Raw genomic sequence first — 72,089 nt, forward strand, 5'->3', positions numbered from 1 at the left:
TTTTTAACAAACACCTATCTTAAGGATAAAGATGGAAACTTTCTTGAAGAGGCACCGGGACGGCCAAAAAAATATGAGTTCTTCATTAATGATGAAGATTGGGCTGGGTTTTTAGAGCAAAGAGATGAAGCTTTTCGGAAAAAAAGTGCCACAAATAGTGCGAGAGCATCAAAACCCATGTATCCATACAAAAAAGGGCGTTTGGGATATGCACGGTTAGAGGAAAAAATTGTAAGTAAATAGAAATGCGTTTTAATTAATTGGATAAATGTGTTTTAATTGACGATTTTATCATTTGTGTCAATGCATAGTTAGAGGAGACGAAAGTGAGGAAACCTCACTTCCAATACATGTGTTGTGGAAGGAAGCTCGTGTGAGCAAGAATCGAGCTGTCGATCCCGATGTTCAAAAAGTTTATGCTGAATGTGTAAGTATAACAATGTGTCTTTAATTAAATCATATGTTTTTTAATATATAATTGATTTTTTATCTCCACTAATAATAATTGAAATGTAAATGAATTACAGGAGACCATGTCGCAATCGGTATCCACCGGTGAGGACCAGGATAATACGAGCGTACTTAGTAGAGCACTAGATGTTCCTGAGTATCCCGGTCGGGTGAGGGGTAAAGGTCATGGTGTGACTCCAACCTCTTTCTACAAGCATTCTAGGAGAAGAAATCCTACCAATGAAGAAGTGTTGCAAAAATTGCAGGAATTACAAGCACAAGTCTCTGAATTGCAAAGAGATAAAGAGATGTATATGTGAGAAAAGTGCAATACTTCATCGGTGAAAGAAACTAGTGATAAAGCTAGTATCAACTGTCAAAGAAAATTTCCCGAGGTAATTATAAATTATTTTTTCTTACAATTGTTCTATTTTATTAATGATAATGACTTTATATTTATTATTGGTTTAGGGCATTTCATCTTGCCAACTATACTTATCGACACTAAATTATCGCCTAGTTGGCAAGGGAAAAGTGCACAACACTTTGGGATTTAGTATGATATTGTAATTATTCTATGTCTTATTATATATTATATCATAATATAAATGGGATAGAATATTCTTACATTGACAACTGTGTTTTCTTATGTGTCTTTAGATTGTTATTATTCTATCTCTTATTATATATTATATACTAATATAAATGGGATAGAATATTCTAATGCATGGACAACTGTGTTTTCTTATGATAGTTATTCTATTCACAAAAGTGGATTTTTAGAGTATTTTTATTGATCTTGATGTCATAGAGGCTTGAGTCAAACATACAATTGGTTCGATTTGACTTAGCCGAAAGCATCGATATCTTATTCTGTAAAAAAAGGACAATCACATATATATATAAGCTTACCTGTGGATCAGAATGTGAATCAGCGGCCAGCAACATGTCGATGGACTTGAGCGATCAACGGAAAAGGGGGGCTACCTGCAAACACTCTGATGCTTAAGTCAGTTCGGGTGAAGAGCAAGTAAGTTAGAGTTAGAATTGAATACATGACCCTCATGTAGAGGAGAGTTTTTATAGCGAGCCCCCGACTCTGGGCCAGTGGTCTCCGTTATGGGATGAGTATTCAGGCCCACAACAGATGATTGTCAGGATTCCTACGTAAAAGTAGGGATGACCAGCTCGTGGTCATCATCCTGGGTCAACTGCCCCACACTCTCCGGATAGTGTGAAACAACTGGATCGAAATCATCAAGATGAAATCAATGAAGTCGCCATCGATTGTTTATTCATCCCAAAAAAGGGAAAGGAAAACATCGACTAAAACCTAAAAAAGAAAACAAAAAATGGTCTTACGACCCAGAGATACAGGTAAGGGTGTCAGTTACACAAGGAGAAGGGGTTTGCACTCCTCACGTCCGTCGTACTCGACGGGATCCGCTCTTGTTAGTCTAAATCTAAGGGTGTTATCTAAAAATCTAAACCTAGAAGCTAAAGGAAAACGCGCGAATAAAAAAGAGAAAAGAAAATACGGGGAAAAGAAAGAAAATATATACAAGATTGTGCTCGTTCAGGCCCCGCGACCTAATGCCCACATATCCCGATTAAGGAATCAGAGCAGCCGTAGTTCGGCTCAAAAGATTTTGTGTGTGTGTGATGTTAAACGTCACATTCCACTGCTGCTCGACCTTTGGAGACTTATACAATTATCGTGGAACGGAGTTAACATGTGCATAAAAGAAAATAAAAGAAAATCGAACAAAGCATTTTGAAATGAAAAGAAAATATAAAAGATGAATATATACAAACATAAGTAACTAAAAAGGAAAATAAACAAATTAATCGTGAAGAAACAAGGACCCTTGATCAAGTTGAATGGAGGGCTGAGATGTCTTGTGATGAAATTCTAAATTTGTATTTGAAGCAAGTGTGGCTTTTGTTCTTAGCTCAACCAGAAAAACGTGACCCTCCACTTCGCATGAATCGTGAATTGGCTATAGATGTGGGGACCCCAACTTGACATTTTCCTTCCACCTTTTATTTGACCATGAAATGAAATAAACTAATACTAGTAATGTTTGAACTAATAATAATAACAAATGGTTAGTACCAATTGAAAATAACAAAAGAATAAGAGAAGAAATAATTTTATATTAAAAATTAACCTAATTTTAATGATAATTCAAATTAGAAGATATTTCCATTTTGAATTAAAACTAAAACTAAGATTAAGAATTAATATAAAATTAAGATTTATTTTAATAAAACCTAAGACCATGAAATTTAAAATGATGACAACAGAACCTTAAACCTCTAAATTAAAATGAATTCGAAACATCAACTTTTACGTCAAGCGCTTCGCATCATCTCGCAAATCACGTTTTTCTCGATTCAGTCCCTGTAACAAAAATAAAAGAGAAACAAGACATATTTTTGCAATTTTGATTAATGGTTAGTAGACATAAAGAATAATCGAGTAAAATGCAACAATGCAAATGACTTGGAATCTTAGGGTAAAAATCAGGGTGCAACATAGTGGAAGGACTTTCCCGTTACGGAGGGCAGAACGACTCCGCGAGGTGTGCGGGTTTAGTTGGTGACATGTCCTCGGGTGAGGAGCACATGGGGAACGTGGCCTCCGCTGGCCCCCACGGATGGGGCCAACACTTTGGGTCGTTCTTGATGTAGCACTGGATTGGGCTGTGCTCGACACTGAGTCAGCCGCAGGCCCAGTCCAGAACAGGATCCCTCCGAGTCGTTATTCCTAGGCAGAGGAGCAATGAGTTAGAGTCAGTTCGTGTGCCGAGGAGGAGCAAGGGACCTTATACGAAAAGAACATTCATTTGGGCGCGCAGTTGATAACTCAAATTGTATTGTATTTTTCTACTCACTTTGTGCATTTTAGTTTCCGTTTTATCGAGTCATTTAGGATGTCTTCTTTCGTTTTACTTTATTTTGTTGTTTCAGGTGTTTATTAGCAGCAGTGGAAGAAAAGAGAAGAATCAAAGTAGAAGAAGGAAAGAAATCAGAAGAAAAAAAATCTGCATGTTTTGCTGATATGGCGTTCGCCATGGCCTTGCTTCAGATGGCATTCTCCATGCTCCTACGGCGTTCGCCGTACAGTCCGTGGAGGCAGTTCCAAAATAGGTTTTAAGCAGTTTTGCTGCAGTTTGAATTCAAATGTTCCCTCCCTTCTTAGCACGACCCAAAACAGTTACAGTTGTATTTTTTTCTATATATTTAGTAGGCTTAGAGCAGTTCCGAGTATCCAACAACCCCGTGTAAGCGCTGTCGAATTTTCTTTAGCTTATTAACTAGATACTTAGTTTCCAAAGTAACATTTTGCTCACACTGAGTGATTGTTACACATTTTTAATATTTAATTTCCGCGTTGCTGTTGTAACTCTTGGATCATTGCAAGTTAAATTAAAGTTTATTTTCAGTTTATCGATTTCAGTTATTTCTTTATTTTACCGTCTTTACCGCATTAATATCTTGTATGTGTATTGCAACATAACTATAATTTTCTTAAAAAATTAAACCAGATTTTTTGCTAAAATCAATTCAATATGTATGTTATAATTTCCAGCATTGTTAACATGTTCAATAAGAAATTCATTATGTTAGGCTAAATCGCATGAGATCGTAGTATGAGTATCTTCGTACCCGACGGGACTCCGTAGTTATAATTGGAATTAAACTATGACTTTATGTCATTTCGGTTTTAATTTACATCCAGAATTTAAGTAACTTTGTCACGAGAGTGAGAAGTTACTTAACATTACTTTGTCACGAGAGTGAGAAGTATATTAAGGTTTAATCCGAGATTCGTGAGAGCGTGAGGAGTGAACCAGATAGTGGAATTAGTTACCAAGCGAGTGTTTTAGATGTTGATTAGGATATTATTGGCTTCCAAAGAGTGTTTCTTAGTTACCAAGCGAGCGAGAGAAAAATCTTGGGATTAAGAGATATGGTTTCTATCAAGACCGCGAGAGCGTAAGCCGTAGCCTTTAAGTCAGTATATTCTACGAAATGGGCATATAGTCGTAGTGAGTACCGTTTTTCTACAAGTATCCTAGGCGCGCGGGATTCATATTTTGGACTCGTTTTAGTATCAATTCTATTTTCCTCAGTGTTAAATTCTTTCTTATTTCCTTTTCTTTTACCGAATACCATTAGCCTTAGCTTTGCACTGCAACCATAGAACACCATAGATTGACTATTAGCCCTTGTGGGTTCGACAATCTTTTAAAAATACACGATAGGCTATATACTTGCAGTTGTCATCCGACCAATACGTAAAGTCTCGATCAAGTTTTTAACGCCGTTGCCAGGGACTAATTTAGTCAATATTGTGATTCCTTTGTTGCACTTTATAGACTAAGGCAACTATTTTTTTCTTTTTAATTTGTCGATTGTATGCCAAGCACTCGCTCACAAGGCGAAGATTTGGGACAACCAATTGACAAAATCGAACATTTTGCTAATTTAAGACGCCGAATTAACGAATTCTGTGTTAGATATAAACTTCTACACCCTATAATTCCTTACTCAGATTCAGAATCCGAATCAGAACCAGAACCTATCACGGCTGAAGGACCTAAAAATCGTCCTCTGAAGTTTTACGTTGTTCCATCACAAGCAGAGCCACATAACAGTATTGCTGCCCCTGCTATTAATTGAAACGGTTTAGAACTAAAACCTTCGTTAATATCAGCAGTTCAACAAAACCAATTTTCAGGCAATGCTACGGACGATCCGAACTTACATTTATCAATATTTGTACAATACGCAGACACCGTAAAAGCAAATGGTTTCAGTCAAGAAATGATTAGACAAAGACTTTTCCCATTTCCCTTAAGAGATAGAGCTAGAGCTTGGCTCCAGTCTCTATCGTCCAACTCAGTAACGACATGGGACGAGTTGAAGAAAGTCTTCTTATCCCGATTTTTCCCACCAAGCAAGACAACTATGTTAAGAGCTCAAGTCAACGGATTTAAGCAAAAAGATAATGAATCTCTATTCAACGCTTGGGAGAGATACAAGGACATGATGAGGCTTTTCCCACACCATGGACTTGAAGAATGGTTGATCATCCCCACCTTTTACAATGTTTTGTTGTACAATACTAAAATGAATTTGAGTGCAGTCACTGGCGGTGCTCTAATGGATAAACTGTACACATAAGCTTATGAACTCATCGAGACTATGGCTCAAAACCATTTTCAATGGGGAAGTGAACGTGCTGGTGTAGAAAAGCAAAATCCGAAAGGCGGAATGCATGAAGTTAGTTGTATAGACAGAGTCAATGCTAAAGTGGATGCACTTACTCAAAAGATCGAAAGTTTAGCTATAGCAGCCCCTGCTGGAACCCCTGAGCATACAAATGCTGAATGTCTGTTATTGGCAGGTATTCCTACCGACCAAGGGAACTATGCTCAAGGAAACCCATATTCAAGTACTTACAATCCTGGCTGGAGAAATCATCCAAATTTTTCATACAAGAACAACAATGCTTTATATCCACCAAACCCAACACCTGCTATTCCACCTGGTTACCAAAAAGGAGCACCTTCTGCTCCACAACCACCTAAGAAGTCAAATTTGGAATTCATGTTGGAAAATTTTATGAATGCTCAAGCTCAATAAAACAAGGATTTCACAAATAAAAATGTTCATACGAGTGGATTGATGAAACTAATGTCAAGTAAGCTTGATGCTATGGCTACCCACAACATGTTAGAAACTCAAATTTCTCAAGTAGCCCAACAACAAGCAACTATAGCAGCCCTCGTTGGAACTTTTCCTGGCCAAGCACAACCAAACCCAAAAGGTCATGCTAATGTTATTACTTTACGAAGCGGAACAGAGTTAGATGAACCAATTGACCCGAGACTCCAAAATCTGTCCATGTATCAAAATTCTGGAAAAGGAACCGAAAAGATAAACGAGCCAAAGATTAATGATAAAAATGACAAAAGCGAAGAGGCCACAGAGAAAGAAACACCTTACGTGCCTCTGCCACTATACAAGCCACCTATACCTTTTCCTCAAAGACTAGCTGAATCCAAAAATGAAGGACAATTCAAGAAATTCATAAAACTTCTGAAACATCTAAACATAACCATACCATTCACAGAAGTTATCACGCAAATTCCTTCATATGCCAAATTTCTTAAAGAAATTCTATCCAATAAGAAAAAGTTAGAAGAAAATGGAACTGTTATGCTCACTGCTGAGTGTAGCGCTATACTTCAAAATAACATGCCTCCTAAACTAAAAGATCCAGGTAGTTTTTCCATACCCAGTGTAATCGAAAAGTTTGTCATAGATAATGGTCTATGCGATTTATTTGCCAGTGTTAGTTTAATGCCGCTATCCACATGTAAGAAACTCAATTTAGGCGAACTGCGACCAACAAAAATGTCTTTAAAACTAATGGACCGTTCTGTTAAACATCTGATAGGTATGCTAGAGAATGTACCCGTTCGTGTTGGTCAGTTCTACATTCCTACTGATTTTGTCATAATGGACATTAAAGAAGATTGGAATATACCCATCACTTTAGGAAGACCATTTTTAGCAACATCCGGAGCCATTATTGATGTTAAGAAAGGAAAGCTAACTTTTGAAGTTAGTGAAGAAAAAGTTGAGTTTATTTTAGCCCAATTTCTAAAAGCTCCGGGTATAGATGATTCATGTTGTTTACTAGATGTTATAGACGAATACATAAAAGAAATGGAGATGCAACCATCAGAGTACATTGATGCACTCAAGATTCCATCACCTCCAATATTCGAAGATGATAATTGGAAAGAACCATTCGTAGATGACAGTCTTAGAGAATGTCAAGCATTAAGACCAGATCCAATGCCTTTCCCGAAGAAACCTTCTATAACTTAAGGCACTACCCAAGAATTTAGGGTATGAATTCCTAGACACTGAGCTTGGAAGACTAGTGATAGTCAATGCTGACTTGGGACAGATAGAAACTGAAAAATTACTACATGTTTTAAGGAAGTACCTGACAACACTGGGATACAATATCTCTGATCTAAAAGGAATAAGCCCATCTATTTGCATGCACCGTATTATTTTAGAGGATTATTTGTAAGACCTCTAGAGAACATCAAAGAAGGATAAATCCTATCATAAGCGATGCAGTCAAGAAGGAGGTGCAAAATCTGTTAGAAGCATGAATTATATACCTAATATCAGATAGCAACTGGGTTAGTCCAGTACATGTTGTACCTAAGAAGGGAGGTGTTACAGTCGTTAGTAATGAAAAAGGTGAATCCGTTGCGAAGCGTGTTCACACTGGATGGAGGATGTGCATAGACTATAGAAAGCTGAATAAAGCAACTCGCAAGGATCACTTCCTTTACCTTTCATCGATCAAATGCTTGAACGGCTGGCTAAACACTCATATTTTTGTTATTTAGACAGATATTCAGGATTCTTTCAAATTCCTATTAATCCCTATGGTACATTTGCCTATCGACGAATGCCATTTGGATTGTGTAATGCTCCAGCAACATTCCAGAGATGTATGATGTCAATATTTCCTGACTTTATAGATAATATAATGGAAGTATTTATGGACGACTTCTCTGTTTGTGGGCAAAGTTTCGATGGATGTCTGTCGAACTTAGAAATGGTACTTGAACGATGCGTGAAAGTTAATCTAGTACTTAATTGGGGAAATGCCATTTCATGGTCCGAGAAGGAATTGTGTTAGGACATGTAGTATCCGATAAAGGTATTGAAGTAGATAAAGCTAAAATAGAAATTATAGAAAACCTTCAACCACCGAAAACAGTTAGGGAAATTCAAAGTTTCTTAGGACATGCCGAATTTTAATGACGATTCATTAAAGATTTCTCTAAAATCTCGAAACCACTAACTGGATTACTAATGAAAGATGCTGAATTTATATTCGATAAGGATTGCTTGAAAGCATTCGAACATCTAAAGAAAGCTCTTATTACAACACTCATTATGTAACCACCGGATTAGAATGTACCTTTTGAAATAATGTGTGATGCTAGTGATTTCGTTGTTGGCGCTGTCTTAGGACAAAGAAAGGATAAAAAGCTTCACGCAATTTATTATGCAAGTAGAACCTTAGACAATGCGCAATTGAACTATTCCACCACTGAAAAAGAACTCTCAGTCGTTGTGTTCGATTTAGATAAGTTTCGTTCCTATCTAGTAGGAGCGAAAATTACTGTCTATACCGATCATGCCGCAATTAGGTACTTGTTGACTAAAAAGGATGCCAAACCAAGACTCTTAAGATGGATATTGCTTTTACAAGAATTTGACTTAGAAATCAAAGATAAAAAAGGCACCGAAAATGTAGTAGCAGATCATCTCTCTAGAATTGAGGATCTAAAACCCGAAGAAGTGCCAATAAATGATGAATTCCCTTATGATACACTAGTAGACCAGTTAGAAAGCGAAAGAGAATTAATCTAACGTTCATTCTTTGTTATTTAATAATGCAGAAACAATTGAAGTAGTAGAAGCAGTTTACATCGAGACCACACTGCCTTGGTATGCTGACTTTGTCAACTACCTAGCAGCTGGGGTTACTCCCACCAAACTTAACATATCAACAAAAGAAAAAGTACTTCCATGATCTTAAACATTATTACTGGGATGAACCCCTACTTTTCAAGAGAGGCGCCGATGGAATATTTCGTCGATGTGTCCCTGAATCTGAAGTAGTTGATATAATATCTTATTGTCATGCTGTACCTTATGGAGGGCATGCAAGTGCTTCAAAGACATGTGCTAAAATCTTACAATCTTGCCTTTCCTGGCCAAACCTTTGGAAAGATGTCCACATCGCTGTTATAAACTGTGACCGGTGTTAACGCACTAGAAATATTTCTCGACGTGATAAAATGCCACAAAAAGGAATCTTAGAAGTAGAAGTCTTTGACGTATGGGGGATAGATTTCATGGGACCCTTTCCATCTTCTTTTGGTAATAAATATATACTCGTCCCAGTTGACTACGTATCAAAATGGATTGAGGTGGTAGCTTATCCTACTAACGATGCACGAGTAGTGGTTAAACTTTTCAAAAATATAATCTTTCCCAGATTTAGAGTACCAAGAATTTTCATTAGTGATGGTGGTTCTCATTTCATTTGAAATGTTTTTGGGAAGCTATTGCTTAAGTATGGAGTCCGACACCGAGTAGCAACAACCTATCACCCTCAAACCAATGGACAATTCGAAGTATCAAATAGGGAGATCAAATAAATTTTAGAAAAAACTGTTGCAACCTCAGGAAAGACTGGTCTACTAAACTTCATGAAGCTCTGTGGGCTTATAGAACAGCTTACAAAACCTTATTGGAATAACTCCATTTAAACTAGTTTATGGTAAATCATGCCATCTGCCTGTAGAAGTAGAGCATAAGGCTTATTGGGCCATAAAGACCCTAAATACAAACTACACAGCAGCAAGCAAGAAGAGAATTTTGGATATCCATGAACTAGAGGAATTAAGACTTGACGCATATGAAAATGCCCGAATTTATATAGAAAGAACCAAAAAGTGGCATGATAAAAGGATAGCAAAGAGAGAGTTCAATGAAGGAGATGTAGTTCTTCTCTTTAATTCTCGACTTAAGCTATTTCCAGGAAAGTTGCGTTCTAGATGGTCTGGTCCTTTTGAGGTTATTAAAGTTCTAAAAAGTGGAGCGGTAGAAATTAGAGGAAAGTCGAATGAAACATTCTTTGTGAACGGGCAGCGACTCAAGCATTACCACTCAGTAGAGAACAAAGAGTTTGACACTAGTTACAAGTTAGAATAGCTTCCCGCTCCTCCCGATGACTAATGTTTCATTTCGTTTTAATGTCAAGCTTCTGACATTAAACGTAGCACTCCGTGGAGGCAACCACGATCCTTAAGTTTTAGTGATAAATTATTAATTTAAATCTTGCATGCATTTTGATATATATATATATATATATATATATATATATATATATATATATATATATATAATATAGTAAGCTTGTTATAGAATCATACAATAGATAAAAAGCAAGATGAGAATTTGGGCAAGTTTGCCACTTGGCACTCTCTCATGCATTCTTATATTTTTGCATATGCTATAAAAAGAAACTTTCATTTAATGAAAAATTGTATTTATTTTATTAAATTAAATAAGAAATAGTAAACTAAATGATTTATTTGTTGTGGAGCCATTGGAAAGATCAAACGTCGGCTTCCTTTCCTATTCTGAAAGCTCTTTTTTTATTCTCAATGTCATTTCTTCAACTCTATTCTCCCAAAACACAAAACATCAATGTCATATTCTTTTCTCTCTTATTTCTCTCAAAACTTCGGATTTAGGTTTTCATCTTCTTCTTCGTACCCAAAACTTCACACACAACATCTTTCTTGTTATTATTATTTTTATCATCGGTTCCAAATTCGTATTTGTATTCGGATTATCATTAATTCGTATTATCTCTGTTGTTTTCTTTTCAGGATAATAAGATGCAGAAGATGCGCAATTGTACACATCCATTCTCATGGGTAGGCTTGTTGTGGACATGTAGGAAAAGAAGAAATCACTATCAGTCATTTGAACAGGTTGGTTTTTTGATATCAGTGAGTCCCAAATGTTTTACATATCACTTTAGATTAGCTATGATTAAGGTCAATGTTTTGGAATGAATTTTTGCACGTGCATATGAATAGAAAATATTTAATCTGTTCCTCTATTCTTCTTCTCCAATCCATTTTTGTAGACAGATCTTGAATTTGCACCGAAAGATTGTATTTTTTAAGTGAATGCTTTGTTCTTGATTTTTTTAGGGAAAAATCAAGTTTTTAGGGAAAAATCATGTTTCAGTGGGGTTTCTTCTTTTTTATATATTTTGGTTGTTTGTTGTTGTTGTTTTGAAATGAAAATTTCTAAAGTTTTTCCTGATTAATCACTTTGTTGAGTTTTTGTTCAAATCGTATTTAGAGGTAGAAATAAGTTTGCATATTATATTATGTTTTGACATCTTCCATTTTCATGGTTGTTGCACAGTTTTCAATGTATGTGTTTTGATATGGTGTAGTGTGAGTCTTACTTCAAATGGTTTCATGATTTAAATTTTTCTGTTATAACTTATGAATCTTTGTTCATTTGTTTTTACTTTTCTGTTTTTTTTTTCTTTTGACATTTTCATTTTCATGACCTGATTTTTCAGATTCATGTTATTTGTTCATGAAGACATTATTGATGATAACTCCAGTGATTCTTGATGGATAGAAGCCATAAAAGTATTTGAGGATGTGGAGAGTTAGTAAAATGCAACAAAGTTAAGCATCTTCTTTCAATTTAAGTGTTGACAGTGCACTATAAAACTTATGCATCTTCTTTCAATTTAAGTGTTTATTTTAAATTTCTTTGATTATTGAAAATAATGAGAACTTCTTTCATTCTCAGGAACAACTAAGATTAAGAATTGGATCAACACCTTGGTGCCTTAATTCAATTTTTCTTTATTTATTGTGTTTCATTGGTTATCAAAATTTATGTTGATTAGATATTTTCAATGACCCCCATTTGGTGTTCATTGTTTTCTATTCTTCAGATCATGGAGCTTGAGAGAAAATTGAAAGAGCAGGGGAGAACTCATAATCCATGTTTAAATAGCAGATACTAATTTGTTTGTGTTAAACCAAAAGAGCAATGATGGATTTATAAAATATCTGTTTAAATCATTATTTATTTTTATTCAATTTTAGATTTTTTGGGCAGGTTTTGATCATATTATAAAAGTAGGCCAAAGCACAGTTCATGTTGTTAATTCCACATAAACTTCTTCTGTCAGTATTGTTTTTTTGCTCGATTGGTATAATTATGCATATATGTCATAAGAAATTATTTATATTAATGAGCAGCCTGATTGAATGTGGAAGTATGTTAGTGATGCTAAATGACTTTCTTATGTAACTTGGAATTCCAATACAAACATAACTTGGTCATACCAGGAAGATCCGTTCTAAGCTTCTTTTAATTTACAAGGATCAAATGATTTGAAATATCACCGTAAATCATGATGAACAAATTTGACAATCTTTTATATAAAGTTGAATAGTGTGCTTAGTTAACTTAAATAGTTGCAATATATAGGATTTTGTGGGATTTTGCTCTAAAGAACAAATTCTTTTTATCTTTTATTTCAAATACTCATAAAGGCAAATAGGTATTACGAAATAATAGGCTAAATGATGAAAGTTAGATGTCACTTTTAATGTTTTTATAATAAAGTCAATTATGTGACAGGTGCATATTTTGGGACAACATACCTTAACACTATGATGGTACCCAAGGCAGTGCAGACAAAATGCTTGGTGCAGACAAAATGTAAGTAGATTTTGGGACAACTTGCCTTAACACTATGATAGTACCTAAGGCAGTGCAGACAAAATTCTTGGAACAGACAAAATGTAAGTAGATTTTTATTATTCATATTATTCACTAACGCTCGATAGATTTTTATTCCTACTCACATTTTTAATCTTTGAGTTGCAGCCAACAGAAATCTTAATCTTGCCAATGCTTGATTCTAAGAAAGGGCTGTTTATTTTCAATTTGCACATCCATGATGGTAATTGTTTTCTTTCATCAATATTAAGTATGTCATGATTGTCTTTTTAAATGTCTGTTTCAGGAACTAGCATTATCCTTTTTCAAGCTAAGTACCTTTTTTTCTTGGATTTATAGGTCAGAGCATTATCCTTTTTCAAGTTCTATCATTATCCTGTTTCATGGCTTTTTTGGAGTTTTTTTGGTGTCTATTTCTTGCTCATTCGGTATGTATTATTCTAGGATCATTGGTACGGAGGAGCCTTTCATAGCTCAAATTCGCTATGTTCATCGAAGTGATAGGGTGAAGAATCATAGTTTGCTTATCTACTGTGTGTGTATGTTTATTTATCTATGTTGAATGAATGTTGTTTTGTTCTGTTATTTTAGAAATTGTTGGCTCCATTTGAGATACGAGGTTACCAAGGCGCTTATAGCTTGGTAACAAAGGTAACTATCGTTTCAAATCTATATCTTCCTTTCTGGTTTTGCTTGGAATTAAGTTTGTTTTTTCTTGTGTTCAGAGATTTATGAAGGTGCGGTTCGATGGTTGGTCCCAATTGAAAGCCCTATTCTAGTGAAATTTCCCCTTTCAGATCCATCTGAACTGCTTTCCCTGAAGTCGGGTCGTGTCTTTGCGCTTGCTCATAATTTAAAAGCGACTGAAGTGGATAAGTTGTCAATTTTAATTCTAGCCATAGCTGAGACAGGTGCAGCAGTTGTGATGGGTGCAAAGAAGGGGACTATAATTCTCAAACTAGTAGAAGACCCGTGCGTCCGCACGGGTAAGTCAAATCTTAAGATGAATAATGTATTACAAACGCAATAAAAGAAGTTTAAAAATTCGAATTGAGAAATGTTAATTTAAGATTAACAAAACATAATATAGATGAAATGAATCTATATATAGTAACTATATAAAAAAATAATAATAATAATTCGATAAGACTAGGTTGTTCGTGATATACAATTGTTATTATAAAAATCACTAATAACTAAAAATATTTAAAAAGAAATATTTATCAAATCACCAACATGATAAATTTAATATGTCTAATAACTATAAATATTTATAAATATGACTAATAACTATAAATATTTAGAAATATCACTGATAATTATAAATATTTATAATATTTTGTTTAAATAAAAAAGATAGTGTGAAGATAGCGTCCCGTAAAAATAGTGAGTTTATGCTAATTATAAATATTTATAATTCAAGACCTATAAAATCTAGTTCAACTTCAATTTTTTTAAAAAAATAAATGACTTAATATAATTATTGTTTACGGAAGGTTTTGGTTTTCTAAAAATCATAAAATTCAAATTGAAGTATTATAGACTATAAATCTTTGTATAGAAGTATGCCTCTGTCCTTACTTTTATTTTCACACTATTATTTTATTTCTTCATTCCTTATAAAATATACTATCTTGAATTCTCATAAATAATTTTTAAAGGTAAATAATCATTTTACATGTTAAATGTGTCGTCAAATAGAAAAAAATTCGACTTACAAAAAAAAAGCAAATTCTAACCATATTAAAAAATTCTAACCATATTAATTATCTTCATATGAAGACCAATGTTTATCCTATAATTTATGATAAAATTCATTCATTATTTTTCATTTTTAATTTGACCCGTTTATTTCTCTCCAAAAAACAATCTATCGCGAGAAAGAATATAATACAATGAACACGGGTTTTTTTTACCTGCTGTCAAAATAAAAATGAAATAAGATACAAAAATTATTTTCAACTTTCTAAGATAACAAAAAATTAAATATGAGACAGTAAAATATTTTTTTAAAATCAAACACTTCTACCATTTACTTAATATTTATTTAATATGTCCTCTCTTTTACTTATGACAGTAAATATAATTAAAATTGAATACTGCAACCATGTAGAATCTCCCTTTGCTTAATTATTTAAAATGTTTCCATTCTTTTTCTAATTAACCTTTTCCACCTTTTTCAAGTGGACATTAATTTTTTTATTGAAATGTGTAATTCAATTCAATATATATTACTCCGTTCCTTTTTAAGTGTCGTTTTAGAATAATTTTTTGTTCTTATTTAAGTGTCGTTTTATAATTTAATATTATAATTTGTCATTTATACTCTTATTTTCACAATAACTCCACCTCAAATTTTTCAATTAGGTAATGGAAAAAGAGAGTTTATGATTGAATTTATTTGGAAAGAGAAAAATAAATAAGGGTATAATAGAAAAAGTAACTCAAATAATCTACTATCTTGGTTGAAGAACTTTTTGCTAAAACGACACTTAAAAAGGAACGGAGGGAGTAATAAGTTAATTACATCTTTTAACATTTTTACTGTCAAAGCTCTAACACCAGAAAAAATGGAATTGTTACAACAAATGGAATCTTATGAAAATCTGTTCAAAGTTGACTGTTTCTGCTATATGATACAAGTGGGAGCATTTAAGCAACACTGGTATATGTATTTATATATATAGACAAACGAACCTGTAGCCAAAACAAACTTTTTTTCTGAGAGTTCTAACAAAACAATGCAAGCGATTATTAACAGAAACATATCAGGTTCTAAGATAATAACAACTAAGCAGGTAACTCACAACTTCAGAAGATGTTCCAAGTCACGAAGGGAATGAGGAATTGGTCCAATTAATTCATTGGTACCTTAGTACAAAGCTAAAAAAACTCAAAAAAGCAAATGCACAGTGTTAGCATTAACATGTCAAAATCTTAAAACAATATTGAAAACTTACCACCATGTTGAAATTCTCATTGCCATCTCCTTAAAAAGTAATATACTTGTGAGGATTATCCCTCAAAAGCCAAGTCTGATTTGCTTCATCAAAAATAGTATCGTCTATTAGATATAGTACTGTCTATTATTTGACAAGTTTGATATCCTAAATATATATATTAAAATGTATAATACTAAAGTAAATGATATTTTAAGTATGTCTATCATATATCATATATGACTTCACAATAGCCATCAATTCATTATTTAATCATAGGCCAAACTCTACTTACCTTATAACTGGACAACCAGAGTTAGTTTTTAGGCAACTGAGAGTTTGGTTCAAAAAAGAAATGCAGTGTATAAACTATATAAAAAGTTTCAAAGCTTTCTAATTAACACTTAAATTTAAAAATTTAAAATAAAGTTGGGACTAACAAAAGCAGGTAGCTTAAGTGAGCTTAGTAAGTCCTTGAATTCCTTGTAAGCTTTCTAATTTATTTTCCATATTAATGTCACAACTGAGCATATAGTAGACTCAATAAGCCCACAAATATCATGTTCTTACCAAGTAATTGCAAACCATCCATATGACCATAAAATCGATTATCAACTTGAAACAGGAAATAGTTTTCCATTTCATTTGGAGGTGGACGTCCATTTTTGAAGTAGAACTGCAAACATTCAAAGTAATGTTAAGAAATTGTAATACATGGAGTTGAATCACTCAAGACATAATCGATAAAAAGTTTGAGGAAAAAGAACAAATAATTAGTTAAGACAATGACAAATACCTGAGGAATGGTCTTCCTAACAGATTCACAGACTACTTTTAGTGGAGAACCTAATGAAGAAGGGCTAGTTCTCTGCTTCGTGGTTCGTGGAGAACCAGATGAACTGCGTGGTGAAAGCGGTGGTGTACTCCCAGAAGGAAATGGGTTGATTGAAAGAGCATTTGTATTTGTTGAGTTCTCGGGTGCACTAAAGGGAACTCCAACTTTTGCGTTAGCAAGCAATGACTTAATCTGTGTTGAGAATACATCAATGAAAAGCTGAGCTTGAAAGAAATATACATAAAACAAAGCTATACAAATTAAACAAACAAGTAACCAACAAAGAAATGACAATGCTTTTGTAGAGGGAAATTCGGAAATAGAACATATTTATTCTTTCTGCACCACATTAAATGTTTTTTGATATATGTTAGTTTTATGGCTATTTTATGTATTTCTGCAGTGCAGCTTTGGAGGTGTAATTTCATATGATAGCCTATAGAGCTGCTAATTTCATTGTAAAGAGGAATTATAGGTGAAAATCAGTTAGAAAAATATGTATAATTACAACCCATTTTACATTACAGCCAACTTGTGTTTGAAGAGCCCAGCTGCGCATGAACCAGCTGCTTGCACATTTCTGCCATTCATGTTAAACTCACTCTATTTGTTCCCCTTCTTTGCCATCTCACGTCAAAATCATTTTCTACTCACACAGCCATCTCCAAATTACAGGTGATATATAGTGGAAAACCCATCTCCAGCAGACTGCAGTTTTCTTAGCATCTCTCTATTCCTTTGTTTTCTCTTCACACTTTTCTATTGTGTTCCCTGTTTCCTATTCTGTTATGTCACCACTCTATCCTTCTATCTATTTTGTCCACTTCATCCTTCTTCGTTCTGAGCTTTTGTCTTGTTACTGTATTGGATATAGTCTATACTCTTTGTTCAGTGGTCCTCCTCTCTAAACATCTCTTTTTTCCTCTCCCTTTATTATTATCTGCTTAACGAATCTCACCGTTCTGTTTGTTGTCAACTTGCCAGAACTTTGAATAATGGCAAGTTCATCTCGATATTCGGCAATTATTTACTCCACAGTATTAAGAGAATTTCAGCATTTTAAGTTTTTTTTTCCTAATCTAGCAGGAAAGCATATAATACAAAAGAAAGCTACTTTAGAAATTGTTGACTCCATTTGAGATACGAGGTTACCAAGGTGCTTATAACTTGGTAACAAAGGTAACTATCGTTTCAAATCTATATCTTCCTTTCTGGTTTTGCTTGGAATTAAGTTTGTTTTTTCTTGTGTTCAGAGATTTATGAAGGTGCGGTTCGATGGTTGGTCCCAATTGAAAGCCCTATTCTAGTGAAATTTCCCCTTTCAGATCCATCTGAACTGCTTTCCCTGAAGTCGGGTCGTGTCTTTGCGCTTGCTCATAATTTAAAAGCGACTGAAGTGGATAAGTTGTCAATTTTAATTCTAGCCATAGCTGAGACAGGTGCAGCAGTTGTGATGGGTGCAAAGAAGGGGACTATAATTCTCAAACTATTGATCAAATAACAGTCCTGTCAAAATGAATGTAAATGATGAGGCTAAGAGAGTTGAGCCACGTACAACAGCAGTTCATTTTAGACACAAGCCATATATGCTAATAGAGTTGAATGTAAATAGCAATAAGCTTTTTTATGTCATGATAAATAAAGATATTTAATAATTAATGATATTAATTTATCAAATACAAAAGATGTATGATTGAAGAAAAAATTGACTACATAACTTTGTATAAATTTAATGAGTTATAAATCACCATAAACACTATAACGCCTAATTCAAAATGTCGTGATCAAATATTTTAATCTATCATATAAGAAAAGTCTACCATTTGCTCAATCCTAAGACCTTCCACATCAGCATCTGTTCCCTCAAAAATCCACATCAGCTTAGGCAGTTACACATTATTCTCTCATCATTCTCTCTGCATTGTGTGTTGCGGCAGTTATAACTGTGGAAGTTTCACACTATCAACTGCTCATGTGATCTTGCAGTTACAAATTCTTTACTCTCTCTGCCCATCCACGTTCCAAATCCCTTACACCCAAATCATTGTGATTTATTGTTTTCCCTTTTCCACTTCCAATCTTTCCTATATTCATGCAATTCAAGTAACGCTTTCAGAATCGTTTCAATCCACCCATTAATTTTCTCAATTGAAGTAACCCTAACATTAGATGGTAGCTCCTTCAACACCAACAATCACAGAGAAATATTGAAAGCAATTGAAGTTGTCGAACGAGATTCCTTCGCCATTGCTCAGAGCTTCACCTCCGTCTTCGAAGCACTCCGATTGTCCCTATCTCAATCCACCGACACCTCACTACATCATATTCAATGCTTCACCGACGCCGTCGGTCATCTTTAAGAATCCGGTACTCATTCCCCTTTTTTTCTCAAATATAACGCTCAGAATAATAATAATAATCATGACCTGTTTGTGGTTTGGTTTCAGTGCTTGATGCAGCAACTAAAGGGAATCGATATATAAATTCGTGTCTCAAGTAAGTTTTTATACATGTTTTTGATAATTTTCTCAGAAAGTTAAATGAATTAGATAAAGTTTGATGCTTAATGATGCAGATTGAATGAGGAAATGAAGATCGTAAACACGGGAAATCATTAAACAACCATGGTAGAACTTGAATTGGTAGTGTTTCTTTTTCTGATGTGTTTTGTGAAATTTGGGAAAATATCACAGTTGATTAGTTTCAGTGTTTTCTGTTACAGTGATGTTGATTCTGAACTGTTAATGGTTGTTGCTGAGGGTTACATTTGTGAAAATTGATGATGATGTTGGTGACGCTGAAAGTCACAGGAAATCAGTGAGATCTCTCTTTGTTTTGCGTATTCATGAAATTGGACAACAAAAGAGCATACAACTATGTGTTATTGCTTAGAATTTTCAAATTATTTGTCCCAGACTTCCTAGGATTAGTAGATGTGTATGAAATATTAATTTCTTTCATGCGTGTATTTATAGGACAAGTGGTCTTCGGCTTATGATTGTAGAACTAGTCTTCTGTCTATTCAAAGTCTATTGGAAGGTTTGTTATTTATTTATTTTATGAGTTTTGTAGTCACCTTTATGTGTTTGTCTGATCAATTTTTCCGAACAACAGAGCCTAACCTGGAGAGTCCTCTAAATAGCTACGCTGCATAGCTTTGGAATGATAAGGAAGGTTAGGATTTTTTTCGTTGTAAATCACGTGTGTTTCCTGAGTTAGTAATTATTTAAACCTCAAAACTATTTGAGAAGTTATTATGAGCTTATGGCAGTTATATTGTAAATATAAGTATCTAACAAACCATGCATTATTTGATTAAATGCATCATCCACCACTGTTTTGCTTTCGATGTTGTAATATTGACCAATATCAGTATCCATAACACCGAAAATTGAATTGTTTGAATAACCTAAGGTGCATATGTCATAGTAGCCAATGGCCTCTTTTTGTATTCGAGACCGATCTGTGAGAAGTACTGCAGAGATTTTCAAGCATTCACGCATTGTGATTGTATTAACTTTGGTAGAATTGTTGTATGTATTCTTTTTTTTTTGCAGTATCAGATATTTGTGAATATGGTAGTGTGTATGCATGTATGGTACGGTTTACTAATTATTCAACTTCTTTGAATGAAGAGAATGATAGTAGCGATGATGAAGATGTGACTTTTTTAAGCCTATAGAAGAAGTGAAAAAAGGTTAGTAGTCCTTATCTAACTTGCACCAATTGTACGTTATTGCTTTTGAAATTTTTTCAACGTTTCTTTCCCCTATTTGTTTCTTTCCCCTTTTGATTTTATACGCGTGGCTTTTCATATCAGTGTTTAACTTGGATTTAAAGACCTTAAGTGCCAGTGTTTAACTTGATCTCACCTGCAGTGTATGCTTGGAGAAGGTTAATGTCGGAGATGTACTTCATATCTTGCCTTGCCTTCATCAGGTCTGTTTAGTTGCTCTGCATTGTTTCATTTCAACAAATAGTTTGTTTTCTATTTGTTTGATGATATACCCTGCCAGCTCAACTTAGTCATTCTATGCGAATTTGGTATATTTCGATAATGGCATATTTTTGCTGGATTTGGTTGATATCGTTGATCTTTTTGCTGCTACTATCTGATACAAATTACAATTGTGTTCAAAATTCAAATCCCTTAACAACTTTTTCTTGCTTATAGACAATGTGGATCTTGGAACTGCTTGCAAAAAGTACTACAGAGTGTGATGTCTCAGCATATCTTGGCGCGTGCGGCTGCTAATTGTGAGAAACCAAAGTCTGGAACAAAGTATCAATATGCAGAGTTCAAAACAACAGGTTAATTCTAAGTTAGGTGTCATTGATCGGGTCCAGGGGAGGTTCGATTCGATTGAGGCATCTGTTTGAATGATTGAGCGGATTCTCAGTTCGTCGCAGCTCCTTCACCCATCAGATAGCGTAGCTTTGAATCTGATTTATATCGCGTCAAGTAATATGTATTCTGAGACTGAATGTTTCTATCGATGTTTCTAGCCTGCTTTGAATCAATGCTGCAACATTCACGACAGCAAGGCAGTTTCCAACTGGTATATTCTGTTTTTGTATATATTTAAAATATGTTAGATTAAGTTTCAGTATAATATTCTTTAATTATTTTCTTTACATATATGTTTCTCTCTTATAGTTGTTATGCTAATATACTTTTTCCTCACTGTTATTAGTCCCTATTATGCTGTATATGCCAAGATCCATGGTATTGATGTTTCTTTCTTTATTTATGCTTCTTTTAATGTAATGTAGTCATGAAAGTTATTCTGTTGCATCATGTGTTACCGTGCATAATGCTATTTACACACCCTATGGTCTTATCCATGGCTTTATTCGCGGTTGTGAGTGTTGCGATTGCGGTTTGAAGATGTTGTCGCGTAGATGTTTATTAAAAGAAATTTGAAATCCATAGTTGAGAGACGGTTAAATTTGAACTGGATGAGGTGTATGATCTTATAAGACATATGAGTGTTAAGCCAGATTCTGGTGTAGGCGGTACTTTGCTGAATTCATGGAAAATACACGGGAATGTGGAGTTGGTTGAAGTAAGCAACAAAGTGTATTCATTTCTTGCAGAAGATGTTTGACACTCAAATTCTGATGCAATATATGCAGAGTTGAAGAGGTTAGAAGGACTAATGCATGAAGCTGGATATCCTCTAGATATAGGATTTGTTTTCCATGATGTGGAGGAAGATGAGAAGACGAGTACGCATTTAGTTCAATATCGCGAAAATTATTTTCACGAGTGCATCGCAAAAGGACGTGGCACCCCAACTTGTCTGTTTTATTTATTTTTACATTTTTCTACACACATTTTATTATTGTTTGTCTTTCTTATATTTCTCTCTCCAATATTTTCTTTTCAATTATTTCTCTCCTTTGCAACCGCTTCACTCAACATTCCATAGTTCCATGGCATCTAACTTTGCCGACAAAAGAGGATTTACCTCTCAAGGTCTGTGTGGATGTGTTTTCACACAACTAGCTTTGCATTTTTGGGAGTAGTGTGTGTTAACCACAAATATGTTTTAGTGTAGAAAAAAAATCTAGACCCAATTTGAGAAATAGATGTCGAATTGGAACATGGATATCTCAGCATTCCATTGCTCAGTTCTAATCATGATGTAACTAAAAATATGTTTTATGTTGTTTCTGTTCCTGGTGAATTTGTGTTGGCAAATAAAATTTCATGTAGTATGTGATTTGTTGACAAAACATGTTTCTTGCTATGATTCTAAGAATGCTCTGAAAATAAAATATAGAATTTCAAATACCAATGAACAAAAAGATTAATTATCTAGAATCTGAAAGTTAAGATGGGGAACATAGATTTATCAACAATAAAAAGAATATGAAAAACATACTGTGAGGTTGATTATTATTATGGAAGAGAAGACAACGAAGTAAACAATGAATTTTAAGTGCGGCTGATTCGTGACCGATTCGTGATTGTAATTCTCGCGATAAATAGCATTGTTGTATAATTAAATATATTTTATATAAATGCTTAATTATAATCTTATTATTTGTCGTTTTTCACTTGGTTGGTTTTGACTATTAGTTTGAGTTTAAATATGTCTTTCAAATGTTTCTGAACAGACATACTCCACACGTGGTATTTGAACAATGTGTATTTGTGCATAAGTGTTTAACTTTATTTGGCTTATCTTCCTTGACAGACTTACCAACATGGGAGTACTGTGACTCAATCTCTGTCGGAGGAGGATATTAATGTAAAATTCTTGAAAGAATTATAGGCACCGATTTGTTATATCTTTTAAAAATTTTCATTTTATTTTTATTATATTTTTGGAACAAATGAGCGTATCAATTTTCTTTTGTATCTTCATATTTATTTTTTCATATAATTTTTATTTAACTATCTTATTTAATTTTTTTATGTAAAATAAATCATTTCAAACAAATGAGCGTACCAAACTGGTACCCGTGCGAATGCACGGGTATCCCGTTAATATTCAAAATATTGAATATTAGCGGAAGCACGAAGTTAATGATTAAAATATTGAGTTTTACGGGAGCACGAAGTTACTAATCAAAATTTTGAATATTATCGAAAACATTAAGTTATTGATTCAAATTTTGAATATTAACGGGAACAAATTTTGAATATTAACGGGTAAATATTAACAAGAACACGGAGTTATTGACAAAATATGAAATATTAAAGAGAACACGAATTTACTGATATATTTTTTTAAATATATTAACCGAAACATTAAGTTACTGATAAATTTTCAGAATATTGACGGGAACAAATTTGAAATATTAACGGAAACACGAAGTTATTGATCAAAATAATGAATATTAACGGGAACACAGAGTTACTGATCAAAATAATAAATATTCACGAGAACATGAAGTTACTGATCAACATATTGAATATTAACGGGAACAAATTTGAAATATTAACGGGAATACGAAGTTACTGATCAAAATAATGAATATTAGCGGGAACATGAACTTACTGATCAAAATGTTGAATATTAACGGGAACATGTATTGAATAAAATATTGAATATTAACAAAAACATGAATTACTGATCAAAATATTGAATATTAATGGGAACATGAAGTTACTCGTCGGAATATGGAATATTAACGGGAAAATGATGTTTATTGATTTAAATATTGAATATTAACGAGAACATGAATTTATTGATCAAAATATTAAATATTAACGGGAACATGAAGCTACTAATCAAAATATTGAATATTAACGAGAACATGAAGTTATAATTTTGGCATCAATCCAACTCAATTATTATTTAGCTACTACAAGATATATATTCTATTGTTTATCAATTTCATTATTATGTTTTATTTAATTTTTATATTCCCTTAATATTAGCGTGCCAGAATGGGTACCCGTGTGAACGATTATAATTTTGCTACTACAACATATATATTATATTCTTTATCAATTTCATTTTTCATTTTATTATGTATCTTTACTAAACGAAATGCATCATAATAATAATATCATTTTCTTTTTTCTATAAAAAAATACAATATTGAACAAAATAAACATGCCAGAACCGGTACCCGTGCAAACGCACGGGTATCACTATTAACTTACATTTTTTAATCAACCCTTATACCCAAACTATTAGCAAAATATTTTTTTCCAAACATCTTATCTTATTATATCAACCTCTCCCCTAAAAATTGATCTTTCCCTATCATCTTTAATTTCCCTCAATCACAATGCGCGAAAACGACGGGTACCCGTGCGAACGCACGGGTAAGACACTAGTGTACAATGAAAGTAATATATTATAATAAATTCAAAGTTTGATTGCATCTTTTAGTTATTTGAGAATACGATTACTAAAATATATCATGTCTTCAAAATCATTTGAAGTATTTTAAATATATATTCGGAAAGTCTAGCATTAAATTGGAATTGAAATGAATGCTTTTGTATTGTATTTTTTATGTATTTATCAATAATCTCAAATATATTTATTTATTTTTTATCAAATCATATCAAGGAATGTATTTATGTAAATGATTTTTTTTTTTAAAATATGGTCGTATGGAGATAGTGTACAAAAATCATTACAATGATTTAAATTTTTGTTGGTAAATTAAAGATTGATAAATACGTATTTATTAATAATTAAAAGATTAAATATTATAAATATTCTGGTGACTTTTATTTTATCATATTTGTAGACACTTTCATATTGCCGTTGCATGCTATTAACCTAGGTGTTGCGAGATTGTTTACAGATTCACCTTTTTCAGTTTTTAGCGATCTTGAATTTGTAATGATCGATGTATTTTTAATTTGAATTAATGAATATCTTTTTAGTAAAAAAAAAAGATTAAATTATCGTGTGATAAAAAAAAAGATTAAATTATCCTTTAAAATTTTAATTAAATTTTATTGTAACGATTATATTTAACTATATATTTTTAAATTTACATTTATATAAATGTGAGTTTAAATATTTTTGTTTTTAACTTAATTAATCAATTCTATTTGTTTATTGTCACCGGAGAGACTAATAAATTTTAATATAATTATTAATTTATTTTATCCAAATTAAATAATGTTCAAGAATCATACAGATAATTAAATTTCTATTTCATAAGTTAGTATTAGTATAATATCTATTATATATTAATTAACAAATGTTTTTATTTAAGAGTTATAATTTCAACATCAATTCAATATTCTTTATTTTATCACTCATTTTTGTTATAATTTAAACTTAAACTCAATATTTATTATTATATCACACTTCTTTTTTTTTTTCAGTATCACTAATATCTTGAGAAGTCCTAACCATTATTCTGCAACATTGTAACATTGTTTGATCCATTTTATATTTGACTATTCAAATTAATTGTTGTTTGTGTATAGTAATATAAAATTTTGAATGATTCACGGCTTTTGGTATATCCATTTTGTTTTGACATGTGAATAATCATGTGTGGCTCTTCCCATTTCACTTATTTTTTATTTGATTTTCATAGTAATTAATATTAATAAATTATTAATAATGATTATATTAATTAACATTAATCAACCTAATAAAAATAAAAATGATATTAATTAACAAACCTAAATTATTAATCAGAAAAATAATATTTTTTCAAAAATTAATGTAAAATAATAATAATATTTTAAAAGTTTTTTCCGCTAAATAAATTCACAGGTTAACCTTTTTGTTTTCCAATTCTAATTATTATCCACAAGATTATTTACATTATACAAAGTACTGATATCACGTTTTTATAACCAACGATTCTAAAATAAATGCACCACCATTTATTTATGTCATTAAAACCTGAAATCTTATAATCATTACATTGCCTTTTATTTATTTCTATACCAACTATCCCACGTTTCCAAAAATAAGATCTCTACCTTCAAATAGTTTTAACCAATAAAATATTTATAATTATTTCAATTAAATAGTCAATTTTTAATAGATAATTAATGTAATTTATGGTAAAAAATATGATTTTTTCAATAAGTAAATTATTAATAATTTTAATAATAAATTAAATTAATAGAATGTTTTATTGTTTAATTTAACTAAAATTATTAGACTACAAAATACTTATTTATTCAAGAAAATCCTCTTAATATATTATTTTCTACAACTTGCATAATACAATGAATTGAAGATTATCCACCTGCTTTGCATGATGAAATTTTGATATTGAATCACTCAGAAAATAATGATGCACTTTATAAGAATAGTAATCCTAGAAGATTTCATTCGTCTTTTTTTCACATTTACAGCCTTTGAACATATAATTTAATGCCTTTAATTGTTATTTTTGTTATATATATATATATATATATATATATATATATATATATATATATATATATATATATATATATATATATATATATATATATATATATATATATTTGTTTTTTAATATAAATTATCTTAAAATAAATGAGGTATTATTAATTTTGCTATTTAAAATTACTATAACTATAAATATTTATTTAAAAATTACTCATAAAATACGGTTCTATACATAAAATAAATGATTATTTTTTCACTAAATTTTTATAACTTAATATAATATAATAAGTTAGGCATTATTTATTTTAAACAAATAAATAATTAGACTTGGTATAAATATATGACATATTTAAAATATAATGTTTTTGAAAATTTAACAATATTCATCACTTACGTAGTTGAAATATATAAATAAAAACGGATCATTATGAATAGTTTTAACTATTTATTTTGAATTTTGAATTATCCCATAGCTATTTATTCAACTTTTTAATATTAATATTATGGTTATCTTTTATAATAACCATAATATATATTTAGATCATTTGAGCTAGACAACAAAACTTTTGCCTAGACAATAAAGGTTTTATTGAAAGAAGAAGGGAACAGGACGAGTACAAACTTAATTCATTTATTACAAACATTTCTTGTAGGTGGACACAGTTTAGAAACCATCATGAGCAATTTGGAAGGCAAGAGCCATGCCGTCGGGCATTTTGGTGGTATGGAACTTAAGCCCCTCCACAGATGGTGCCGTCTTACCCCCTCCTCCGAAAATGAGGTCGATCAAGACACCACTAACCGCAACAAACAACAGACCTGCCACAGTGCCAGCCACAAACCCTGCCAATGATACAATGAACACAGCTCCATCCAAATCTACGACTGCCTCTGTCACTGCCGCTTCAAATATCATTACTTGTTAACTATAAAGTTATTGTTAAAATTATTAGTCTATTGGGGTTGCTTAAGTAATTTAATTATTATTAATACTTTGGATATTATTAGTATTATCTTAAGTATTGTTATTAATTAATATTATTATTAAGCGTTATTAACGAATTAGTTTAATTAGTTTATTGTTAGTGAAGTTATTGGGTTCTTTTTCGTTTTTGGGCCACAGAGCAACATCAAAAAAAATGGTTATTGGACTTGGTACTGGTCCAGACGTGGGTCACATGATGGACCGGGTCAGAACCGACCCGGGTCCACTATTCACTTTCTCCCACAAACGAAAACCCTAGCGCCACCTCCATGGCCGCCGCTACAACAACCACCCAAACCCTAATTCAATCTTCGCCCAGGCCCACGAATTGGATCAAATTCACACTCAATCTAATCAAATCTTCAGTGAACAAATTTGAATCAATGATGAACATAATCAAAACTTACCATAATAATACTTTCATTAAAAAATCTGAATCAAGGAATTTACAACAATCAAATCTCAGAATTGTAAAATACAAATCAAATCTAAAACTAAACCTAATTGAATCTAAGATTTCCTAATCAAAATCAAACCCTAGGCTATAAAAGAAAAAGGAGAAATCAGATGAAGGGGATTGGTTTGCTGGGAAAATAGTGGAGGCGCCGCTCGAACCCAGCACTAGAAGCTTCGTCTTCACACCTGCAAACGAAAGAAGGAGAAGGGGATTATAAGAAGATTCGGAGCATACACGATCCTGAAAGCAAGAACCAAAGGTAACGAGATCAATCCACTTAGCTTACGATCCCGGATTTACATGTTTGATTGTTGTGTATTGTTTGTTGTTCTGGAAATTTTGGTTTAGATAGGTTAGGGTTCTTCAAATAGGGTTAGGGTTCATGGGTTTCGTGAAGGGTTTCTGGGTTTTCTGGGTTGGGATATGAAGATGGGGGCCGAGGGAGATGAAGATCATGGTGATCTTCATCGAAAACTGGGTGAGGACGGTGGTGAGAGGTGGTTCCAATGGTGGTTTACGGTGGGGCTGAGGGTTGTTTTCTGGGTGCATTCATAGGAAAGGAGAGAGCGTCTAGAGAGAGAAGGAGAGAAGAGAGAGAAAAAAAGGAAGAAAAAGAAAGGGAATCGGAGAAGGGTGTTATTTTATATTACCAGACGCGCCGTTGGATGACGACAAGTGGCCCTCCCATGGCCACTTGTCTGCAACACTAAACATGATTCAGTGTGCCATCCCTTCCTACGCGCCCTCATCATAAACACATGCAGGCCCTCTGATTTGTTTAGATCTAGATCCAACGCTCCAAACCTGAGCACACATCATAGCGCCATACACACGCACACACCAAACCAACGGATCCTTAAAATTAGATGGGCTCAGCCCAGTAGCTTTTAACACCACCCCAATTTGCTACCCTTCAATAAACCACACCCCCTGCGCCTAATAAAAATAATTAATTTCTATATGATAATTTTAATAATTGATTAATTGTTTTTTTGGATGATTCAATATAATTTTCTCCCCGAACCAACCATACTTATTGGTCGCATTAGGCGAGAAATAATTTGGATCAAAGTTAATTTAATTTACTTATTAATAATGATTTAATTAATATGTTTGTTAATAATTCTATTAATTCTAAATCAATTCTCTCCTCGACCCGACTGAAGCTATCAGTCTCTGTAGACGAGAGATAAAAATACACAAACTAAAACACTTTCAATTTGCTGCCCGCGATGATCAATCTATCGATCTGAGTAATCAGCAATGCCCATTAATCTGTTAGCTATACTGATCAAATCTATTGATCACTGCATCTAACAGTGACATATCAAACCAGGGTTGTACGCCCAAACACTTAAAACACATCCAACCACAAATCGGAGATTTTCATCTCTTCGATACTGCGAAACTACGAAGGTAATTCAAAATACCTTTTCAAAACTGCGAAACGGTAATTCAAAATACCGTCAACACATTCATATCAAATTCAAAGGCGTACAATCCTGTGCCCGAACTACGTTGACTCTGATTCTCCATAAGGAGATACGTAGGCACTTGGATAACCAAGGCGAGTCCCCCTCCCTAAAATCTCAATTTTCCCCCTATTCACTTTCTTAGCTATTAAACCTCAATATTTTAGCCATAAAATTGTTACCTTAGATTCAAAGCCATAGGAAAGGGTCGAGGGTGCCTAACACCTTCCCTCGACCTGATTATAATAACTTACCCCGATCTCTAAACTGCGTAGGGTTTCCTATTCGCCCTTCAGAATAGGTGGCGACTCTAAAAAGTCTAAATTTTTAGGGCAGGTTGCTACAGCTGGCGACTCTGAAAGTCTATTTTTAGGGCAGGTTGCTACAACAAGAATTAGCACAAGAATCCTAGTAGCTTCTGAACAATCTGCAAGATTAGCACAAGAATCCTAAGAATCCCATCAACAAACAAAAAAGACATCATGCTTAGCAATATATCATTACATAGAGTCTAATAGTAACCACCTTGGGGTATAAATATATGCATATGACCAATGTGATGCCATGACCACTTCCAAACATATATAACTTTAGTATTCTAACACATTGACTATTCTAAGCCTTATTAATGCATCCACCACATTACAGTTGTTGTTTAAACAATATGAGAAGGTTGGATCAACATGGCATGAAAGAGAACTAAAAGAAGATTTTGAAACTATCAATAGTAGCCCAATTTTAAAAACACAATCTCCTTTAGAAAAGCAAGCTGCAAGTCTTAATACCAGAAAGATATTCATGAAATTCCAAGAGTTGTTAGTAGAGACAATGGATCATGCAACAAAAATTGATGATCTAGTAACTCTCGCCATTTACTTGGTTGCTAAATTTGGGGAAAACCAAACATCTCATATCGTTACTTTTAATTCTTCTGAGATGAAAGATAGTTGCAGTTGTCAGATATTTGAATATGCAAGAATCATTTACAGGTAAATATTGGAAGTCTTCAGAGCTAAAAATATTCTTACACCTAATCCTTATTATGTGTTGAAACGCCAGACAAGGAATGCAAATACTGGTGCGTAGTTAGATGAACATGCATCTGAACTGCCTAGTAGTTCCCGTGACTCTACGATAGTACGCTATAACAATATGCGTTAAGAAGCAATCAAGTATTTGGAAGAAGGTGCTAAATCAGTCCAAACATATCATGTTGCAATGAAAGCTTTGCTAGAAGATACTAAGAAGGTTTGTATTCTAAGAAAAGAGAGCACTGGAACTGCAGATGGACCTACAATAGAGAGCAGATGGATCATATATGTCATAAAGTTAAAACAAATTATAAATTACAGCCTATATAATTTTTTTTTTCTCTATGCTATTCATAGAGTCATTTTACCAAATTCTCAAAGTAGTTTCTAGTCACACTGCAAAACAAATGGATTAGAAATCAAACCAAACAATTTGGGCACGATCATTATTCATTAGTGATGTCATTAATATAGTATTCATTATATAACTGCATACTGTAACAAAATTGTCACACCAACAGAACCAATAGATGGAAAACATTCCAAAACATGAAAAGAAAATGCAAACAAAACAACATACCAATAATAAGGAAACTTATCAAGAAACAAATGTACAAAGTATATCTCTTTTATCAGGAAACTTAAGGAAAATGTATCAAATTACTCCAACCAGAACAAAAGGTATTAATAAGTAATAGTTTTAATATGAGTGAGTCACACTAATAAATAATGATGTGGAATTGGTCTGTGGCCCAGACGAGCTATATGTAAATTCATTTATTATATCGGCCTTTGCAACTCAATTTCATGATTTCGATCATTTGAGCTAGACAACAAAACTTTTGCCTAGACAATAAGGTTTTATTGAAAGAAAAAGTGAACAGGACGAGTACAAACTTCATTCATTTATTACAAACATTTCTTGCAACTCAATTTCATGATTTCGGTCATTTGAGCTAGACAACAAAACTTTTGCCTAGACAATAAGGTTTTATTGAAAGAAGAAGGGAACAGGACGAGTACAAACTTAATTCATTTATTACAAACATTTCTTGTAGGTGGACACAGTTTAGAAACCATCATGAGCAATTTGGAAGGCAAGAGCCATGCCGTCGGGCATTTTGGTGGTATGGAACTTAAGCCCCTCCACAGATGGTGCCGTCTTACCCCCTCCTCCGAAAATGAGGTCGATCAAGACACCACTAACCGCAACAAACAACAGACCTGCCACAGTGCCAGCCACAAACCCTGCCAATGATACAATGAACACAGCTCCATCCAAATCTACGACTGCCTCTGTCACTGCCGCTTCAACTGCCACTTGAACAGCAAAGGCGCCAATCTCTGATAATGTCGATAACGAGTTGGACAGCACAGCCTCGATCTTGTGTTCTGCAGTAAATATGTCCCATACCATCAATCCAGCGCTCACCACCAACACTGCAATCCCAAGTCCTGCACTTGCCAATTCAAGTTTTGGGATTGATGCTCTTCCAGATTCCTCGATGATACTATTATACACCTGTGATTAGTTGGATAAATTATATAAATCCTTGTGTTACTTTACTGTGTAAATCATAACGTTAATATATAAATAGTGCAAAAGTCATATTTTAAGATCGGAAAATATGTACTATATATTGTACACCTGTTACTTTGTGAATGCATACCTCGAGCTTTTGTGCATCTTCCAGGAACTCAAATTCACCTTCATAACCAAGCTGGTTCTTATGTCTGTAGGCAATCAACAATAAAATTGTTGCTTGTTATCCTTGGTGACCAAAATAATGACAATCATAATCATGTAGCCTTATTGATCCTAAATATTATTTTGAACATAATTTCCCTAGAATTAGTGAATATAAGCCAAGGAGAACAGAGCCTTACTTCTCCACAAGGTCGGGAAATTTGATGCCTTCTTGCTTGATCAGCATGGAGTAAGCTTTAGAGAGAGCTCGAGCTGAGCCACTCTTACACTTGTTTGTGTACTCCCACATACATTGCTTGTACATGGACACTTCCTTAGCCAAAAGTCGTTTCTTAGATATGTTGTCAGGGTCGAGCTCCGCAAGTTCAGTAACCAAGGAGTCGAAGTGAGTCTTAATTTTGTCGATACAAGTCACTCGTAAGCTACAGTTCCTAATCGCTTGCATACTCATATTGATCCCATATTTAATATAATCGACGGTTTCCTTGGCAATGTCCGCCTTCTTCTCGTCTCCCTCAAACTTCTTATTAAAATTTTCACCATCCTGAAGCAGGCTTACGACTTTATCATGAGCTCCATTGCATTCTTTCAGGTATTTGACACGTTCAGGCTCTGACTTAATTTTTTCCATGAGTCGCTCTTCTTGATGCAAAAGTAACGCAGCAAGCTTGCTCAGTTGCGCATTCTCCAACAACATCACAACATCATCGTCTCTTAAAGCCATTATTGAGCTGAGTTAGCCTGTCTCATTTCAAAATATGTACTTTTCAGTTGTCATTAACATAATTTTTCATAATACTTACATTATTTCGTACCACCACCAAAAGGCTTTACCAACTAAAGTAGATGACATACACTTATTTTTAAGTGGGAAATCTTACATATAAAGGATCCACTTGCCCTTATCATACATACTAATACTATATATACAGTTATCAGTAGGGCTATAAACAAGCCGAATAATAATACTGAATATTGCAAGGCTCAGCTCGCTTCGGTAAAATCACGAGCCAAGCTTTTTCGAGCCGAATATTGACCGAACATAAAAAATTAAGGCTCAGCATCGGCTCCGCTCGGTTGGATCTCGAGCCGAATATTCCGAATATCTCGAGCCACATCAAGCTTTCAGGTAAAAAAAATAAATGAGTAAGCTTTCAGTTTTGCGGGTGGTCGGATGGTTTGTATCGGTTTTAGTTTAAAAAACTGATTACAAAAACCTCAATGAATTTATGAATCTAAGACATGAAAACTAAAAAAAATTGAAGGTAGAATTTAATACAGAAGAAGAAATTGTAGTAAATTTATAAACATCAGAAGAAGAAACTGTAGCTAAGAAAATGGATGGAATTTAAAGATTGTGAAGACAATATATTAAAGGAAAAAAAAACAAAGAAATAAAAACAAAATTGAAAAAAATTATAAAAAGTTAAGATAAGTTGAAGAGGATAGATTGTTGGTTGAGTTAAGTAATCCAAGCTTAAGATAACAAAATACATATACTAGTAACTTACAAGTTATGTCAAGGAAACTGTTATGTTTTAAGGACGGGTGGATTGAAATTTGAAATACGAGTAATAAGCTTTGAGGATAACTGCTGTTTATATAGAAAAAAAAATGGAGTACTGTAGTCGGTAGATAGCATTTATCACGTGCTTTAAAACTGTGGTCGGTATACAAGGATAGCATTTAACAAATTATTATCTATTTTATTTTAGGAAAATGATTAATTGTGCGAAATTTTTTTATACGAAAACCAACGAATTATGTGGCATTTTTACTCAATTGTGTTATTGTTACCGTCACTAACTTCGGTCAAATCAACAAGTAGGGGTGATCAAAACCAAACCAACCCAATAGAAAACCGCAAACCAAACCAAACCAAACCAAAACCGCAAAAAACCGCATTTGGTTCGGATTAGTTTGGGTCATCTTTTAACAAAACCGCATGGTTCGGTTTGGTTTGCGGTTTGTATTTTATAAACCGAACCAAACCGAATCAAACCGCATTATGTTACAACCTAACTTTTACTTAACTCACATCCAACCCAAACTTAAATCTATAATACCTTAACCTTATGATTACGAACAATTTTCTCATCCTTACACATGATTTTAGTCCCGATCTTCTCAAATCTCTAATAGCATTATCGCTTCTTCTTTGTCACATACATCTTCCCTCTTTTTCTATAATCTTTACTCTCTTATATTCTTTCTTTTTCACCTTCTCATTTTTATGCAAATGTTCCCTTTTGTTTTTATCGCACATCTTCTTCTCTAATCTCCCAACTCATTTGTTTTTTCTTTTTCACATTCACTAATCTCTCGTATCTTCTATTTTTTTGTTTCATTCTAATAATTTTTATATTATTTTATACTATTATTTTATGTTTATTATTCCACTTTTGTCCAATTTAATTTTTACATATTAAATAGAAAGTTATTGTCAAAATATGACGGGTTTTGTTGTTATTTGATAGTGTATGAATGTCTAAATACAAAGTTATGTTATCATCTATATGTATATGAATGGTTCAATAAAATATTTCTAAAAAACCGAACCAACCGCACCGAACCAAACCGCATTAGGTTGGTTTGGTTTGGTTCGGATTTTTTTTAAAAGCCAACCGAACCAAACCAAACCGCACAATTTTTTCTCTTGCGGTTCGGATGATTTTTTTCGTCAAAACCGCCCAAACCGCACCGCGATCACCCCTATCAACAAGTTACAATTCCGTAAATTCAAAATAAAACTCTAAATGCATAATAAATTGTTAGAAAATGATTAATAGCTGTTCTCCTTTCTCACAGCTTATCCCATTCCACTTTCTTGAAATAAAGCCTTTTAAAATCACAATAAACATGACTTTTATTTCCAGATTTAGATCTATATCATTTATGTGATGAAGATATGGTATTTTCAAAAGAGAAAACTTCACTGGTATCATTGAAACTAACCACTTCATGGTGGTTGAAAACCACGCCGCCCCGACGCCGGAGTATGATTGAATGTGCTGGTTTGAATAATGATTGAATGTGGTTATATGTGTTATTTGGGCTCCCATAGGCCATACATGTTAGGGGTGTTCGTGGTTCATGAACTGCACTGAATTGAACCACATAAATGGTTCAATTCAGTTTTTAATAACCACATTAATAACAATTCAGTTAATTGTTAAAAAAGTTTTAATTCAGTTATAAATTGGTTTAAACCGATTTGTATATATAAACCGGTTTAAAACCAATTTGTAGTTATAAAACCAATTTTATATTAAAAATTGTTTTAAATTAATCTATTTTGAAAATTTATTTTAAAAAATACTATATATATATATATATATATATATATATATATATATATATATATATATATATATATATATATATATATATATATATATATATATATATATATATAATGAAAATTATTAATCTAATTGATTAATCAAAATAAAAGAAATAATTTATTCATATGTTCAATCAAACAAATTAATTATTTTAAGTGGACACAAAACTTAAATTACAATTACATATTTACAATTTGACAAAGAAAAAACTGACACCATATACTAAATGAAAAATCATAAATAGTTCGAGTTTATTTTCGTAAAAAGGATGCGAATGATTTCTACTGATATATTAAGAGGCACCGAAGACAATTTTTGAATCAGCAACCGTCATGCCATCGTCAAATACAACTTTGATTTATAATTTTTATTATTTTACTTGTAACATTTTTATCTCTTCAAATTTTTCATTTCAAAATAAATTGTTATCTTACAATTATCCATTTGAAAGTAAAGAGCATACAAGTGCAATAAAACTACTTTCTTGAAATTTCGTGAGAATATTGTTCGCACCATATAGCATCCCTCATGATAAATATAGTATAAATTATGTTATATTTAAACTTCATAGATCATATAATATAACCAGTTTTTTTTTTTTTTTTGAAAATTTTTAGGAAAAATTTAATTTTTCAGATTTTGTTTTATTTTCAAGAAAAAATATTTTTTTACTTTCAGATTTTTTTTCAAAGTTTTTTATTTATTATTTTTTTTTAATTTTCGGAATTTTTTTATTTTAAAATTTCTTGGAAAAAAAATGATTTTTTAATTTTAGAATTTTTATTTTTTATAAAAAATTAATTTATATAATTAAACCAGTTTATAAAAGAAAACTGGTTTTGAACTGAATTTAAATTGTTTAAATTAAATGGTTCAGTTCATTAACCATTTAAATGGTTCAATTTTTTATAGTGCAATTCAGTTCAGTTTAAACATTCAATTCAATTAACCATATTTTTGAACATCCCTTATACATGTCACACACTTTTAATATCAAATATAGCTTCCAATTGGTGTGACTAGGGGTGTGCATGGATCAATAACCAAACTAAATTGAACTATATATATGGTTTGGTTTGGATCTTAAAACTATTTTATTAAAACCGGTTTATTTTTTTAAAACCGGTTTATATATGATTTGGTTCGGTTCTAAACTGGTTTTTTACAAAAACCAATTTTAGCAAAAAACCGGTTTTAAACCGGTTCTCTCAAAACCAGTTTTTATTTTCTTTTAAAAAACCAGTTTTATAAAATAACCAGTTTAAAATCAGTTTTTAGAAAAAACCAATTTTAAAACAAGATTTATATAAAAAAAATGTTTTTATATTTTTTTAACCATCCTTTTTTATTTTACTTAAACAAACAACTGTCCAATATAAGACAGTGCCTACACCAACACAGAACAAACAGCCAAAACCAAATAGGCCTAGATACCGAATGTAACACCCCACTTTTCCCAATTATAAATTACGGTAAAATAGTAATAATATTATCAGAGTAATTCAACACAAGTGGAATGTCACACTTTTCCAATAAAACAGAAACTAAAGTTTAAATACTTTATTTATTCGTTTCTCACAAAAATCAATAATACAGCGGAAATAGTTTTTATTTAAACCAAATCACGGCACACTTGCCACTAACAAACAAATCCACCTTAACTTGTGGTTCTCCAAAAATTAGAATTTAAAAGCGATACGTAACAAAATTCCATAAAAAAAACATTTGAAATAAATTCCCAAAAATTCCCGTGTTACGTATCAGAGCGACTCCTAAGACTCGATCAAGCAACACGTACTCCACGCACATATTAGGTACCTGAGTTACCTGTACTTCCGAAGAAGCACAGACACAGCAAACAAGAAGGAAAGGGGTGAGAACTACATTCAATAAATAACGGTGAATAATACATGCTAAGGAGTAGTACTCACACCTATCACACAATATCACATAATCACAATTTAACAATCAATTACAATAATGCAATATGACTCCATGTCTTGACACAAATGCATGTGGTACCAAACTCGGTTCATTCAATTGAACCCGATTCACTACGGAATCCGGATAATTCGCATACACTCCACTGAGCAACGAATTATCTCCACAACGACTCCACAAGTGAGTCCGGACCTACTAGGCATCTACCAAAGATCTTCACCTAGCAGTCTCCATGCGATGATATGCAATGCACCAAAAACAATATACATATTGAAATATACACAATATGCATATTACACGATCCGCCCGATCCACGATCCCCTTGATCACTCGTAAGCAACGCTTACCGTAATTCACATCGGAATTACAATCGCTGTCCAAATACAGCACACTTGCACATAATAATATCAATACTGATGAAAACCTGTTAACTGTCAATTCTGATCTATACTACTAACCGACAACTGTTAGTTCACTTCCAGATTTTATTATAATTCTATCATCAAAATATGTTCTGGTACTCAAACATTTTCCAGAACTGCTACTGCCAACCATTCACATTAATTCTGCAGTTCACTAATTATACCACCACTTAATTATACTACCACTTAATTAAACCAATTAATTATGTATAAATATTATTTTTAATTAAAGGTAAGTATATGGTGTGCATCTAATTAAAGTCATATTCCTATTATTAATTTCCTATTGTAAATGATATATTGATTTAGCATAATGCCTTACTGTAACTTAATCCAAGCAAATATATATATATATATATATATATATATATATATATATATATATATATATATATATATATATATATATATATATATATATGTGTGTGTGTGTGTGTGTGTGTGTGAAACAAGCATGGGGCGGCCATCCTATTTATGGGGCCCCCATCCCCAATGCATTATACTTCCCAATAATTAATCTTCTAAGGTTACACTATATATATATTAACATGATGCACTACTGAATTAAAATGAAAACGCAATAAACTAAGTGTGGGGCGGCCATCCCATTTATGGGGCCCCCATCCCCAATTAATTTTGTTTCTATGAAAAACAATTTCATGTGGTTAAGCATAATGCTACTTTTACAGTAATTAAATTAAAAAAAATAATAGTGAAATAAGTGTGGGGCGCCCACCCCTTGATAAGGGCCCTCATCCCCAATTCACACTTTATTTCCCTAATTCTTATCAGTATCAATTGTCAACATATGATTCCCAGCAATAGCATAATATTTTCACAGACACCCTATCATTGACACACAACATTTCCAGAGCACGATTCACAGCAACAACATCAAACAGTATGACCGCAAGAAGAATACAGATTTCACACAAATTCAATTCTTCGATTATACAAAAATATTCAATTCAAATTAAACAGTCACACCAGACAAAATTAACATATGAAATTCCTACGAGGGCAAGGACCCCTCACTACCCCTTCATGATTAAATCACCTATAATGAACCGATTCTCCCCCCTTACCTCGATTCTGGAAAGCTTGACTCAACAATGGTGAAACCCTCTTGCTTGGCCCCCTTGCTCCTCTCCTCTCAATGTTACGGTTCTTGATTCTAAATGAAAACTAACTTCTCATATCTACCACTAAACCCTTATACTCTTATTACTAAAATACCACTTCTACCCTTAACCACTAATGACTTAGTTTCTCCATTATATTAATAATAATAATATTAATAATAATAGTACTAATAATATTAATAACAGTAATAATAATAATGGCAATATTATTAATACTCTCACTAATAATTAATCTATCCAAGTCTAATATTACTAAATTAATATTATATCGACATTTCTAAATTATCCGTTCCGGTAAGGGTACTTCGCCTACGCGCTCGATCACACACCCAAAACAAGGACAAGCAATTAAAATATAACCTACTGACTAAATAATTTAAAATGGGGTGTTACACCGAACACGCAGCAGACTAAAAAATCAACCTTTGCAAACAACTCTCACCTCACAAACCTAAAACAAGTACACTATTAATTTAAACGAATACAATTTAGAGTTTAGACTAGGGTGTGCATGGTTAACCAAATTGTTATGATCCAAATATAAGCAAAGACCAATCATCAAAGTTTAATAAACAATTGGTTAGAGAAAAGAGACATGTGTCACTTGATCCAACAATTAAGGGATAACTCTAACATGAAAATATCCTCTTAACCCTCTATAAAAGGAAGAAAAGATTAGCAAAAAAGGGGTCTAGAAAAATGATTGGAATCACTCTCTTCTCTCTATGAGCTTATGCTCTTCTGGTTGCTATTAGTCTTGTACTTAGGCTATAGCATTGTTATCCTTCATTATCTTTCCTTTATCATTCTAACAATTATCTTCATTGTACTGTTTTTTTCTGAAGTTTATTGAATATAGTTTGAGTATTTCATTTCTGCATCTGTGTTGGATTACTGAGTTGTTACATTGGTGCTTTCATTGTCACCATGGCATGGGCTACATTAGTAGGAGCTCATTGGGAAAAAATAGAAGCCGAGTATAATGCTGAATGGGCAAAATTGGCGTATCTGAACGGTCCGGGATATACCGCATGGGACCGAATTGAAGCCAAATTTGACCTGCGACGCAAATACTATTCTGGAAGCTCTTCCCATGGTGTTCAGAACTCAATTGAAAAAGCTCCGACATAGTCATGTTCATCTCACTTCATATCTTCAATGACTGAATCGAATCGAGAACACAATTCGCTTATGGCTGAAACTGCACGCGAAATCCGAGAGTCGTGTGCAAGAATTCTCAAGTTGTTGCAAGAGGAGATGGAAGCTACCAAATCAACGAGCGATGCGGTTCCGACTTCGGATGGAATTCTTCTGTCAATTGAAGGAATTGATGAACATTCAGTCACTGATGAATCTGTCCAGGTGAAGAATTTAATCATGACTTCAGTTTCTCCTTCAATTGATTTCAACGGTGGAATAGTAGATCTACCAGAGGAAACAACATAGAAGCTCAGAAAGACGCCGAAATCATGTGTTGGTAAACTCGATGTCAAAATTACTTTTTCAAACTCGTATTTTTATGAGCATCTGGTCGTCGATTCCGATGTTGAAATTGATTGTTATAACACAAAGGTGACACCACTCGATATGGATAGAAAGCAAAACAACTCTCCAGTTGTAATCAACCAAGGGGTTTTCAATCTTTCTAATCACCTATCAGATCCACCGGACTTAGTTCCAGTTCCGCCACCGCCGCTTGCACCACCATGGCTACAACACTTGGTTTACCTAAGACAGCTCGACTCACCACCACTCACCATTGAAAGCAACAACTCCTTCTGACTTGATCAAGAGGTATTAACTAGAATCTCGTCTCAAACTGATAACTCAATCGCTCATCAAGTGATTAACATGTTGAGGAAAATTTCTATTAGTGATACAAGCGTTATTAGTAATCCGTTTCTTCTCTCATTGTATGCTTGTCCTATTGTAAGGGGATTCTCTAGTTTTGGACCAAGTGTATCTTACACCTACCATTTGTTTGTAGAAAGGCCTCTAAAAATTACTTTCTTTTGGAACATTGTTCTCTTTCAGTACATGATTACAAATTCTGCAAGGCTTCAAATTTCAGTTCCACAGCAAATTAAGCTCTTCATAGACAATGTTCTACTATCTTGTGCTACTTTTGAAAGCTTGCTATTGGGCACACAAGGCCTTTCATATGTGGTACAACTCTGCGATGCAATCTTATTGAAATGCAAGAAATTTGCTTTTGGCTATTGCATTGGCTATGCATTTAAACTTTATGTTTTTACTCTTTGCTTGGCTAAAATTGTTGGCAATGAATTGTTGATTGGTAAGCAAACCATGGTGAGAATTGTGAGATTTCTTTCACAACTCTGTAGAAGCTCTATATTTATCCATAATAAACAGTTTCATTTCACAATCAAGGATGGGCTTCAAGAATTGGGTACTCTAGATATTGGGGATATTGAATTGGTATATTGTACCATTTATCAATCTTTGGTGAGAAAATTTGAAGCTGATATGCTTGCCCTCTTGGAGGATGGTGGTTACTTGCTTGTTTATCATAGGGTCTTGCCACAACTTTCTCCATTAGCAAGACATTCTATAGAAGTATTTAACATGTTTGAAATTTGGCCATGGGCATTAAGTGATTCTGCATTGTATGCTCCTATTGTTTTCTCACCTGAGCCTATGGAATCATTACAAGGAGTTGACGGACAAGAAAGAAAGTTCATGTCCATAATAGAGAATGCAGAGTTGGGTCATTGGGTAATATGTGCATTGCTTAATCTAGCTATTATTGGACTTGTTTATGAAGTATTCACTGCTTCTAGAAAAGGTGGTAAATCTAGATTGTCTCAAGATGATCATACTCCATATGATTTCCATGAAATCATTTTTACAACAATTCAGCCACATCATTCCAACAACTCCACAAATGATAATCTTCTAATATCATTCGCATTGGTTTATGATATTCAAATTGATGTTGAGAAAATGTTAATGTTTGTAGTACTCTTTCAATTACAACACAGGAAATGTGCTATTATTCTATGCTTGGCCAATATCCTTCTAGCTGATACACCAAAAGTGGAAGCAATGGATTCATGTGTCCTGACCTCTTATCATTTTGCTCTCCCTTTCAATAGTCACAACATGATATCTACAAGCTTGACTTTAGAATACATGAAGATGACAATGAAAGGAAAACGCTCCATGAAATTTGATTCTGGTGGAAGTGGATATTTTTTCCTTCCCACAAAGACTTTACTATTCCAGCAATGGGATTCAGGTGGCTGGTCTAGTTCATTGGGAAGTTCTATACTACTTGACTCTTGTTTTGGAGGCCTCTTGGAGAATTGCTCCTATCACCCAACACCAATGTTTTGTTAACTTCAACCTTGAGGACAAGGTTGATTTTAATGGGGGGAGTAATGTTATGATCCAAATATAAGCAAAGCCCAATCATCAAAGTTTAATAAACAATTGGTTAGAGAAAAGGGACATGTGTCACTTGATCCAACAATTAAGGGATAATTCTAACATGAAAATATCCTCTTAACCCTTTATAAAAGGAAGAAAAGATTAGCAAGAAAGGGGTCTAGAAAAATGATTGGAATCACTCTCTTCTCTCTATGAGCTTATGCTCTTCTGGTTGCTATTAGTCTTGTACTTAGGCTATAGCATTGTTATCCTTCTTTATCTTTCCTTTATCATTCTAACAATTATCTTCATTGTACTATTTTTTTCTAAAGTTTATTGAATATAATTTGAGTATTTCATTTCTGCATCTGTGTTGGATTACTGAGTTGTTACACAAATCATGTGAACCAACCCTATTTTATGGTTTTAGTTTATAAACCAAACCACTTGTTGTAAAAACCACTTTAATAATTGATAGTGGTTCAAAATCGGTTCAAAACCAGTTTAAAACTAGTTTCAATTATAAACCAGTTTTTCAAAAGATTTTTCATTTTTTTTATTTTTACAGGAAATAATTTTTTTAGTTTGATTGTAGGTTGATTCAATAAAAAACGAATATTTTATAAGCTACAGATATTTTAAAATAAACTTTTTAATCTAAAAATTGCTTATTTTGGAATTGAAGAAAAAATACTGTATATTATTTTGATGAATCCTTAATAAATATTTAAGCTGACACCTATATTTTAATATTTTTTTTAATAATCACTGCTCCATTATATATATATATATATATATATATATATATATATATATATATATAGAGAGAGAGAGAGAGAGAGAGAGAGAGAGAGGCAGGTTATATTGACTCCAAGAGTAAGTTATAATAACTTACTCCACATCTTGACCATTAATTTTTTTCAATTTAATGGTTAAAAATAATAAGGAATAGTTTTCTCTTTCCACATTTAATGACTTATTATTTTTAACCATTAGATTGAAAAGAATTAATGGTCAAGATGTGGAGTAAGTTATTATAACTTACTCTTGGAGTCAATATAACCCTCCTCCTCATATATATATATATATATATATATATATATATATATATATATATATATATATATATATATATATATATGATCTTACCGAGCAGATCAGATGGCCAGCAACAATGAAGGCTTGAAGTTCGGGATGATGAATATGGGAAAAAAGGGTTGTACCTGCAAGGCACTCTGATGCCAAAGTAAGTATGTATTCCACAAGGTACAACAAAGTAATAGGGTTTTTAGGTAAGAAAAGATTACCTTGCCCTCAGTATGTAGAGGGCTATTTATACGGTGTTTTTGAGCGGGTTGGACTCCTTCTTCTGGGGTGGATATTTAGGAGATTCGTGGATTGGTTGTTTGCCGAGCACGAGGGGTCCTCGTGGTCGAGTGCTTGGCAAGTTTTCCTGGTCTGGTCGCGCGGAAACTGCCATATATGTGATCCGACGCGTATTGGGCCGAAGGCGGGAATGGCCCAATTGACTGGATTGGGCCGGTCCAGAACAGGAGTCCCCCAAGTCGTTGCTTCCGGTCAGAGGAGTAACAACTTATAAGAAGTTGATCCGGGGGTCCGAGCATAAGATATCCGAGGAAGGTAGGTCGTGCGTTTCTGGGTAGAAGAAGGGTCAGGCCGGGAGTAGGGAAGCGTGTCGTTTCAGAAAAGTTGATGGGGGGGCGTGTCGCATTTAATGCGAAATGATGGCTACTCTATTCCCTAGGCTATAGGGTTAATGACTGCCATTCCTCTGAATAGTACAGCACGTGCGGCGCGCGTGGCGCCTTAGGCGTCTTATAAATAGCAAAACCCCTCATCTTTCCAAACTTTTCAAGTTCAGTCACTTCGTTCTCTCTCCGCCGGCCTTTCTTCTTGCAGTGGTGATTGTTACAGATTCTTCAACCTTTCATCAAAATCGTACCGGTAAGTTAACCTTTAATCCTTACTTCCTGTATTTTTATGCTTCGATCGTTGTTTAGAATCGATTGCATGTGGTTAGGGTAGGTTTTTAGTAAGACTTTGATGAAAATAGATGATGAATGTGGTGGCGTATGGCGGAGGAGGTTTCTCCGTCGTCCACGACTGCGTTTTGTTGAGTTTATCTTTAGATTCCAGCTTTTTGTACCATCGATAGACGTTTGATTATGCTTTTGGTGTTTCTTTTTGTGTGCGTGCGTCATAGTTAGATGTCCTGCGTTTTTGCCCTTTTCCCGGGCGCGAACTTTGTCTGGCTCGGGATTTGTGTTTATGAAGGGGGGCAAGGACGTGGTTCATCTGGTCTATGGGCCGTTGACGTGCCCTTTCACTCTGAACGATGGTGGAAGGGTGGATTTGATTTAATAGTCGAATTCACTGTTCTCTCCTGTGTTTCAGGTGAAAATTACCGATGAAACTCGTCCGATGGCGTCGGACTCGTCGTCCTCTACCCCTCCAGCCCGGAAAGAGGCGCCTCAGTTGGCCTGGGTGCATCAGGAGGCACTGGACATAGAGATCTATTTTGTGGAGGATGACTCTGATATTTTCACCGAGGTGGGAGAAGGGTGGTCGGTTTTGATTCCCGCCGAGGATGACCGTATTTGTGACGTGTACGCCCCGGATTTGATTCCCATGTATGAGGTGGTGTTTCGGGATATGGGTTTTCGTGCCCCTTTCACTGAGTTCCAAGTGGCGGTGCCCAACCATCTGGAGGTGGCTCCTAGGCAGCTTCACCCTAATTCAATTGCTTTTATCCGGGCCTTTGAATTGGTCTGTGCAAATTTAAAGATAGAGGCGACGCTCTCTCTGTTCTATTATATATTCTGTGTTCAGCGTACGGTGAATGACGGCCGTTATGGATGAGTGTCTCTAAAGCAGTCCAAAAAAGTTTTTAAGTCTTATTCTGACTCTTTGAAGGGTTATAAGTCTCGCTTCTTCCTCATTCGTCCTCATTCTCGGGAAGCTCGGGAAAGTGTCTTTGATCGCGTGCCGACTTTGGATGTCCATGGTCGTCCGGTGCTCAATGACATTGGGGAGCCCGTCACCTCTCGTCGGTATAAGTTTAGGTTTTTCTGGTCGCGGGACCACTTCAGATATGGGACTGACCAATACATCACCAGGCTTTTGGATTTGGACGATGATGCTCGAAGGGATTATGCTGCTCTTCAGCGGTTCGTGCAGGGTCTTCTTGTCGTTGCCAAAGTGGACCGCACGGGGATACTTGTCACTGGCGATGACAGGGAGCCGATTAGAGAGCCTGGGGTGATTAGTATTAAGGAGCTTCTAGCTGTGGGTACCGATGAGGGAGTGTTTGCTTATTTGGGTACCACCCTTTTTATTTTGTTCCGTCTTTTATTTTAGCTCTGTTGTTTTAGTAGCTTTCTTTCTTAGTGGTTTTTATGAAGGGAAGATTTCTCACGTTTTTTATTTTTCTTTTTTGTAGAGTCAATGGATCGTGCCCGTCATGATCGGATGCTTAGGCAGGCCAGCAAGTTGAAAGGAGTTGTTAAGAAAAGTGTCGGTCCTTGGTTCGCGGCAGTGCAAAGGTCCCCGGTTGCGGGTTCGGGTGCTTCCTCCTCCTCTGCTGGTGTTGCTGGTTCTCCCCTGAGGAATTCTGATCAGGATGAATCTTTGAGGCCAGTTACGGTGCTTCCTTCTCCCCTTCGCCCACAGCCCGATCCGGACGCCTTGGTCCGTCGCAAGCGCCAGAGAAGCGAAGCCGTGGATCTTACTCAGGAAGAGGCTGCAAATATCTTCACCCTTCCTTCGTGCTTTCTTCAGCCCAGATTCTTCGAAGGTGGACCCTCCTTGACTATTCCGCGTGCTGAATCTTTGCACATTAAGGGTTTGGAGCCTTCTGTTCGCCAGAGGTTCCTTGTGCAGGATGCTTCGGCCATGGTTCGGCTTCTGGAGATGGCTACCCTCTATGCTCGCTCGGCACCTTTGTCCGCGGAAGCAGCGCGGTTGCTTCAGGAACAGGTCAAGATAAAGGCCTCTGCCTTAGAGGACAAGGACTAAATGTTGAAGGAACAGGGCGAGGAACTGGACGCGGTAAAGGCTCGGCTGAACGAAAGGGAGGCTGCTCTGGTGGACGTGCAAGGCCAACATACCTTGCTCTCCAGGACTCTATATGGAACAATGTTGTCTTCCTCAGTTAGGGAGGCCTCTCTTCGCCGTTCTCAGGCTCCTGCTGAGGATGAGTCGGAAGAGGAGAGGGCTCTTTTAACCAGGGCAGACTTGATTCAATATATCAGAGTCTTGGGGAGCGACTGTGTGGCGGCTGCCGAGGATACCTATCACTCCACTGTGGCCCAGCTCAAATTGAAGAATCCGGGGGTGGAGTTGGTGGTCGAAGGTACCGGGCCTTACCATCGTGTGGAGGGTGACAGATTGTTTCTCCGGCCTTTGGGGAGGAGCCCGCGACGCAGGAAGCCGAGGAGGTCCAAGTGGAGGAAGGTGCTTGAATATTTTCTGTGTGTCTAAGTGTGGGGCCTGCGCACCCGTATTTTGAAATGTTGTTTTTCTGGGGGGTATGCCCCCAATTTTGATCTTGTATGGACATTAACCAGCTCGGCCTAGATGGCCGTAGTTGGGCACATTTTCGGGTTTTTTGCCCGTTTTTATTTAACGTACTTAGTTTTTAACGCTTGTGTTATTTTCTTTGGAACTTGTGCGCATGCGTTATGCATTTTTGGGAGATGTGTTATCGGTTCCCAACGTATTGACTCCTTAATTGTTTTGTTTGTTTCCTGATGTCGCTGTTCCCCATTCTTTTCCTATAAAAGGAGGTCTTATGGACCTCTCTTTCTTTATTTCTCGCAGGGATGGGTGGAGCTAACAGGAAGAAGGTGTCTTCAACCTCATGTTCACGTGAAGTGAAATAGGCGACTGAGAAGGAGAAGGCTTCGACCGGCTCTGCTTCTCGCTCTCATGGCTCTCTTAGTTCAGATGCTCGTGCTCGGGAGACTAGTGTGAGAGTCGTGGTAGACGCGAATGGTTCTGAGACCGAGTGGGACGAAGACTGGTATCAGTATATTCACTCGGAGGAATTTGCCAATCGGGAGGAGTGAATCGTTTTTCTTTTCAATTGATGTTTGTTTTTGTAATTTTCATGAGTGATAAATAAAGTGATCTTGTTGTGTTTTGTGGTTTATTTTGCATTTTTTGGGAGTTTTTTGCTCGACTATAATGTTTTGATCGCCAAGTGTGTGGAACTGTGGTCGATTGCCGGGGACATGTGCCTGGCTTATGGTGAGTCTCGGATTTCGTTGTATTGAGCTCCGGGGCTCATGGCGTGAACGGTCCCCTCGCGAGCGGGGCGTTCTGACATCATGGTACGTGTTTACGACGGGGATACTCTGTTTTTAAGGCTCCTCGAAGAACGAAGAGTCTGCTCAATTAAAAGAGCGGGCTCCCATTGTTTTGCTTTAGTCAGAGGTGCTCAGCATATACCAGGCCGCACCTGTGTTTTTAACTGTAATATTGCTTAAGCTTTTCAGCGTTCCAAGGTCGAGCGAGTTCTTCTCCTTGCAAATTTTCTAGGTAGTATGCCCCGTTTTCTGTCCTTGCTCGGACACGATTGGGGCCTTCCCAATTCGCGGCCAGTTTGCCTTCTCGGGAATCTTTGTGGTTTCTTTTTAGCACCAAGCTGTCTACTTTAAATTCCCGTTTAGTGACCTTCGCGTCATGTCTTAGGGCAATTTTTTGCTTGAGTAAAGCTTCGCGTAGAGCGGCTCCGGTGCGAATATCCTCGACCAGATCGAGTTCTTCCCTTATCGCCTCGATGTTGCCCTCTGTCTCGAGTGGCTCTTCGATGCGTCTCGAGGGCACATGTATTTCGACGGGGATCACGGCCTCCGTTCCGTACGTCAGTCGGAAGGGGGTCTCCCCGGTGGTGGAGTGCGGGGTGGTGCGATAGGCCCAGAGAACGCTGTGCAGCTCTTCTACCCATTCCCTTTTTATCTCGTCTAGTCTTCTTTTGAGGCCCCTCAAGATTACTCTGTTAGAGTCCTCTGCTTGCCCATTCGTTTGTGGGTGTTCGACCGACGCGAAATGTTGCTTCGTTCCCAATTTTGTGACAAACTCTTGGAAACGTCCGTCTGTGAACTGGGTACCGTTGTCGGTGATGATAGCCAATGGTACCCCGAATCAGGCGAGGATGTTTCTTTTGTAGAAGCGGAGTACGTTCAAGGATGTGATTTTGGCCAATGGCTCGGCCTCGATCCACTTGGTGAAATAGTCGACCGCAACTATTAGGTACTTGTTCTGATTGCTTCCGGTCACGAATGGACCGAGGAGATCCATCCCCCACCATGCGAACGGCCAGGGAGATGATAAGGACTTGAGTTCCTTGGGGGGTGCGAGGTGCATGTCCCCGAAACGTTGGCATTTGTCGCATTTCTTCACGTATTCTTTGGCGTCGTCCTGCATCGTCGACCAATGGTAGCCTGCTCGGGTGGCTTTTCAAGCGAGTGATCTTCCCCTAGATGTTGGGAGTTGATTCCTTCGTGTATCTCTCGGAGTATGTGGGGAACTGTGCCCTCGTCTATACATTTGAGGAGAGGTACGTAAAATCTTCGTCGGTAGAGGCGATTTTCGACCAAGTGTTGCACCCTAAAATTTGCCCTCTTTATTTGAGTTATAAGTTAATGATGACGTTTATTTCGTCATTCAAAAATTGAAGAAAAATAATGAAGAGTTTTCATGGGTTTAAGAAAATACGGTGAAAAAATGGTTTATACGGTGGAAATACAAGAAAATTCATAAGTCCCGTCTGGAAGGTGATATGAGCTGAATTCCCGCGAAACCCCGACTTTTTCGACAACATCTACAACTTTTGTGTTCGGCTCGGAAGCCAATTCTTTGAGGAAGGTTGCCAGATTTGCAAATTACTTGAGGTTTCACGGTGAAAAACGGTGCTGAATGTAGGGTTACGGGCCTCGGAAAATTCATATCTCACAATCCGCTCGTCGGATTCGTTTGAAAATTTAATTGGAGCTCCGTACCATCATTATCAACATTTCATATGTTCGGACCGAAGGCCAATTATGCACTGAAAACTCCCAAAATTTTAAGGATCGTCACGTTCTTTCGGTAAAAAGTGTGTTTTCGAGTATGTCGCGCCGAGTTCGAAAATTTATAACTCCTTCGATTTTTATCGTATGAAGTCCATTCCAGCGGCATTTTCTCGGAAATTTTGCTAGCTTCGATTCTTCGTCACACATGCTTGTTCAGATTTTGAGCCGAAGGTGGAGTTTTATCGAGTTCTTTGAGCGGTACTCACAAAATTCTGCACAGTCGCGCCAGATGAATCGACGTTTCTCGTCATTCAAATGCGCGTAATTTCTTCATCGCTTATCGGATTGAGATGATTCTCGCGGCGGAGAATCATGAATTTGGTCATCTTCACAATGGCATTGGTTTCGTTTCGGAATTCAGAGCCGAATCGAGTTTCCTTAAAAACGAGCCAAAATAAGACGCACCGAGGGCAATTTGGACATTTCGCGTTGATAATATATAAACATTTTGCTCTTCACAAATCAGAGGGGAGGACTCTCATAATTTCAATTCACCAAAAAGATCAAAAACACTTTCTCTCAATTCTCTTGAATCAAAACCACAAATTACATAAAACTTTCATCAATATTCATCAATTTTCTTTAAGAATCAAGAATAACATGGATTGAAGAATCAAAGATCGAAGTTCGAATCTATTCTCCCTCTCCTCACTAGCTCGCGCGCCTCACTCTCTCTCCTCTTGGATTTTGCTTTCGCATTCGTGTCGCGTTCGTGTCGTGTTCGCGTTCGTGTCGCGTTCGTGTTTGTACTTCGGTTTAGATCTTCATCCGGTAAGCCTTTGAACCTTGAATTGAACGCTTAATTGTTGATGTTAACATGATTCGAATGTTAGATCTAGGTATTGTTTATGTTTAATTGAGGATTGATGATGATCAAGTGTTGGATCCAAGTTGTTAGATCGAAATTTTGCTTGCAATCGCATGTTGATACAAGTTTGGTGCACGATGTGTTTGTTATAATGCTTGCATGAACTTGCTGCTTGATGATTATTGATGATGACTTGAAATCTATGTGGATTGATGCCTAATTGTGTTTGTTTGATGCTCATAATGCTGTACAAATTGAGGCGAATTCGTGCTTGGTTACATCTCTTATTGGATGCATGATAGAAGTGCTTTTGAATGTTGATTTTGCTGATTTTTCACTTCTGGTGCTGATGTAACCGGTTACCTGATTCATGTAACCGGTTAGATGACTTGTCTTTAACTTTTTTTCGTCACTGCCAGTGATGTAACCGGTTACCTGATTCATGTAACCGGTTACATGCCCCTTTTTTCTCAAAAAATAGCTACTGCCAGTGATGTAACCGGTTACCTGATTCATGTAACCGGTTACATGCTTTTTTTTATAGTTTTTTTCCAACTTCATTTTGTTGTATCCCTCGCATCGTTTCGAGTTTTTATGCATGTGAATAGTGTTTTTCGAGTATAACGATGTTTCTGGAGCCATTGGTGATGTTCAAATTTGGTTTCGATTGATATTTTGTCGGTTTTCTTTGCTTTTCCCTTGTTGTTCGTTTATCATTCAAATAACGCAATTCCGATTGCGATATGTTGTTATCTCTAACTTGTGTGCTAGTGTGTAAGGCTTTTTGGATGGTCACTGATTGACGCTTATTACTCGAGTGTTCCGCTTCATTTGCGGGACACGATCCATTCACCCGTGTCGTGTTCTCGTTGATCGGAAAAATAGCAAGTGTACTATTTTCATCGATATAGTAATAATGAGTTTTACCCCAAGTATCGATCACGAGGATTGCGTAGAAAAGATAAATTAGTGTAACCAGTCAATTAAACAAAATAGCATATGGGGGTTTTTCTTATATTGAACTAATAAAATTCAAATAAATGAGCTGAAAGTAAAATTGAGCTTTTGTGTATAAATTTAGAGTAATGCCAAGGTAGGTGTATGATCAGCCTTATAATGATTCTGTAAAAAGATCTCTTTAACAATTTCATATGATGCAACTATTTGTTCTTAAGGGTATTTTCCTAAGTCCTTAGTGAAAACATTTTGGTTTGCAATCCTAATGCCTAAGTCCTTAGAAACAAAGGTTTGTAAACCAAAGATGTAAATAATCAAGAATTGTTCAAATAACCTTACGGTACCCCTAGGCCTAGGTGATAACAATAAGATTTAATTGTTTAAAAACCTTAACAACCGTAGTCCTACAGATTGTTAACCGTGGATCAATCTTGTTTTGCCGACAAAGAAAGCATAAAAACGTTAAACAATCAAATTGCAAAATACGAATACTTGATTAAAGAACAACGATATTCAGAGTCATTACGATTCAAATCAGGGACACCCCCTGGCATTGGGGGGTTTAGCCTCTCATAATATTCAAGAAACCAAAATCAAAAAGTTTAGACATTTACAAAGATTAGGAGAACTCGGATCTTCAATGGTGTCCACCGTTGAATCTCTTCGTCTTCCAACACCTTGATGAAGCTATCTTTCTCTGCTCTGGAATTCTATCGTACGATCAAAAGTGTCTTCTCCTTGTCTCTCAATCCTCTTTTAATCCCTCTAGGTTTTGAGATCTCAGCCGCAATACCCAAACTGCCCCTGGAACTTTAAAAATTGGAAAAAACCAAGATTCAGAAATTCTGTCCGCACAGCTGACACGGCCGTGTCACTTGACACGGGCAGACCGTGTCAGCTTCTGGTCTTAGGGGTGTATTTCTTCAGGAGGCCTGACACGGCCGTGTCAGGTGACACGGTCAGACCGTGTCCGCCTCTGCCTCCTTGCTCCTTTTTGCTTCTTGCTTCCTTTTTGCACACCTCTTGGACATGTGATCTTCCATCAATCCGAAGCTAACCTGAAACCATTAACAAACGAGATCAAAAGCACCTAATAGACAATGAGAATGGCACAAAAACAAATTTCAAACAAATAAACTTATAACTAGATAAGTTAAAGAAAATATTGGAAAACAAACACAAAGTGTTACCAAACATGACGATCGTGTGTCGAATTCATGATGAAATTGAGTGTAAAATGGTGACCGATCACAACCCCAAACTTATCTCATTGCTTGTCCTCAAGTGATGCAAGTGAACAAACAAAGGTCACCTTGAATTTCCTTTTTGTACCACAATATAGCTGATATCATTCGCAACTTGAATCTCTTCCCTGAGTCAGCTTTTGGGACTCATCGCGCCTTGTTGCCCATCACACTTCATATCAAGATGTGCTTCACCTGCAAACTTGTCACACTTCTCACAAATTCTCTCTTGGTTAAAGTGTTTTTCGCTCAGATCATAATATGCGATATCAACCCTTGACTTTGCGAACATCCTACTTCCACTACACAAAAAGGAATTCACACAATTTGAGGGTTGTTTGGGTTGTAATGGGGCTGAGGTGGAGGTTGGATAAACAAGGAAAGGGTACACAATGGGTTTTTCTGCACTTATGTTTCTTTTCTCGTTTTTTTTATGTATGTGTGGGGGGTTTCTTCTTAGACTCTCTGTTTTCACCGAAATTTTGAGTGTTAGAATCACCGAGTCTTTCACTTCTTTTTGGGCAAGTGTGTTAACTCCTTTTTCTTTTTCTCTTTCTTTTTTTTTCTTTTTGTGTGTGGTTCACCCACTTCTCTTTTCTCTTTTGTTTATTTTTCTGCACACTTGCCCCTTTACATACATATAAACCACCCCAAACTTACAATTTTCACACGATTTTGAGATAGAGAAACAAAAACGATAAGTGCTACCTAGAAATGGTAATCATGACGGATGGAGATACAACAAAACAAAACAAAACAAAGGGGAATGGCTCAACGGGGTAAACGAGGGATATGACAACAATAAACAAAACAACAAAGGTGGAAAATAAGGACAGGGGAAAAGAAAAGAAAACAACCAACTGCCTCTTGTGTGACTTCATTGCTGTATTATGTTGGTAGGACAAACGCAAAATTAGGGAGATAAAGACATACCTGATTTTACTCTTATGGTGATCTCTGCAAGTGTTTGGCCTTTTATAATCCTCACCAAGTAGGTTAAGTTTGCAGCTTCCGCACACCCTTCATGTCGTGTGACTTCTCTTTCCGGCTTGAGTTCGTCACTCAAATGCTCAATTCCTTTCACCACGTTGCGTCCGACATTTTCGGCTACATCTACTTCCAAAGTGCCTTGAGACATTAGCTTTTGGTTGTGTCGTCCCTCCATTCCCCACTCATCAACTCATGCCTTCGACACCAATCTTCATCCTGTTACACTTTTGATACAACTAAAAAGAAAATTTCAGACAATAACAAATTAAACTGAAATACTAAAATAAGAAAACAATACTGATAAAATCCCTCCCCCACTTGCACTAAACATTGTCCCCAATGTTTTCGTACTCGCTGGAGAGGACTTACAGAACATCCTACTGAGGAGGAGGAGGAGGAGGAGGAGGAAAGTGCAACATCAATTGTTGCATCATGCTATGCATCTCCGTCATCATCACGCCTTGACGGGTTTGTTCAACCCCTTGACGGTGTAACTCCAGGCCTTGGCGCGCTTGCTCACCTCTGAGATCGGCGAATTCGCCGTGTATCCAATTCCATTCTTCACTTGTGAAAGATGACAATTGGTTACCACCTTGTGATGATTATCCCGTCTCTCCTTGTAGGTGTTCACTCTCTTCATTCCGCTGAAACTGATAATTGCTCCTAAAAATCTCCCGATAGCGCCAATTCTCCTCGCTGAGGGTGGACGTTCGGTCAGGGTTTGGAAGAGTCATGACCACTGTTTTCCCAACTTTGTACTCGTAAGTAGTTCCATTCATCTGTATCACAAGTTGGTTAATCAAAGCAAGCATATCTAATTTAGTCATACCTGCGACGGGCTCATGATGATGCTCCACCGGGTCATAGCCGAGGAATCTAGCTATTTGAGTGATGAGACCCCCAACACAAATGTCACCAGAAACCGCTTTTCCCACTTTGCTTAAATGTGCAGCCACAAAAGCCGCCACATTAACCGGAGTCTCCGAGATCATAGAAGACATAAGAAAAAGTTCAGTTTGCGAGATAACGCCCTGACTATCACCCCTGCCAAACATAGAATAAGCCAGGCATTTTTGCACATAACGAAAACATGGATTATGAATCCGGGAAGCTTTCGCGTCTTTAGCGATATATTCAGTTCCTGTGATCTTACCCCAAAACCTTCCTAGTTCAAAATCACTAGGCAATTTTCCCGGTCCATCAGCGGATATACCAAGGATAGCACCTAATTCCTCTAGGGTTAACCGGTGCTGAGTCTGAAACAATTGAAAAGTGATTGCACCGGTACACATGGGGAGTCTCCTTTCCCAGTCCGTATGGACCTCGTACTCCACCGTACTCAAGAACTCTAATGTGATCCGTTCATACGTGGGTGTGGTACGCAACATAAAGTCTAACAGCCCTATTTTATTCAATAGTCGATGAACATCCTCAGACAGACCCAATTCAGCTAAAGTAGCGGGACACATATACCTGTTCGGAATTAACCGTCTATCCTTAAGTTTGGCATACCGGACTTCATGGGCGGGGTGGGTGAAGGTGATCCCATGAGCATTCTCGTTACCCTGCGCAGCCACCGGTTCAACATTCCTCCGTGGTCGAGTTGGAGGTCTCGAAGGTCCATCCTCGGTTGGCCTTCTTCTAGAAGCATTCTTCGGGGGCATTTTGGGTACCTGAAAAATTCACAAAAACTCAAAATTCGAATTAGTGAAAACGACCACCGTAGGTAGATGGAGAACGATGAATGGAGCACTTTTTGTGAAGTGGGTGTGGGGAAAAAACGAATATTTGGAGAGGTGGATGAAGGTTTTTGTTGGAGGGTTAACGGAGGAGGTAGGTTTTTGTTGGAGAAGAAGAAGAAAGAAAGAGGAAGAAAGAGAAAAAGTGAAGAAAGAGAAGGGAAAAATAGGGTTTAGGGAGGTGGGGCGCGCGGGACCCACAAGAAAAATTAAAAAATTTTCAAAATCTGACTCGCTGACACGGCCGTGTCAGGTGACACGGTCAGACCGTGTCCGAGTCTGGAAATCCAATGCTGTTTCTGAAAAAATAAACCCAGATGACACGGCCGTGTCATGTGGCACGGTCAGACCGTGTCCGGGTCTGGAAAACCAGCTTTCTCTTTCAAAATTTTGGATCAGGGTGACACGGCCGTGTCGGCCAACACGGCCAGACCGTGTCAGGCACTGCGTTCTAAATTTTTTCTCCGTTTTGAGTTTTCTGCTCTTTTCACTCCTCGATAGCCGTGCTTCAAAAACAACCTACAAAACAAAAACAATAAACAAAGCAAACTGTTAATAACAAAAATAATGGGTTGCCTCCCACTCAGCGCTTCGTTTAACGTCGCATGGCTCGACGGACTTCTACCTTATTAAGTGAGATGCACATGCTCAATTGATCTAGCTTCCTGCCCAGCATAGTAGGGCTTCAACCTCTGTCCATTTACTTTGAATATGTCCCTAGTGGCTTGGTTTTTAATTTCAATCGCACCATGTGGGAAAACTTTGTGTACAACAAACGGCCCTGACCATCTTGACTTCAATTTTCCAGGAAACAGCTTCAGCCTCGAGTTAAACAACAACACTAGTTGTCCTTCCCAAAAATCCTTCTTGATGATTCTTTAATCGTGCCACTTCTTTGTTTGTTCTTTGTACATCTTAGCATTTTCATAAGCTTGATCTCGAAATTCCTCTAACTCATGTAGTTGAAGGATACGGGACTCACCGGCTTTTACAATATCATAGTTGAGGAATTTAGAAGCCCAAAATGCCTTGTGTTCAAGCTCGAGTGGCAAATGGCAAGCTTTATCATAAACCAACTGATAGGGTGACATGCCTATGGGTGTTTTGAATGCAGTCCTGTATGCCCATAATGCATCGTCAAGCTTCACAGCCCAATCTTTTCATGAGGTGCTAACAGTCTTTTCGAGAATCTGCTTGATTTGCCTGTTCGATACCTCTACCTGACCACTAGTCTGAGGGTGGTAAGCTGTTGCAATCTTGTGCTTCACATTATACTTCTTCAGCAGATTTTCCATCAACTTATTCAAGAAATGAGTACCTTCATCGCTTATGAGTGTTCGGGGGACACCGAATATGGAGAATATGTTGTTCTTGAGGAAATTCACCACCACTTTGGCATCATTTGTAGGAAGAGCAACTGCTTCAACCCATTTAGAGACGTAGTCCACCGCTACAAGGATGTAGTTCTTCCCATGTGATGGTGGAAAAGGTCCCATGAAATCAATACCCCACACATCACACAACTCCACTTCAAGAATACCCTTCTGAGGCATCTGATTTCTTTTTGAGATATTCCCCGTTCTCTGACACCTGTCGCATTCCTTCACAATGCTTTGAGCGTCTTTGAATAATGTGGGCCAATATAAACCAGATTGTAGGACCTTTGCAGCTGTTCTATCACCACTAAAATGTCCGCCGTATTCTGAGTCATGGCATGCTTTCAGCATATCTCGTTTTTCCTCTTCGGGTACACATCTTCTAATCAAACCATCGAGACCTTTCTTGTATAAGCAAGGATCATCCCACAAGTAGAACCTGCAATCATGTAAGAATTTTTTTCTACGGTTATAGTCAAAATCATCAGGGATAATACCACCTACCAAATAGTTCGCATAGTCGGCGAACCAAGGTACACCAATAACAGCGAGGATATGTTCATCTGCGAACTCATCCTTTATTGGGCGTGTGGCTTCTGTCTCTTCAATCGGTGACATTCGAGACAAGTGATCGGCCACAGTGTTCTCAGATCCTTTCTTGTCACGAATTTCTACATCAAACTCTTGAAGGAGTAGGATCCATCTTAGCAGTCTTGGCTTAGAGTCCTGTTTAGCAAAAAGATACTTCAAGGCAGCATGGTCAGTATAAACAATGACTCTAGAACCCAACAGATATTGCCTGAATTTATCAAAGGCATAAACAACCGCTAATAACTCCTTTTCAGTAGTTGCATAGTTCATCTGTGCAGGGTTCAACACATGACTAGCGTAGTAAATAACATGTAACAATTTTTCTCTACGCTGTCCCAAAACCGCCCCCACTGCAATATCACTTGCATCACACATGATCTCAAAAGGTAGAGACCAATCCGGGGCTACAACAATTGGTGCCGACACTAATTTTTGCTTTATTGTATCAAATGCTACGGCACATTCTTTGTCAAAATTAAAAGCTTTGTCCTTAACTAAATGTGTAGTTAAAGGTTTTGCTATTTTTGAGAAATCTCTTATGAACCTACGATAAAAACCCGCATGCCCTAAGAAACTTCGGATACCTTTTTCATTCAAGGGAGGAGGCAATTTTGCAATGACTTCTATCTTGGCTTGATCAACTTCTATTCCCTTATGAGAAATTTTGTGGCCCAAGACTATACCTTCACGCACCATGAAGTGACACTTCTCCCAGTTGAGGATTAAGTTGGTCTGTTGGTATCTTTCTAAAACAATAGCAAGGTTAGTTAAGCTATTATCAAAAGACTTACCAAAAACCGAGAAGTCATCCATGAATACTTCCATATGCTTCTCAAGCATATCGGAAAAAATGGATTGCATGCATCGTTGAAATGTGGCCGGTGCATTACATAACCCGAATGACATTCTTCTGTAGGCAAAAATACCAAAAGGGCATGTAAAAGCGGTCTTCTCTTGGTCCTCTGGTGCAACAGCTATCAAATTATACCCCGAGTAGCCATCGAGGAAACAATAGTAGTCATGACCCGCCAACCTTTCTAACATCTGGTCGATGAAAGGCAACGGGAAGTGATCTTTTCTTGTTGCCAGATTTAGTCTTCGGTAGTCAATACAGACTCTCCACCCTGTAACTGTCCTTGTGGGAATCAACTCATTCTTTTCATTCTTAACAACGGTAGTTCCACCTTTCTTTGGCACCACATGAACTGGACTCACCCATGAACTGTCAGATATTGGGTAGATCATCCCGGCGTCCAAAAGTTTTACCACCTCCTTTCTAACCACCTCCTTCATTGCTGGATTTAGTTGTCGTTGAGGTTGGACAACCGGTTTGTGATCATCTTCCATTAAGATTTTGTGCATGCAAAGTGTTGGACTTATTCCTTTCAAGTCTTCAATTGACCATCCAAGGGCACTTTTATGCTTTTTAAGGACTTTGACAAGCTTATCTTCTTGAAGGAATTCAAGGTGAGAACTTATGATAGCCGGGCACTTACTTTCAGTGTCTAAAAAGACGTATTTGAGGTTCTCCGGTAATTGTTTTAGTTCAGCCCCCTTCTTTGGTTCATCTTTACTTTCTTCCACTAACGGTTGCCTTAGATCCTCCAATTGGTTGTTGCGAGAATCTTTGACAAATGATGTGTCCATCATGGCTAAAACTTCACTGTCTTTTTCATCAATTACCTCCTCCTCTTCGAAGATTGATAGACTCAAAACTCTCTCCAAGGGTAACTTCTGTGTTGTCAAAGAGTTTTCTTCATCACACATTTGCTCAATCACCTCAATGTGTTGACTCGTGGCAACATCATCCTTGTACTTCATAGTGTTTCGCACATTAATCTTCAATTCTTCATCATAAACTTTCAAAGTCATTGTACCTTCTTCTATGTCGATTAAGCATCTCCCGGTCTCTAGAAATGGTCTTCCCAAAATAATTGGTATCTCCTCATGTTCGGGCATCTCTAGAATAACAAAATCCACCGGAAATACGAACTTGTCGATTTTTACCAACACATCTTCTACCACTCCGTAGGGTCTTTTAACGGATTGGTCAGCAAACTGAAATGTCATTCGTGTATCCTGTACTTTACCTATTCCCAATCTATTGTAAATGGATAATGGCATAAGACTCACACTTGCTCCCAAATCGATCAGAGCTTTCTTGAAAGACCTATCACCAATTGTGAATGGAATCGTTACTGAACCTCAATCTCTCTTTTTAACTGGGATCTTCATTCCCTGCAAAATAGCACTACAAGTTTCAGTTAGAATAATCGGGTCACTGTCGATTGTTCGCTTCTTTGAAATGATATCTTTCATGAACTTCGCATAGGTGGGCATTTGCTCCAGTGCCTCTAAGAATGGAATATTTAGCTCAAGTTTCTTGAACATCTCTAAGAACTTCTCAAAGTTTTTCTCATGTTGTTCTTTCTTCTTATTCCTTGTAGGGAAAGGAAGTTTAACCGCTGGTTTAGGTGTAGTAACTTTTTCTTTGACTACACCTTCTTCATCTGTGACCTCTTTCCTTACTACCTCATTTTCTCTAATCTCCACATCCACTTCAATCAACAAATCCTCTTCATCAGATTTCTTCTCATGTGTTTCCTTCGATTTATTGCTCCTTGTTGTCACAGCGTTCACATGATTATTGTCTCTGGGATTAGTAACCGTAGCACTTGGTAAAGCACCCTGTGGCTGAGTGTTGGCCATTTGTTGTGCAATCTGACTCATTTGAATTTCCAGATTTTTGATTGAAGCTCCTGTGTTCCTAAGATTTCTCCTTGTTTCCTCTTGGAATTGAGAATTTTGAGCGACCATCTTTTCCATAGCAATTTCCCAATCTGCTTTCTTTGGTACCTGTTGTTGAAATTGTTGAGGCGCTTGAGATTGGAACTGTTGCGGGTGGTGTTAAAATTGTTGTTGGTAAGGGAAGTGTTGAGGAGGTCTATATTGTTGTGACTGAACTGGGGATTGAAATTGGGTTGGTCCTTGCTTTTGAACGTTTCCTTGTTGGTCCTTCTAGGCGAAATTAGGATAATTTTTCCAACCCGGATTATATGTATTGGCATATGGATTATTTTGCCTCAACATATGAATCTGCTCCACTTGTTCTTGCGTGGCCACACAATGCATCGCAAAATGCGGTCCACTACATATTTCACAAACAACTGAGGCGACTGGCTCAACTTGTGCTACTTTCTGTTCACTTATATTCATCTTCTTCAATCTTCTTTCTACTTCAGCAGCAATTTGTTCTTCCGTTTTAACCACTTGATCAGCAAGCTTCAAATCAATTTTACCTTCAGGTTGGCTCATTGCACGGTCATATAACTCAATGTGCTCATTAGCGGCAATAGCTTCTATGATTCTCTTGATACCAGTGGCTGTTGAAAAATTTGTTGAGCCACCGGCAGCAGTATCAATAAGCTGTTTTGTCTTAAGCCGGAGACCATTAACAAAAGTCTGCATTTGTTCGGTTGGGTCCATGTTATGAGTAGGACAAGCAACCAAACACCTCTTGAACCTTTTATATGCATCTCCCAGTGATTCCCCTTCTTTCTGCTTGAAATTCACAATATCATATCTTTTTCGAATAAAGACTGATGCAGGGAAATACTTATTGAGGAAAGCCGTTTCCATCTGTTGCCATGTTGTGATGCTTCCAGCTGGAAGTGAGTAAAACCACTCTTCCGCATCTTCGAATAAAGTGAATGGGAACATCACGAGTCTCTTGGCTTCTTCAGAATGGCCTTCGATCTTTAATGATGTTGTTGTGGTGAGGAATCTCTGTAAATGCTTATTTGCATCTTCATTGATTCTTCCCGCAAACGGCTTGCTCTCTAACTGTCTGATAGTTGAAGGATGTAGTTGGAAGTGTGCCACGTTGACCGGTTGATTTACGATGGTCATTCTTCCAAGCGATGCATTAGCTCTTCCATAATCTCCTAAAAGTCTCTCTGGAGGAGGTGGGTCAGCTGCTATAGTTTCAGGCTCAGAATCTGACTGCTCGGACTGAATAGATATTACTTCTTCGTCTTCTGATTCTGAAACTACAGGTGATTCTTCTTTTGATGCCAGTCTTTTCCGCTTAATTTCTCGGAGTCATGCTCGCAATAATCTTTCGGGTTCTACGTCAAAAAGAAGTTCAGCTGAGGCCTTACCTTGCATACAAGGTTAGACAGGTATTAGTTGGGAGTAAACAATAAAAATAAATAAGTAAATAAAAATAAAACTTTTACAAAAGAAATAAAATTTTAATTGCAGAGCAATAAAATTTTAATTGACTGAATAATAACTTATATTTTGGCAATCCCCGGCAATGGCGCCAAAAACTTGATCGGAAAAATAGCAAGTGTACTATTTTCACCGATGTAGTAATAATGAGTTTTACCCCAAGTATCGATCACGAGGATTGCGTAGAAAAGACAAATTATTGTAACCAGTCAATTAAACAAAATAGCATATGGGGGTTTTTCTTATATTGAACTAATAAAATTCAAATAAATGAGCTGAAAGTAAAGTTCAGCTTTTGTGTATAAATTTAGCGTAATGCCAAGGTAGGTGTATGATCAGCCTTATAATGATTCTGTAAAAAGATCTCTTTAACAAGTTCATATGATGCAAGTATTTGTTCTTAAGGATGTTTTCCTAAGTCCTTAGTGAAAACCTTTTGGTTTGCAATCCTAATGCCTAAGTGATAACAATAAGATTTAATTGTTTAAAAAACTTAACAACCGTAGTCCTACAGATTGTTAACCGTGGATCAATCTTGTTTTGCCGACAAAGAAAGCATAAAAACATTAAACAATCAAATTGCAAAATACGAATACTTGATTAAAGAACAACGATATTCAGAGTCATTACGATTCAAATCAGGGACACCCCCCTGGCATTGGGGGGTTTAGCCTCTCATAATATTCAAGAAACCAAAATCAAAAAGTTTAGACATTTACAAAGATTAGGAGAACTCGGATCTTCAATGGTATCCACCGTTGAATCTCTTCGTCTTCCAACACCTTGATGAAGCTATCTTTCTCTGCTCTAGAATTCTATCGTACGATCAAAAGTGCCTTCTCCTTGTCTCTCAATCCTCTTTTAATCCCTCTAGATTTTCAGATCTCAGCCGCAATACCCAAACTGCCCCTGGAACTTTAAAAATTGGAAAAAACCAAGATTCAGAAATTCTGTCCGCACAGCTGACACGGCCGTGTCACTTGACACGGGCAGACTGTGTCAGCTTCTGGTCTTAGGGGTGTATTTCTTCAGGAGGCCTGACACGGCCGTGTCAGGTGACACAGTCAGACCGTGTCCGCCTCTGCCTCCTTGCTCCTTTTTGCACACCTCTTGGACATGCGATCTTCCATCAATCCGAAGCTAACCTGAAACCATTAACAAACAAGATCAAAAGCACCTAATTGACAATGAGAACGGCACAAAAACAAATTTCAAAAAAATAAACTTATAACTAGATAAGTTAAAGAAAATATTGGAAAACAAACACAAAGTCTTGCCAAACATGACGATCGTGTGTCGAATTCATGATGAAATTGAGTGTAAAATGGTGACCGATCACTCGTCTTGGAGACACGTTCCTATTACTCTATATCTTCTTGTTTGGTTTGCTTGTTCCAATTGCAGGTGTATTGTGATTGTGCTCGACGCGCATGTCGACCTTTATGTGCTTTCATGGCTAATCGGTGTGCTGACTATTTGCTTTTGCTTTGCTAGCTCGCTCGCGGGATCCTAGTTTCTTTGCTCTCTTCGCTTTAGTTTACGGATCATCATCCGTTTGGTATTAATTCCGTTTCATTTTTTTTCTCTCGCACTTTATCGCTTTTTCGCATCATCCTTTAACATGAGAAGTAGGACTCAGGCATGCATCTGGCCAAGTCCTCGAAAGAGGCTCTGTTTTTGTTGGTGTGTTTATATTTGTGCTTTGCGGCAGGGAGTCACGGTGTAATAAGTCCTATATGGCACTCCGTTAAGTCCTCATGGAAGGCATGCGGAAAGGGTTAGAAATCAACCCCCGCCTAGTCTCATCGAGTCTGTTCAGTATGCGCACGCTACGCGTGGCTCGCTTCTGAACCTGCACAAGATCTTGTTATCGAGTATGTCAGGAAAAAGGTTCATGCAGCCGGACCCCCGCCTTTCCTATAGCTCGCGTCGCTCGACGTTGATGCTCGGTGTACGCACGCACCGTTTTCCTTTACGATCCGTGACGGCTTGGTTGCTGAGAGGGAATCGCTCCTCTTGTCTATGGCCCGATCATTTTCGCGAGGTCTAATGCTTGGTTGGCTTGGGTTGAGTTTCTCCCCTTGGCTATGGCGGGACCGCTTTTCTACCACTCGGCCAGTGCTGTTGGTTTTGTTTGCTTTACGAGCGGAGCTCGTTTGTATGATACTCTTGTTTGCTTTCCCTTTTCCTCGTAGGTTGATTAGTTTAGCTTAGACTTGTACCCTTTGTATGATAATATTAGGTAGCAAGCTTTCCCCCTTAGCTTAGGTCTTCCTCATGCATTCTTTAAAACACAGACCACACTCTTTGATTTTCTTTTCTTAAGAGCTTGTTATTTCCGCTCCATTCCCAAGCATAAGTCTCCAAAGGTCGAGCAGCGGAGTGTGAATGCAACTCGTTCACCTAAAAAATACAAAACAAACAGAAACTAGTTAGTGAGCTACGGTAGCTCTGATTCTGCAAAACAGATACGTAGGCAGCGGGGTAGGGCCCGTGCGAGCACAATCCTTTCTTTTCCCTACGTTCTGCATTCATTTTAGTCCAGATTAGCGTAGATTTTTTACACACCCATAGTTTTAGACACAGGCGTGGATACCATCGAGTACGATGGGCGCGAAGGGTGCTAGCACCTTCCCCTCGCGTAACCGACTCCCTTACCCTTTTTCTCTGTTTGTGAGAACGTTGTTTTATTTTGTGGTTTGCTGGCATTCCCTTCCTTTTCAGGATAAATATGTTAGTGACGACTCTGTTAATTTTCGCGGTAGCGACACCAAGACGTACGAGCAGGCTCTCCTTCAGATGGTGGAGGCCTATTTTGGATCAGTGGGCAAAACGTCATTTGTTAGGTAATTGTATACGGGGGTCATCCAACCGGACGTGTCCCCAATTGTGCTTACGAGTGATAGTGAGGCTGGGGTCTCAGTACTGGGTTTTGGCAATATCTCCTGGATTACGGATTTATTGCCTCCCTTCTTTCTTGTGCTCGCCAGTTTTGATAGGACGTCTGCCCGAACGTTATGTTCCCTTGAAATGTGTTTTACCTTGGCGCTCCTGAATCGGGCCAGTCTTTCTTTCACGAGGGCCAAGTATTCGGCGAGGGCTTCGCTCTTGACCTGATATTCGCCCGAGATGTGGGATGCGACCAATTGAGAGTCGGTGAATACCTCAATATCTTCGGCTTCTAAGTCGTTTGCGAGGCGCAGCCCGACTAGCAGGGCCTCATATTCTGCTTGGTTATTGGATGTTGGGAATGATAGTGAAAGGGATACCTCTATGAGGGTTCCTTCTCCATTTTCAAGAATGATCCCCGCTCCGCTGCTGGTTGAGCTTGAAGCACCCTCTACGTATAAGGTCCATCGTCGGGCGTTGTTGTTTGTTGTTTCGGGGAAGGCCATTTCGGCTACGAAATCTGCCAAGACCTGTGCTTTAAGGGCTTTTCTTCCTTCGTATTTGATGTCGAACTCCGCAAGTTACAACGACCACCGGAGCATTCTCCCGGCCATGTCGGGGCGTGCAAGTAATTGTTTTACGGGTTGCTCAGTTCGCACGACTATGGTATGTGCTAGGAAATAGTGTCTGAGTCTTCGGGCTGCGGTTATTAATGCGAGTCCGAACTTTTCAATCTGTTGATATCTGATCTCGGGGCCCTGGAGTGCTTTGCTGGTGAAGTAAATGGGCTTCTGGCCTTCCGAGATTTCCTGTATCAAGGCCGCGCTGACGGCCTCGGTGGATACGGCGAGATAGAGGTACAAGATTTCTCCAGCTTCCGGCCTAGATAAAACTGACGGGATGGGTAGGGCCCGCTTGAGGTGGGCGAGGGCGCGTTCGCACTCTTCTGTCCATTCGAATGCGGTCCCTTTGCGCAGGAATTTGAATAGTGGCAGGGCGTGCTGCGCGGATTTGGCCACGAACCTGGATAGTGACGTGAGCATGTCGTTCAAGGTTTGGATTGACTTCTTCAAATTTGGAGTGGGCAAATCCGAGAAAGCCCTGCATTTATCTGGTTTGGCTTCGATTCCTCTTTCTGTTAAGTAAAAACCGAGGAACTTTCCTGCGCGGACGCCGAATGTGCATTTTTCTGGATTGAATCTCATTTTACACTGGCTTGCTCGAAAACCTTTTTAAGGTGAGCGGCGTGATCGGTTTCCCTTTGGGATTTGACGATCATATCGTCCATATAGACTTCGAGCATATCGCCTATCTCCGCTCGGAATACTTTGTTCATCATGCGCTGGTATGTCGCACAAGCGTTCTTCAGACCGAAGGGCATTACGTTGTAGTAATAATTGCCCAATTCGGTCATGAAGGCCGTATATTTCTTGTCAGTTTTAGCCATGGGTATTTGATTATACCCGGAATATGCGTCCATAAATGATAGTAATTTAAAACCAGCGGAATTATCGACTAGTTTATCTATGTTAGGGAGAGGATAGGCGTCTTTTGGACAAGCCCTATTAAGATCGGTGTAGTCAGTGCACATGCGCCATTTTCCATTTGATTTTTTAACAAGTACAACATTGGAGAGCCAAGTAGTGTACTTGGCCTCAGATATAAACTTGGCCTCTAGGAGGTCTTTAACAGCTAGTTCGGCCGCAGCCGTTTTTTCTGGTGACTGTTTTCTTCTCCTCTGAGCGACGGCCTTGCTTGCAGGGTCGATGGTCAGGTGATGGCAAGCCACTTATGGGTCGAGTCCGGGCATTTCTGCAGCGCTCCAAGCGAATAGGTCGGCGTTTTCATGGAGGCATGCTTTGAGTTGTCTTTTGGCCAGGTCTGGCAAGTCTGATCCGATCTTGACTCCCCTGGTCAGATCTTCTCCGAGGACCACGAGTTCGAAGTCTCCGTCAGGGATCGGCTGGAGGATCCCTTCTGATGCGCTTGAGTTGATGTTCTGCTCAGGTTCTCCCAGAAAATGACTGTCGAGGTCGACAGTGTCGATGCGGGGCATAGATTTGTTGGTTTCTGAGGTAGCGCTGGTCGCTGTCTTCTCTTGGGCTGGTGTCTTTATTGCGCTCAAGCCCTTGGCGGAGGCTTCGAAGCATCTCCTGGCCGCTTCGATGTCGCCGTTGAGTGTTGCTACTTGTCCATTGGTCGTATAGTATTTAGGCTTGAGGTGTACGGTTGAAGGGACCGCGAGTAGTTCGGCCAGAGTGGGATGTCCGAGGATGCACTGGTATATTGATGGGCATTCGATGACCAGAAATTGGACTTTCACTGCCCTGGTGGCCTCTGCCGATCCGATCGAAACTATGAGTTCCACGTACCCGGCAAATATATATAAATCAGATTTTTTTTCAAAATTTCTCAATAAACAAATGAGGCGTCACATAATCAAAACAAAACAATTCACCTCGTCGCATAAAGCGGATACATAGCACCTTTGAAATAGAATAACTTATTTTATTAAAACACAGCGGAATCACTTAAGAATGTATTCAATAAAATATCTTCAGTTAACTTAACATTTTGTCCAACCAAAATTAAACAATTAGATAGCAACATCAATAATAGTATAAATCGTTCCCCCCAGAGTGCTACGTATCAGAGCGACAACCGACTCGAGTAACGGCAACTAAATCTTCATACTTGAATACCTGCACGTTGCCAATATAAGGCAACGGCGAAACAAGAAAAAAAGGGTGAGATATCAAATCATATAAGTGGGCGCATGATAAATTGCATGCTAGGATTCAGACATATAAAATCATTACATCGCAAGTATCAACAGTTACCATACACATCATACTTCCACATTTCATTAATCTCTCATACTTTTCATCGCACAACAAGTCATAATTATGTAAATAGTATCATCTAATAAATTTCACATATTCAAGTAAGCACAAAATTCAATAGTATAATACTCAAAAGATTCAATACTATTATCCCAAATATATACACAATCCATCATTATCACATATTCACACGTTTAACCAATTATATATCAAAACATCACCAATATCAATTATCACATCTCATGTACACATGACAATCACATAAATGCATATATTCAAACATCACTTATCCTCAATGAGACTCAATGCAAGACATGTGACTCTATGCATGTGGTACCCAATATGGACCCAAAGTTCCACCGCTTCCGATTCATATAGAATCTAGCCACGCTTCAGATCCGGACAAGACCAAAGCCACCAAATGTAAACATATAGTTTACCGCTTTCCGATTCACTCTAGAATCCAAGCCACGCTTATGTTTCAAAGCAAACCACCTTTGTTTCAAGGCATCCATGATATGAATGTATGTACAATATTAATCAAACATATGCAATTAAGATCATCTCTACCATCTTAATATTTAGCATATCACAATAATTCAACTCGATGAATTATCCACCAATTGTACACAACATTCACAACACATACATATCATTCACATATAAAAGGTCAATTAATCAATTACGATTCACAAAATCCAATTAACACTAGTAACCATACTATCTCATGTTAATTCTCATTTTGCCCATTATATATGAACATACACATTTAAAATCAAGCAATTAATCATTAAAATTAATGCTATCCAACTACCCACAGAGAATCAATATCAAAACAAAATCATTGACATAATAATATATATTTCTCAACATACATATTCAATCAAAACACAATTACGGATAAATTCTCAAAATATCGTAATTTATCGACAAACCAAATAGTTAATCTAATTCCAAATTATATTCTAATCAATTAAACACATTGAAATTAATTCAACTATTAATTTAATCAACCAATTAATAATCACACTATATTAATTTAATTCACTTCTATTTCTACTCCATTTCCAATTTTCTAGCATTCTACTGCTCAAGACCATTTTTATTAAAAAGAATATCGCGTTAGCTTTCTAACGCCTCGAACGGAGACTCAAACGGAGTTACGGTTCAAAAGATATGAATTGTTAAAGTTCCAATGAAAAAACAAACACCGACGTTATACACTGACAACTCTAAACATGTCAGAATTACTCAAAACAAATAAAAATATGACTCTTAATAATTCAAAACAACTCTGACAACTTATTGTCGACTCTAACAACTCTATTGACAACTCTAACAACTCTATTGACAATTCTATTAAATTATTATAATTTATTTATAAAGAATATTTAAACCAAACACAATTTCAGTCGATTCGTAAAATATCATAATTTCAACAAAATAGCACCACCATGTTAATGTTCTAACTAAACTTAGCTACCACGTCAATTTTCATCAAATTTCGGAAAACTAATTATACCGCTTAATTCGGCTATTTCAGTCAAACGGGACTGTTTTTCATTTTATTATAAATGCTACTGTTAAATACTTATATACTTCCTACTGTTTTAATTATATTCATTTTCAAAATTTGGTTTCATTGCATTATGTTATCACATTATATATTTTATAAACTCATGAATATGAATTAAACATACAGCAAGGAAAAGAAATTATATATTATATAAACTCATGAATATGAATTAAGCAACATACAGCAAGGAAAAGAAATAGAAAGTGCATAGCTAGTGAGTGCCGACCGACGCTCACACGTCCCGGCATTCATGGATATCATGAAAAGAAATGCATCATGGCTGGTATCTTATTTTCGTTATATATTAGCATGATATGTACTTAAATGACATTATGAAACAAACAGTGGAACATGAAAAACAATAGAAAGGTGATATGTGAAACAGTGCTGAAAAGAAAACCAAACAGAGTTCAAGTTTCGGTACATATCAACACAGTGAAATGTTAAATCTAAATCCCTAATTTCCAGCAACAATTACCACAAGCAAATGCAATAAATCTATACACCCAATTTCCCCACATACAAGATTTCATAAACCCAATTATAGGAAGAGAACCCCACCCTTACCTTATTCAATGGAAGCACTCAATGGGTCTCTAATTGCATCTTCAATTTGGCATCATGGATGAAAATTTCTAAGCTCCTTCTTCTTCATTGCTTGCCTCTTTCTCCTCTATTCTTGATTCCTCCCAAAATGACAACTACCCTTTTCCATCTCTAAAACCCTAATATAAAACCAATTGGGCTTAGTGTTTAAATCCTCTCTTTATTTAGTATCCTCCAAAATCAATTTAGGCCCAATAAGAGATATATCTCAAATAATCAATTATATCACTTATAATAATAATTTCTTCAATATAATAATTCCGACTTATAAATAATATTATTCTTAATATTATTTTCTGACTATCCGACTTCGATTTATATAATTCCAAATACGCCCTTAAATAACACCGACGATCCAATTTCGACTAAATCAAATATTTAAATCCTTCAATAATTTAATTAACCAATTTAATTAAATTCGGGGTGTTACAACTCTCCCCCACTTAGAATATTTTCGTCCTCGAAAATTGGCTCAACACCATCCAAACACAAACCTCGTATCCAAATATCAATCTCCAAATCGCACTTGGTAACACTTCGATCACTACCTCTTCGTCAAGACAACGATTCTCATGAACACTAACACATTACAGTTCTTACCAGTTTTGCAATAATCAACGACTTAATGCAGTATTCTGGCGCATCACACTTATTCCAACAGTCTATCAATCCAAATATCAAGATAACTCATCTTTACCGACTTGTGACATATAATTTCTTACTCCCTCAAGCCTTACAACAACAATGTCACCTAAGGCTTCCGCTGATCAACTCTGATAATTCTCTTTTAAGTCACCATTCTCGATAAAATCCCGTCTACTTATACAGTTCACAAATTCTCGATCCAATACAAACTTTCTTCAATACTCATCCTCACATCGTTATTTACTTGATATTTCCAATCTTTCATTTTGCGACACTCGCTTGCATAAAACGTACCACAATGATTGTTAATCTCATCTAATTCTAACTCATCCATTCTTCTTACCAAGCTACACAAATTGATGGGCGATTATCTTCACGATAAAATATAGACTCTTTCTACACTATTAAGACAACAAGACAAATCTATAACGTCCAACACGAGTTTCGTCTACCATTAACAATAGATTGAGGGTGATCAGTTCCCCAATTTGCCAATTAGTATCCGACAACCTTAGTGGAGTATAAATCGTTGTTACATCATAATAGTGTTCTTTCCGAATTTCCACTTAAATCCAATAACACGACGTAATCCAATGATTCACTTTGGGTTTTCACAACTTCTACAACATCTTACCTTATCAATCAATCTTGTCGATGAGACACCAACGTCCAAACATAATACAGAAGTCTGATTCGTAATAATTTAGCATCACACAATTCGTTTCGTCTCAACCGAAGTCCTCCTCGCGATAAACTGGCGATAGAAATTCCATACAGTCATTCTTTTGTACACACCGCCACTTTTGGCATCCCAAATACGACTTCTATCGTCCCTAAGTCTGAATTTTTCTTCACTACTACTTCACTCTTCCTTAAAAGTCGTCAGTACTCAAATCATCTGTAATACCGAACATCTCGTTCTCTCATCTTAATCATCAACAACAAGTTCTGCTTAACTTCGCTTCAGACATTTGCGGTTATAACCATTCTTATTAAACAGGATTACACATTTCCATAAGGTAGAATACAACTTCACCTCTTTGTAGGCTCAAACGGTACGTCCAACTGATACTCGAAACCCAAGATACAAATCTCTAACGTTATTCGAATTGTAAACATCAACGTCAAGCATCGACAATTTTTTATGTTATCTCCCAAACTCCTCAAATAACTTCGACGACAAACTACACTCCATCCCAACATCATCACGTCAAAATCAACTTATTACGGTTGCGGAAATCATTCTTATAATACACTTCATCTCGTTATCTTTCTGATGCTTCAAACAGAGTTCAAATCAGATATCCGAAACTCAAGCTACGCGCATTCTCGAGTTCCAACTCGGATTTGCGATTCACAACACTTCACACATCGACTACGTCAATTAATCACTTATGCGAGTCTAACATAAAGTCTACCGCAGCTTTATCACTTTAACACTTGTCAAACACCGGCATCAAACACAAAGGTTAAACACACCGACAAGATCTCAGTCCTCAACCGTGCTGAACATCGCCACTCAGCATACTTGACCATCCCTTACAACAGAAACATCTTCAAGAAGTAAAACTTCTCCCCCACTTGTAATCAAACCAATCCCTACAACAAAGCAAACAAGTACTGACAGTGTTTCACACACATGTCGCGTACTAAGAAATAAAACACTGACAGCATTCAACTGTCACACAACTCAACTGACTCAACAACTTGGCCGGACGGACCGACCTGCTCTGATACCACTATTGTAACACCCCATTTCTACCCGGCAAATATATATAAATCAGATTTTTTTTCAAAATTTCTCAATAAACAAATGAGGCGTCACATAATCAAAACAAAACAATTCACCTCGTCGCATAAAGCGGATACATAGCACCTTTGAAATAGAATAACTTATTTTATTAAAACACAGCGGAATCACTTAAGAATGTATTCAATAAAATATCTTCAGTTAACTTAACATTTTGTCCAACCAAAATTAAACAATTAGATAGCAACATCAATAATAGTATAAATCGTTCCCCCCAGAGTGCTACGTATCAGAGCGACAACCGACTCGAGTAACGGCAACTAAATCTTCATACTTGAATACCTGCACGTTGCCAATATAAGGCAACGGCGAAACAAGAAAAAAAGGGTGAGATATC

The 72,089-nt window shown here is 36.5% G+C and overlaps 3 protein-coding genes and 1 long non-coding RNA gene across 5 annotated transcripts; 3 read left to right on the forward strand and 1 right to left on the reverse strand.

The window, feature by feature from the left end:
- Nucleotides 1–6,156: 6,156 nt before the first annotated feature.
- On the forward strand, nt 6,157–7,359 carry LOC131639655 (uncharacterized). Its single transcript, XM_058910136.1, has one exon. It carries the CDS (start codon nt 6,157–6,159, stop codon nt 7,357–7,359), a length of 1,203 nt encoding a protein of 400 aa, XP_058766119.1.
- A 2,006-nt stretch (nt 7,360–9,365) lies between these two features.
- On the forward strand, nt 9,366–10,284 carry LOC131639656 (uncharacterized). The gene is made up of 2 exons (XM_058910137.1): nt 9,366–9,447; nt 9,875–10,284. Exons 1-2 carry the CDS (start codon nt 9,366–9,368, stop codon nt 10,282–10,284), a joined length of 492 nt encoding a protein of 163 aa, XP_058766120.1.
- Nucleotides 10,285–19,081: 8,797 nt separating this feature from the next.
- LOC131639649 (uncharacterized) lies at nt 19,082–21,188 on the forward strand. 2 transcript variants are annotated; one of them, XR_009295013.1, is made up of 8 exons: nt 19,082–19,134; nt 19,214–19,280; nt 19,361–19,455; nt 19,614–19,677; nt 19,753–19,812; nt 20,274–20,335; nt 20,517–20,577; nt 20,813–21,188. It is a non-coding gene; the product is annotated as an uncharacterized LOC131639649 (long non-coding RNA). The 2 variants fall into 2 exon arrangements; XR_009295012.1 differs by having other exon boundaries at nt 19,361–19,677.
- Nucleotides 21,189–31,215: 10,027 nt separating this feature from the next.
- Nucleotides 31,216–33,704, reverse strand: LOC131639647 (uncharacterized). The gene is made up of 4 exons (XM_058910131.1): nt 33,624–33,704; nt 32,292–32,853; nt 32,075–32,138; nt 31,216–31,926 (listed from the first exon to the last, which is right to left on the reverse strand). Exons 2-4 carry the CDS (start codon nt 32,834–32,836, stop codon nt 31,474–31,476), a joined length of 1,062 nt encoding a protein of 353 aa, XP_058766114.1. The 5' UTR covers nt 32,837–32,853; nt 33,624–33,704; the 3' UTR covers nt 31,216–31,473.
- Nucleotides 33,705–72,089: the final 38,385 nt, after the last annotated feature.

This window comes from Vicia villosa, unplaced genomic scaffold, assembly GCF_029867415.1.
Source record: "Vicia villosa cultivar HV-30 ecotype Madison, WI unplaced genomic scaffold, Vvil1.0 ctg.002727F_1_1, whole genome shotgun sequence".
Classification (NCBI taxonomy): Eukaryota; Viridiplantae; Streptophyta; class Magnoliopsida; order Fabales; family Fabaceae; genus Vicia; species Vicia villosa.

Coding starts and splice junctions, on each gene's coding strand:
- LOC131639655 (XM_058910136.1), top strand. CDS start 6,157: ATGTCAAGTAAGCTTGATGCTATGGCTACCCACAACATGTTAGAAACT.
- LOC131639656 (XM_058910137.1), top strand. CDS start 9,366: ATGCCACAAAAAGGAATCTTAGAAGTAGAAGTCTTTGACGTATGGGGG. Junction 9,448..9,874: donor ACCCTTTCCATCTTCTTTTG/GTAATAAATATA, acceptor ATCTGCCTGTAG/AAGTAGAGCATAAGGCTTAT.
- LOC131639647 (XM_058910131.1), bottom strand. CDS start 32,836: ATGGCTTTAAGAGACGATGATGTTGTGATGTTGTTGGAGAATGCGCAA. Junction 32,139..32,291: donor TTTCCCGACCTTGTGGAGAA/GTAAGGCTCTGT, acceptor GATTGCCTACAG/ACATAAGAACCAGCTTGGTT. Junction 31,927..32,074: donor AAGATGCACAAAAGCTCGAG/GTATGCATTCAC, acceptor AACTAATCACAG/GTGTATAATAGTATCATCGA.